The 72,089-nt window shown below is 44.5% G+C and overlaps 2 protein-coding genes across 2 annotated transcripts; both read left to right on the forward strand.

Annotated features, from left to right (window-relative positions):
* The first annotated feature begins 4,861 nt into the window (after positions 1–4,861).
* On the forward strand, positions 4,862–33,289 carry ENDOU (endonuclease, poly(U) specific). The gene is made up of 10 exons (XM_069972220.1): positions 4,862–4,978; positions 16,586–16,708; positions 18,904–18,954; positions 21,085–21,255; positions 22,360–22,507; positions 24,229–24,428; positions 25,077–25,190; positions 27,956–28,062; positions 28,813–28,955; positions 31,892–33,289. The coding sequence occupies exons 1-10, from the start codon at positions 4,903–4,905 to the stop codon at positions 32,001–32,003; spliced, it is 1,245 nt and encodes a 414-aa protein (XP_069828321.1). The 5' UTR covers positions 4,862–4,902; the 3' UTR covers positions 32,004–33,289.
* Positions 33,290–52,919: 19,630 nt separating this feature from the next.
* Positions 52,920–53,894, forward strand: NEUROD4 (neuronal differentiation 4). Its single transcript, XM_069972221.1, has one exon. The coding sequence runs from the start codon at positions 52,944–52,946 to the stop codon at positions 53,892–53,894; it is 951 nt and encodes a 316-aa protein (XP_069828322.1). The 5' UTR covers positions 52,920–52,943.
* The last annotated feature ends 18,195 nt before the right edge of the window (positions 53,895–72,089 follow it).

Raw genomic sequence — 72,089 nt, forward strand, 5'->3', positions numbered from 1 at the left:
CCAAAAGTGTCAAAGCGGCCCTAGAAGGCCTATCACAAACAGCACTCCTGTCCGCCCTCACCCTGCCTTTTGTTCACCGCGCTTTTGCCCCGGGTTGCCTGCGACGCCCGCATCCCCTTTCTCATCATCACTCCCCTGGACCCCCTGGACCTGAGTGAAGAGCAGAGGACAACAGCAAAACAAGGGCAGGTGAGATTACCCCCAGAGAACTACAAACTCCATGTCCTGCTTTACAGTTCATGATGGAAGTTATAGTTTTGCAGCCTGTGGCTATTTAGGTTGCAGAACTACAACTGCCATCAAGTTCTATTGGCAGCTCATAATGAGAGTTGTGGTTCTACAACGGATTGACACAGAGGATGACACAGTATAGGAGGGGGAAGCAGTGGCACAGTAGAACTACATCTTCCAGCAGGATGTGGGAATATGCAGGACTACATCTCCCAGCATGCTATGTGGTAATATGCAGGACTACATCCCTGTTTTCCCAGCTCCCTAGCACACGAATGACACACCAGGGGGCCAGGTGAGTATGTGGGGGGGGGGGGGGGAAGGGGGCATACAATTTTTTTGCTATGGGACCCTATGAATCCTAGTTTTGCAGTTTTGCAGCACATATTTAAGTGCAGGTGTCTTAGACATAGAGACCCAGAAGTAATAAGGAAATTATTTAACAAGGAAGGACAACTGACTAATTGCCTTTAAAGGCTAATGCACACCATCTCAGGCTGAAAAGAATACTCCACTTCCTGCAGGACATGGAGCAGCTGATAAGTACTGGAAGACTTGAGATTTTTTGATAGAAATCATTTACAATTCTGTATATTTTTCTGATACCAGGTGATTTGAAAGCTTTTTTCAGCCCTTTTAACATAAAGTCTTTACTGAACCATGTTGTATAGAATAATGTAGTCTACTAAACTATCCCATACCTGGCATATACTGGGCATTTATAGCCTCTGTTACGGTAAGCTGCAGTATATAAGCCACACCAAAGAAAGTAAAACACTTAAAGCGAATGTACCACTTAGATCAGTGAAAAAAAAATTCATGCTCCCTTGTCGGCACATGTACATACATACGATGCCACAATCCATTTTTAAAACCACCGCCGGTTCCTGCCATTTGCCCTGCAGTACCGTCTGGATGATCTTTAGCCCCGCAGAGTACTGATGCGGGCGCATCCATGTGCACCCACATCAGAACTACCCACTGCACACTATGGAGCCTGCGGCCGCTCGCTCCACATTGTGTGCACTGACATGCAGCGACTGGTGACTGTAGCTGTATCTGTTGCTATAAGAGCATTGGCTTAGAGCACAGCTCTTACTGTACATCACACCATGAAGAGGCCTACAAATCATCCAGCATGGTGCAAGACAATGTACTCTTACAATAATAAGCTAAGGGAAATAACAAAAAAGCCCTATAAAGTCAGAATTACGTCTTATCTACATGTATATCTCGAATCAATAGGAACTTTTTAACACTTTCTTCCCTGACATCAGAGAGGCAAGATTAGAACACAACTACTTTCTCACCTATTGACACTCCAGAAGAGGGAAATTACGACCATTTTGCTTCTTTATAGATATGATATCTGCAAGTAGAAGCCAATTCAGTTATGTGTCCTGATGATGACCATGCTAGCAATGTTAAATCTTTTACCTCCATAGGAATGGAACAAGAATAATACAATTACTATTACAATTATAAAATAATGAACACTTGGCAGAATATAAAAATGCTTGCACTGGGCAATTCTAATAAAATTTTTTAAATACATCAGAGTTATGGCTGTAGTTATAGATTATATATTATGTGCAGAATAAAGAGTGCAATGGCAGCTTCATCTGTGGTTATTTCTAAAATACCAGAACATAAACCTGTGATTATGTAGTGTCCCTTAAAATATTTTCCTTGTACCACACCTACTGCTATAATTGATGTTGAGCGATATTATATGAAAAAGTCTTGGAAACAATAAAAAGGATGTTACCTTAAATTATATAATACGACGGGTGTTCTTCATCTACCTGAAATACCTGTTTCATGTCATTCTTTCCAAGCCTTACTAACCAAAAACATACACATAGAGCTCATCATAAAGTGTGCATGTTTATTATTGGGGTGAGAGGAGAAAGCCACTGCCAGAAACCTTTATTTGAGGCTTTTTTTCACAGAGGAACACAGACCATTACATGCTTAGGCTATGTTCACACATAGCATTTAAAGCATGTTTCATTAGCACTATTTTGCCACAAATGAACAATTTTGCTGTAAAATAGCGATATTTTTGCTGCGACTTGTAAATTGCATAAAAAATATTTATATTTTATCACAGTTTGTGCAATTTGCAGCAAAATATCGCTAATTAAAGTTAATTAAACGCACAATAAATGCTAAGTGTGAACATAGCCTTAAGACCAGCAGGGAAAGTTGCGGTACATTTCCCTGTAAGGTTAGTGCCACACTGTGTTTTCTTATCCATTTAACTGTTTCCATTTCAGTACATTTAATTTTAACAGCCATTCAGTTTTAGGCTATGTTCACATAATGTTGTTCATGCTTTTTGGGCAGCAATCATTTTGACTTTAAAAGACAGCCATCTTCTGATAATGACGACCGCAAATAATGATCATGATCTTTGGCATCAAAATCATGGCTGTAAGATGATCATTGTGTGAACATAGCCTAAGGGTCCTTTTACACAAACAGATTTATCTGTGTGACCAATTTATCTGACGGATTTTTTGAAGCCAAAGCCAGGAATTGACAATAAACAGGTCATAAAGGAAGAACTGGGCTCCTCTTTTTAAACCCATTCCTGGCTTTGGCTTCAAAAATCGGTCAGATAAATTGGTCAGATATATGTTTGTGTATAAGATCCCTTAGACTTAAAGAATTTGTCCAGAAAAAAAATCACTTTTTCCCTATTCACAGGATAGGGGAAAAGTAGGAGGTCGCAGGAGGTCTGATCTCTGTACCCCCTGCCAATCTCTGTATCAGACCATGCCGGCTCTGTTATTAATATCGCCGCAAGTCCGACATGCAACCTACGGCTCTAGGAGCAGAGTAGGAGCAGAGTACGCTGGAAGGGCGATGGCACCTCCATAGCAATAAATAGAGCTGTGGGTCACGTGACGGACCTGTGACTCTAATTATAACAGAGCCAGTGGAGACCGATACAGAGATCAGCGGGGTGTACAGGGGTCAGACTCCCACAACCTCCCACTTTTCCCTTATCCTGTGTATAGGGAAAAAGGGAATTTTTTCCTGGACAACCTCTTTAAGGTCACCATACACCTTTGAAGGAAGTATGATGATTGAACAATGGTTTAATGAACAATCAATTTATTGTTTGTGCACATTCATGGTATTACAATTCAGTGGGGGTGGACTAGTGCGCAGCATAGGGGGAGTCCCTCATGACAGGAATTGACAGGCCAATAGCAGTTCAGATAGGGGTCAACAGGCTCAGGGTGAGCAGGTGGGGAGCACGAGGAAGGGGGGAGGAGGAAAAGTTAGTGTGGAGAATAAACAAAGGAGGTGGTTGGTTAGAAGTAAGAAGGGGGAGTAGCTGAAGGGGCCTGGGTATAAAAGTTAGCCACGAGTAGGGGCGGACACCCACTGTGGTTAGCAGTGCAGAAATCGCCCACCCACCCTCCCTTTGTTAAGGTTTTGTTTGGTGTTCTGGGGAGTGGGGTCTTGGCGTGGTGCAGCAGCTGTGGTGGATTTGGTGTTGTTGTGTTTGTCATGGCAGCTGTGTGGCGGTGGGGGTCCTCGGGGTTGGTGTGGACTTGGTCGTGGTGGGAGGGGACCTCGGAGTGGTTCCGGACTCCCGGGAAAATAAATACAGGTATTGGGCTGGGCGGCTGTAGTTAGCCACTGGCTAGGGTGGGGTACGACCACCATTAAAAGGGGTCCAGTTATACGCACGCAGGTGCTTAGTTGGTGCCTCTGGGTCATGTTGCCCGTCGGCCAGAGGCAAATCCTGCGTGTAGTTGGTGTCAAGTTTAAACAAGCTGCCTGAGGGGATTTTGGGGCTCCGAGGACCGCCCCGTCAAAATAAAATATGTTACAGTTTACATGGGAAGGTAATTGTTCATGTTGGTTTGATATGTTTTTTATACTTGGTGTAATAAACGGCTGCTGTGGCCATTTAATTCCAGAACGGTATCTGTGGTTATTGGGAAGGGAGGGGCAGGGGGGAGGAAGTGGGGGGGGTAGAGTGGTAGAAGGGGGCCTTAATAGGGCAGAAGGGCCTTGTCAATTACCCTAGTCAAGCTCCATTTACTAGAACTGCTGAAAAATTACATCCAAGCTAAAGACATGAGTGGTGCTGTTTCTACAATAAAGTGGGCATGTTTTTCAAAGCTTGGATAACCCTTTAAAATCTTTACAGCATAAATTTGAAGAGGATACAGAGCCTATTAAGAATCAAGACATTCCTCAAAAGCTCCCAGTGTACAGTTAGTGAGACCGAGGGGTTATCTCATGCACAGGATGTACAGGACACCACATTCACTTTGCAGACGATCATTTCAAACATGTCACTCTCTTAGAGCTGGATAATCCATCCAAAGTGAAATTGTCCTCAAGAATTATGGTACACACAGGGTACGAAGAACAGCTGCCTGAAACCTTTATATTCACCATGAGTGTGGTACCATCCTACTGGCTATATCAAGTAAATGTAAAGGAACGGAGAGAATATTCTCAGCTGTCAGATGAGATGAGGAATGAGTAAACCTTATAAGGTACAGGTTCCTTCTTGATTATAACCTTTGCAACGTCTCCTCCTTAATAAATTAGCATAGAAGAAATCACACCCTACTTTATATTGAGCCTTTCACAATAACTTGGAATCAGAAGAGGACTGGTGCAGTCTCATCATTCACTATGAAGACGTTGCTTGTCGTCCTCTTATTGTGTGCAATTGCCGTCGTCCAGGCCTTCGAGACCTGCTCCAGTGACAGTAAGTTGACAGGTTACCATTACTTCTACTGTAGTTCTTTCAAACTGCAAATCAATGCGTCCATGGTAAACTCTATGTACAAGTCATACCTAGTACAAAGATTAGTAGAAATTAGTAGAAATTGTATTGTATGCTTTTACAGAAATACAAGGTTTTGTAAACATCACAAAACAGAAAACACTGAGTATTGTGATACAACTCTCTGTACTATAGGGCATTGTCATCATAATTATGAAATGGTTGGACTTATCAATAGAATTTTGTTTCTACTATATTTTTTAAACTTTTTATAATTTTATATATATATTTTTTTATATTACTTAATGCTATAGCCAGAATTCATTTAATTAAAATCAAGAAGGGAATATTTATCAATAATCATTAGACCAAATATCATCCATCTGTTTAAGACTATGTTTGGTCTGTTTTACACTGGTATACACTTTTTGTGAAACTCAAAAACAATTTACAGTTTTGTGCCACGCAAATAGGATGTATACCAGCATAAAAAAGACCAAACACAGTTACTATAAGACATGTGAATGATCCAGAGCTGACTTAAGATGGAATGCAACAAGAACAGGATTCACTGGCAAGGCCAGAGGGTTAAGGTTCTGCACAGCAAGCTTTGTTGACAGAGAGAAACTCACAGGAGACCCTTCTCAGCTAAGGCCAGGTCTAACACAATGGTTATCTCCTTCCCTGGTATAGCCAGGACTCCAACTAAACTACCATTTGTCACTAGCCAAATGTACATGTTAACTTCTTATTGATTCTCAGCAACTTTATCTATAGTCATCACCGTCCTCAGTCTTTTCTACCTACCTACCTTTTTGTTTTTGATCTCGGTTATTGTAATTCTTTACTTTTGCTCTTTCTAGTGAATGGGAGTTGGACTGCAGTGTCCTGGCCTGGCCACTAAGCAGTGAACAAGCTAATTGTTACTGGGCTCCATTCACTGTGTATTGTAGGCACTGAGCTGCTGACCAGCAGAAGTGTGGGTTATTAGCACCATACCCATCAGCAATTGATTATCCTGTAAATAGGCTGTCAATCATATAAGCTTGGGAAACCTCTTAGAGCAACTTTATCTAATGTGCATTGTCAGCCTTAGCTCTTCTTCGCTGCTACCATAGCCACTGGTATGTGTTCTTCAACCTAATCTGAGTGAATTAGAGTGATGTTAGGCTTTGCACATCCAGGATAGAAGACACCAAAGAGGACCACATTTTAAGCTGTAAATTCCCTCTTGTCTAAATATGCCACAATTGAGTTTTTTCGGATTTTTGGATTTACAAAGTATATTGTCATTTACAATTATGGAATATACTTTGCTGCTCAATTTAAAGCCTAACCAGTGTGTAAGCTTTCCACAACTTCTATTGCTTTTATTGCTTAATCTCTTAATATGTTCAGTTTTTGGCAATAGCAGTAACTAACTTGTAAAGTTATGTCAACAATAGGGATTTAGAGTTGGTTGTCATGCAGCTTTCATTGACAAAGCTGTCTCGTGTTAACAAGGCTACAAGTGGGAGGATAAAAGGATTAAATGAGATATTCATGGTTAGATTCATCCTTATGCAGTGAGGTGACAGGTATCAGAGGGATTATATTACGCATAGAACTATATTATATTACTCACTTTCTTATAAATTCATTATGTAAGCAGGTAACATCAAGACTATGAGTTACATTACATAGCCACTAACTAGTCCAAACAGGAAGTTTCCGAAAGAAAATGATTTGAGAACTTTTATAGTTCAGCAGATTTTCATAATTGCAGAAATAAAAAATTTGTTTAGAATTTTCCCACGGCAAAAATTATTCTACTATTTTATTTGAGGTTATTTTACTGAAATCTTTTTTCCTCTTATTAGTAATAGTGTCAGCTAAATCTGTATACACACTGTAAGCACACTTGAGTTGCCCAACATATTATATACACCTATAGATTATAGGAATGATTAGTCTTTTCTATATATTAAACTTCTCTAGAAGGAAAGGTTCAAAAAATGGCACTGAATGTTGTGGTCATGGTAAAAAGAGGGCTAAGAGATATAAATAGGAATTGTGACGAAATGACAACCAAAGTCATGAGAGAACCAGAGGACCAGAAATAAGCACAATGGATCCTAAGAACCAAGAACCAATGCTTGAATAAGGGCATAAAGAATTACAATCAGGCAATGATGCACAAAATACCCGCATTTATTTAACCCTCAGACCTATTGCATCATTGGTTGCCATCAACTGCCACCATGAGCTGCCAAATAAGAATAGACCCTCTGAGATGCACTGGGCCCCTACATGTATTACATTGGTATATGATCATTTTGATGTTGATCTCTTCATGTTCAGCGTGTAATAGCATGCTTTAGAGGCAGGCTGGTTTCAATAAAAAACTGAGTTCTCTTCATGAAACAACCTCTATATCAGTGGTCTCTATATATCAGGGGTCAAAAATTAAAAACTTGGAAAAAGTCGTGGGCCAACCTTGATATTTAATGTAGAGTGCAAGCAGCATTTCCGGCACTTTCATAGCAGTGTTCCTGGCACTGTTACAGAGCGGTGTGCGTCACCCAGTATTTTGCACTAGATAAATGATATGGTAAATCCCCATTATAGTGCCTTACATAGTAATAGTGCCCCATAAAATAGCCAGCCCCACCTTTTAGTGTTCCATATAGTAGCCAGCTGTTCACAGTACTGTCCCATACAGTAGCCAGCCCCCTACCCCAACAGTAGGCTGGGTGTACCTTTCCTGGTTCCCACGATGTGGCTCCTCCGGCTGCATTTACCTGGCATTTTCAGACCTGTGGCTGAGAAAGTGTCCAGCACAGGGAGTGTATGTGATGATGTCACCATGTAGCCTGTGCCGGGACGCAACACTGTCTGTCCTATACAGTAGCCAGCCCCCACCGTAGTGTCCCATACAGTAGCCAGCCCCCCACAGTAGTGTCCCATACAGTAGACAGTAGCAATGTTAACACGTCCATAATTCCACAGTGCAATCTTAGCAGTGTTTTCTTAGCCACACAACTTCATCCTTTTATAGCTGGGACTATAAATTAGAAAATATGGCCCTGCCCCATGTACTTTCTATAATTACAGATATAGGAGCAGAGATACAGCTAGGTTTTCCTGTATCAAGGGCAAAGATTCCAATCATTTAAAGCTTAAAGGAGAAGGGGGGTTTCTACTAATTTCACAAAGCGGGTGGGGTGGGGGGGAATAATAAAGAAGCACTGCATCCCACTCCTCGACCCCGCCAACAGTCTTCAAACACCACTGCAGTCACTGATTGGCTGAGCTGGCTAAATCCCACCCTTTCGTGATGTTTCGGCCAGGTCATGATGTACACCAAAGCTGGAAGGGCTACAGGAGCCCGGTGTTGCAGCGCAGTGGGGGTACGAGGTTCGGTAAGCATACTTTCTTTATTAGGTTGCGCCTACCCCCTACTAGAAATAATACCCCCTCCCCCTTTGGAGTTTCTCCTTTGACTCCATTTGTTGTGTATGGTGTAGTAACAGAATAGTGACTGAAAGTCTGGATGTGATTAAATTATACAGTATTTTCCGGCGTAAAAGGCAACTGGGCGTATAAGGCGACCCCTGACTTTTAAGCAGATTGTCAGGGGTTCGCCTTATACCCCGGAAAATGTTAACCCCTGCCTGACCACAACCCTTTTGTGGTCAGGCAGAGGTTAACTGCAGCTAAAAAAAAACCTTTAACTCACCTTGGGCCCATTCCCAGCATTGGCATGTTACCGGTGCAGGTAGTGTGACGTACACTACCTGCGCCAGAGATTGCGAACCTCTCCCAGGCAGCCGAGCGTCTCATTGGAGAGAGCTTTGGGAGAATGAGAGAGGCTTCAGGAACTTCCGATGCCTCACTCATTCTCCCGAAGCTTTCCCAGCAGCCGGGAGAGGTTCGGCAATCTCCGACGCAGGTAATGTACGTCACACTGTATGGTATGGGAGTTGTGCCGATGCCGGAAACGGGCCCCAGGTGAGTTAAATGTTCGTTTTTTTTATAGTGGTCGCCGTATGGTTGGTATGGGGGCATTTTTGAGCCCCCCCCCCCACCACCGTATGGGGCAACCATACCAGGCGTATAAGACGACCCCTGACTCCTATGAAGATTTTTTGGGGTTAAAAAGTTGTCTTATACGCCAGAAAATACGGTACTGGTGTCCTACTTGCACCTGGGAGACATGCTCATCTTCCCTCTCGAGTCGGCTACGAGTCTGTGTCTAAGCATGAAACAATTTTTATGAGGCATCTCTACAAACTGTAAGTACAGAATGTTAACAGAGCGCGGAGTCCCCTATACGTGAGCTATTGATCTTGTAGTGTATGCAGTACTGTAGAGTACACCTCACCACTCACTTTATATTGGGGGGGGGGGGGGTATGTGATTGGTGATGGATCAGTGCTCCTATACACAGTACTATACAGCAGGCTATCTGGAGGGGAATCTGTCAGCATTCACATCCAAAATTGCTGACTGTTAGGTAGCTATTAGCATATCTGTCTGTGCTTCTAAAACATGCAAACTGGTGGGTCTCCTTGCTCCCTGTTCCTTCCTTATCCCTGTTTGGGGCTCAGCGTCTAGCTGACAAAGTGGAGATAGGGAGAGGAGGATATATACACACATAGTAGACATGTATATGAAGAACCTCCTTTTTAATTGTTCAAACTATGTTATCCTAACAGGGCACCTAAGTTTCAAAAGCATAAAATGGAAGATAAAATATTTTTGACAGTATCCCTTTAAAAATTGTGCCATGCTTTTACACAAGTGATAAATATGACAAATCTAGCTAAACCTGATCTAATATTGTGTATTGCACCAATACACAGAGCAATGAACTGCATGTTCATGTACTGTATTACCTTAGAGAAAATATATTGGGAAACAGCAATCTGTAGGCTCCTCCGTCAGTCCCAGGTAAATTGTCAGAACATCTCATGTAAGGGCTCCCAGCCAAGCACTGAGCTGTGCCCTGAGACCACTCACTTACTCAGCTCTGCCGCACAGCACAGATCCCCAGAAGTGGCCATCCAGCTGTTCTGGCAGATGGGGCCTGAGGTCTCACAGAAGACTATTTTCCCCTTGGTTTATGTTCACCATCCCCCTTCTGTACTGAGGGTTAGTATCCTTGGTGGTCTACATTGCCGTAAAAGACTTAAAATTCCAGTGAATTTGTAGTATTTAAAGTAATTTATAAAATTTAAAGTATAGTAGAACATGTTATGATTTGTGCCGATAATAGAATGGCTTCAGGATCACATTCAATGTGTAGTTAGAGTGTTCTGTTCATAGGTGTTTTACTGATTTGGCAGAATAGTGTAGTGCCCATCATTCCGCACTCAGTAGCTCATAATCAGAGCTGCATTTAGAAGAAATGCTTCCCTAGGCACTTTCTGTGTTTGCATCTGTTATTTGAATGGCCCATACACTTGAAGGTATAGATATAGATGTGGAATTTGCTATAAAGTCTGCAGTTTATTCCAGCACCAACTCATCCACAAACTTCAAAACAAATGAATGAATAAATAAATAAATAAATAAAAAATATTCCCCCATTTATATATTTATTTATTATATTTATTTTTCAAAGATTACCATACTCTGCTTCCTAATTGCAGCGGCAAGTCGACAACTAAATCTATATAGGTTGATGCAGGAATTCCAGAAAACAAATAGTAGGCCATTATGGAAAGATCTGAGGAGGAAGGTGGAGACATGGGTAAACTAAAGCAGATAGAATAATGCTTGCAATTGCTGAAATTGATTTATTTGTTGGGTGCAACATCCGTGTGGATGGATGGAATAACTTTAAGGAAATTGTATTAATGATGAATCATCTTCTAAGGGGGGGGGGGGGGGGGAGAGTACGGATTAGTTTGAAATATTTCTGTCTACCTCAGGGTAGAGGGTTTTTATTCTCAGACATTAGATTATATTTTCTTTCCTAACAGCAATTTAATGAAAAGAAAAGAAAAAAATGTCAATTTATATGGTCATCTGGTAAGAACAAAAGAAGGGCTGCACAATAATAGATGTACTGGAAACTAGTCAGCTGGAGGTGGGAAAATGGGGCTTCTAACCTCAGTTATTGGTCGGCTGTAAAAAAAAATTGCTCAGAAATATATTAGCTCTTGATTCTGCCTTTAATATTCCACCATTGTGGAATAACATCAAGGACAGGAATTTTAAATAGTGACAAAATGTAAGAATTGTTGGCTCAAGCAAAGCAAAGTTTTTTTTTTGTTTTTTTAAGTGACCATTAAACCCTGGCAGAGGTTGAGGACGGACTTTGGATTAACAGATGAAGCATGCTCGGAGTATAGATGCTTGGAGTATAGATGTCTGAAGCATGCTTTTCAGAATGTAAATAATACAAATGTTTATTAAAATAGAATAAATGCCAAAAGGTGATCCAGTTATAAGTATCCCGTACCAACCATATGAGAGGTTTATCAGCGCTTTATGGGAAATTGAGGACTTTATCACAAAGAATTAAACAAATTATGGTGTGTTTACACAGAGAGATTGATGTGACAGATTTTTGAAGCCAAAGCCAGGAACAGACTTTAAACAGGGAACAGGTCATAAAGGAAAGACCCTTAGGCTGCAGCATAAAATCCTCTGTGCTATGCAGTAATATTAGGTACAGTCAGTAAACCCCTTTCCCCTCTTTGGCTCCTCCAACCTTTTCTTACCAGAGATTTATTTACTGCAGCAGAGAGGCAGGTTTAACCCCTACACTGCCTAAAGAGATAACTGATTCCTGAGCTGAAGTATTACACCAGAAGATATCTGACAGATTTTTTCAGCCAAAGTCAGGAACGGACTATAAACAGAGAACAGGTCTTTTCAAATCCATTCCTGGCTTTGGCTGAAAAAATCAGTAAGATAATCTGTCAGACATCTTTCAGTGTAATAGGGCCTTAAGGGTTAGGGCTGTTAGACGGACAATGGGTGCACGCTTACAGAATCTATACACAATTTGAATATTGGGCATGAGGGCTGCACACACATCCAGGGCCGCCATCAGAAATTTCGGGGCCCCATACAGCCGGAGTGTCTGGGCCCCACCCCCCTTAACAAAAAAAAACATGGGACATATTTTTGACTGATGTCTTTGAAGAAACTGGGGGCTGTGGGATAATTCTGGAAAGCTGGGTTGCTTTGGATACATCCTACGCCAGCCAAGTTCCGTGCACTATTAATTAAAATAAAAACGATGGAACCCAAGGGCCAGGGCCGGTTTTAGGTAAAATGTGGCCCTGGGCACAATTTAAAAGTGGGGCCCCAAGTGCTTAGACATTAAACCACTACACAGTCATAGTTAAATAAAGAAGGTGGTCTGAGAGGAGTGTTGCTAGGGTCTTAAAAGATCAGGAGCACAAGCCCCCTACATATGGCCACAAAATATTTCTACGCATTGGTACCAAATAATACTGCTGGGATGTGGGGGCAGACAGGGTGCAGGGATGTGGGGGCAGACAGGGTGCAGGGATCAGGGATGGGGGGTTAGACAGGGTGCAGGGATCAGGGATGTGGGGCAGACAGGGTGCAGGGATCAGGGATGTGGGGGCAGACAGGGTGCAGGGATCAGGGATGTGGGGTCAGACAGGGTGCAGGGATCAGGGATGTGGGGGCAGACAGGGTGCAGGGATCAGGGATGTGGGGGCAGACAGGGTGCAGGGATCAGGGATGTGGGGGGCAGACAGTGTGCAGGGATCAGGGATGTGGGGGCAGACAGGGTGCAGGGATCAGGGATGTGTGGGCAGACAGGGTGCAGGGATCAGGGATGTGGGGGCAGACAGGGTGCAGGGATCAGGGATGTGGGGGCAGACAGGGTGCAGGGATCAGGGATGTGGGGGCAGACAGGGTGCAGGGATGTGGGGGCAGACAGGGTGCAGGGATCAGGGATGTGGGGGCAGACAGGGTGCAGGGATCAGGGATGAGGGGGCAGACAGGGTGCAGGGATCAGGGAGCAGACAGGGTGCAGGGATCAGGGAGCAGACAGGGTGCAGGGATCAGGGATGAGGGGGCAGACAGGGTGCAGGGATCAGGGAGCAGACAGGGTGCAGGGATCAGGGATGTGGGGGCAGACAGGGTGCAGGGATGTGGGGGCAGACAGGGTGCAGGGATGTGGGGGCAGACAGGGTGCAGGGATCAGGGATGTGGGGGCAGACAGGGTGCAGGGATCAGGGATGTGGGGGCAGACAGGGTGCAGGGATGTGGGGGCAGACAGGGTGCAGGGATCAGGGATGTGGGGGCAGACAGGGTGCAGGGATCAGGGATGTGGGGGCAGACAGGGTGCAGGAATCAGGGATGTGGGGGCAGACAGGGTGCAGGGATGTGGGGGCAGACAGGGTGCAGGGATCAGGGAGCAGACAGGGTGCAGGGATCAGGGATGAGGGGGCAGACAGGGTGCAGGGATCAGGGATGTGGGGGCAGACAGGGTGCAGGGATCAGGGATGTGGGGGCAGACAGGGTGCAGGGATGTGGGGGCAGACAGGGTGCAGGGATCAGGGATGTGGGGGCAGACAGGGTGCAGGGATCAGGGATCAGGGATCAGACAGGGTGCAGGGATCAGGGAGCAGACAGGGTGCAGGGATCAGGGATGAGGGGGCAGACAGGGTGCAGGGATCAGGGAGCAGACAGGGTGCAGGGATCAGGGATGTGGGGGCAGACAGGGTGCAGGGATCAGGGATGTGGGGGCAGACAGGGTGCAGGGAGCAGACAGGGTGCAGGGATCAGGGAGCAGACAGGGTGCAGGGATCAGGGATGAGGGGGCAGACAGGGTGCAGGGATCAGGGAGCAGACAGGGTGCAGGGATCAGGGATGTGGGGGCAGACAGGGTGCAGGGATCAGGGATGTGGGGCAGACAGGGTGCAGGGATCAGGGATATTGGGGCTGACAAGGTGCAATATACCCCAGCACACATGCACACATCATCCCCCCCAGCACACATGCACACATCATCCCCCAAGCACACATCATCCCCCCAGCACACATCATCCCCCCAGCACACATCATCCCCCCAGCACACATCAGATACCCCAGCACACATCATCCCTCCAGCACACATCATCCCCCCAGCACACGTCATCCCCCCCCAGCACACATGCACACATCATCCCCCCAGCACACATGCACACATCATCCCCCCAGCACACATCATCCCCCCCAGCACACATGCACACATCATCCCCCCAGCACACATGCACACATCATCCCCCCAGCACACATGCACACATCATCCCCCCCAGCACACATGCACACATCATCCCCCCCAGCACACATGCACACATCATCCCCCCCCAGCACACATGCACACATCATCCCCCCCAGCACACATGCACACATCATCCCCCCAGCACACATGCACACATCATCCCCCCAGCACACATGCACACATCATCCCCCCCCAGCACACATGCACACATCATCCCCCCCAGCACACATGCACACATCATCCCCCCCAGCACACATGCACACATCATCCCCCCCAGCACACATGCACACATCATCCCTCCCAGCACACATCATCCCCCCAGCACACATGCACACATCATTCCCCCAGCACACATCATCCCCCCCAGCACACATCATCCCCCCCAGCACACACCCCCCCCAGCACACATCCCCCCCCAGCACACATCATCCCCCCCAGCACACATCATCCCCCCCAGCACACATCATCCCCCCAGCACACATCATCCCCCCAGCACACATCCCCCCCAGCACACATCATCCCCCCCAGCACACATCATCCCCCCCAGCACCCCCCCCCAGCACACATCATCCCCCCCCCAGCACACATCCCCCCCAGCACACATCATCCCCCCCAGCACACATCATCCCCCCAGCACACATCCCCCCAGCACACATCCCCCCCAGCACACATCATCCCCCCAGCACACATCCCCCCCAGCACACATCATCCCCCCCAGCACACATCATCCCCCCCAGCACACATCATCCCCCCAGCACACATCCCCCCCAGCACACATCATCCCCCCCAGCACACATCATCCCCCCCAGCACACATCATCCCCCCCAGCACACACACCCCCCCCAGCACACATCATCCCCCCCCCCCAGCACACATCCCCCCCAGCACACATCCCCCCCAGCACACATCATCCCCCCCAGCACACATCATCCCCCCCAGCACACATCATCCCCCCAGCACACATCATCCCCCCAGCACACATCATCCCCCCAGCACACATCATCCCCCCAGCACACATCCCCCCCCAGCACACATCATCCCCCCCAGCACACATCATCCCCCCCCAGCACACATCATCCCCCCCAGCACACATCATCCCCCCCCCCAGCACACATCCCCCCCAGCACACCCCCCCCCCCCCCAGCACACATCATCCCCCCCCAGCACACATCATCCCCCCCCCAGCACACATCCCCCCCAGCACACATCCCCCCCAGCACACATCATCCCCCCCAGCACACATCATCCCCCCCAGCACACATCATCCCCCCCAGCACACCCCCCCCCCAGCACACATCATCCCCCCCCCCAGCACACATCCCCCCCAGCACACATCCCCCCCAGCACACATCATCCCCCCAGCACACATCATCCCCCCAGCACACATCATCCCCCCAGCACACATCCCCCCCCAGCACACATCATCCCCCCCAGCACACATCCCCCCCCAGCACACATCATCCCCCCCAGCACACATCATCCCCCCCAGCACACATCATCCCCCCCCCAGCACACATCCCCCCCAGCACCCCCCCCCCCCCCCCCCCCCCCCAGCACACATCATCCCCCCCCAGCACACATCATCCCCCCCCCCCCCAGCACACATCCCCCCCAGCACACATCCCCCCCAGCACACATCATCCCCCCCAGCACACATCATCCCCCCCAGCACACATGATTACACACACATCTACACTTACTTGCTGGGAAGCTCCAGGACCCACGTGCTTCCTGTTTTCCTCCTGCTCCTCACACAGCGGCTCCGGGCCCCTCCCCCTTCTCCTCCGACATTGCAGCACAGAAGAAAGCTGCCAGAGAAGGTTGTGTGGGGCGGGGGAGGGGCCCGGGGGAGTGAGGAAGAGGAAGGGGCCGGGGGAGTGAGGAAGAGGCCCTGTGTCTTCCTGCCTGTGCGGTACAGCTGTCAGGCTTACACACAGGTAGGCTGGGCTGCCGGGCCCCCCTGGATGCTAGTTTTAGCCCGGGCCCCTGACAGCTGTACCACCAATACTGCCCTGATGGCGGCCCTGCACACATCACTGGCAATGTCCGTCCAGACCCTGCTTTTATATAGAAAATCAGAAAGCTGTATACTTACCCATGCTCCCCCAGTGTCCTGTTGCCTTCCCCCACTTTCCTGTTGCACACTCATCGCAGCCACTGCTGACACTTGTAACCCAGTCTCTTCGGTGACAGACCGCTCAGCCAATCAGTGACAGGCCAATGTGTCATCCATAACCCATGTTTCCAAATGTACTAGCTTTATGGCCGATTTACAATGCTTAATTGCAAATCTATATTTGTTTGTTTGTTTGTTTATTAATTATTTTTTTTCTTTTGTTTTCCCTTTGTAGGATGTAAGAATTCATGTAAGAATCGCTGTGGAGACAAGCCAAACAAAAAGTCATACAGCTGCCAATGCAATGCCCACTGTGAAAGGTTTGGAGACTGCTGCAGCGATTATTCCATCTGCTCCTGTAAGAAAAAAAAATATTATTGAACATTGAAAAGTAATAAATTAAAGGGCAACTCCAGTGAATTTTTTTCTTTCAAATCAACTGGTGCCAGAAAGTGCCAGAGATTTGTAATTTACTTCTATTTTAAAAAAAATCTCAGGTCTTCCAGTCCTTATCAGCTGCTGTGTGTTTTACATTTCTATGTCTATATCTAGGACATACAGCAGCTGATAAGTACTGGAAGGCTTGAGATTTTTTTAATGGAAAAAATGACAAATCTCCGGCGCTTTCTGACACCAGTTGATTTGAAAGAAAAAAAAAATCACTGGAGTTGCCCTTTAATGTGAAATATACATAGCTTCATTGATGCTGACATTTAACACATACTATGTCATAAAGTTAAACTATTCTGCTTTTATCTATAGTTTCCTTGTCAGTTAATAGTAGTGCAGTTGAAGGTGAACCTGTACTTGTATGTAATAGATGTTTATATGCATGTTAACCCCTCATAAGCTGTAATAGGACATATAGGTAAGGTGAATCCTTTATGTACAGATTTACCAAATATGACAAGCAGATAATACTAAAGGAATATAAAACATAACTGGAAAAGTCCTATGTTCACAATACAATACTTCATGACCAAGCTTAATGGGCATATACTAATAGTCAGCCATAACGAAGAAAACCCTGTAGTTACCCCTTAGTAACTAAAACTATAAAAGTCAAACAACACACATTATGAATAAGGTCTGTATATTGTACAGTAATCCATAAAGAAAAAATCCTGCTCATAAATATACAGCAAGCTTTAGCATGCAATCCTACGCTTTCATCCAATGCTTGGGCGTGCATTAGTCATTGTAGAGCCCTGAAGCCAAAGAGTTTCATTTCTCAGGGAAAAAGAAAACAATATTTGACAGGTTGTTGTTTCATGCATCCATATTCTCATTCTATTCTGTGAAATTCTGAGGGATAATCTGAAGTGCATGTGCAGTAGCATAGATTTCTAGTTATTCAGGGAGCTTTCCTCCCTCTAGTGGACGGCATAAGTAACTACAATACCTGCATCTTTGTATCTGACAATCTGACTCTTCTTGGGACTGACCAGTGACAGCATTCAGTGTGTCTTGTCATAATTTAAAAGATATAATTAATACTGTTAAATTAAACTTATCCAGATTATCCAGAATAGGTATTCCCGGCCGGAGCGTATACTATGTGCATACGCTCCGGCATGGATCCTATAGAAGACAAGGCAGAGTGTCTTTTCAAACAAAGTACGGCCGTTGTTGGCAATTGCAACAACAGCCGCACTTTTACGAAAAGATATGCTGTGGGAACATAGCCTTACCCTGTAAAACCAGTTAGGTGACCACACCTTCTGACTACACAACTCTTGTTGTATGCTCTGCAGAAGGTGGAGTTCCTTTCCACATTGAGGCTATGTTCAGACAACGTATATTTTCGTAAAACCAAGGCCGCTGTAAAACGGCCATTATTATTATGAAAATATACGTGCCATTTCTGCCTATGACATAGTATACACTCCGGCCACAAACAACTGACATGTCAGTTTTCTGCGGCCGCTATTCATTAAATAGCGGCCGCAGAAAACCGTGTCAGTGCACACTATGAAGTGAGTGGCTCCGGATGCATGTTCCACAGTGTGCAGTGGGGAGTTCTGATGTGGGGCGCACACGGATGCACCCGCTTTAGAACTCTGCGGCTGCAAAGATCATTCCGTCCGGGATGATCTTTTCAGAGACTGGCTGTTCTGTGACCCGGCCGGATCACACAACAGCCTGTCTCTTACAGTGTGTGCATATAGCCTGACACTGTGTTCGCTGCTGCCACTTCTGTCTGTGACAGAGAAATGTTTAAAGCAGGAAACATTTTTATAGGGATTTGCTGCTACTCTGGACAGTTCCAGGACAGAGGTGGCAGCAAAGAGCACTGTGTGGACTGCAGGACATAAAGCAGCTGATAAGTACAGTAAGATTTGTAATTTACAAATTATATAACTTTTTGACACCAGTTTTCTGAAACCAGATTTTTTTTCCCTCTGTCCCTGTACTCAAATAGTTTGACATTTTGTGGAAATGTTTTTGTATGTACGGACTAGAACAATGGCCTAAATAATTCAGGACATTCTTTTATAGGTATATACTATTGCATAATAAAATATTTACTGATTTCTTTTATATTTTTGACAGACATTGATCCTGATCTGAATGAAGTTTCTCATCATCATGACAGTTCAGGTAGTGTAGAATTCCTAAATGTCACAATTTATATTTTTATAATATACTGTATACTTCCAACTGAACCTCCACGCCAGGTCAGCATATGCAAAAGTATTATAGGCTTGAAAAACATACAACTTGTTTCTGGTTCCATTTGGTTCTTAAACCAACCTAGAAAGGTACTCCTAATGGAGCTCAGAGCAGAGTTTACCCCAACTAACAGTGCAGGACCGTCGTAGAGGAGGAAGATAAGACACATGCCTTCCTCCTCAGCCTCCCCAGTGCTATAGGGGGCTATCAGCAGGTTAGATTTGTCTGATAGTTACTTTACTGATACTCCCCCTTCAATAAAATGTCACAATATAAGTCCCAAACAAAGCAGTGCAATGAATAAGAGTAAGCAGAGTCTATAGCCATGTGTCGTTTTATTACTGAGCTAAAGTGATGAGTGTAAATGTTTTTTAAGTATTTTTATTTTAATTTTACAGATAGTGATACACACCAGCCTACTTACAATGGAAAATCAGGTAATAACTGCATACTGAATTATGTATACAGGGAATATTTTAGTAATATAGCTATGCTGTTACAAGGAATCTACCAAGGGTATAGCTTATTTGATTGGGAACTTGCCTAGGTGGTGCTTACCTTTACTTTTTTGCTGAGTATCATATTAGCAATTCAGTGTTGGCAAGGACTTCAGAAAAGAAAGATTTAGGGGTAATGATTTCTGACAGCCTTAAAATGAGTCACATGTGCAGCCAGTTGATTGGGAAACCAACAGTAATTGTATGCTGGTCTGTACAGCTAGAGATATAACCAGTAGGAAGAGGGAGATTGTGATCCCACTGTATAGAGCTCTAGTGAGACCACATCTGGAATACTGTGTCCATTTCTGGAGACCTCACCTACAGAAAGATACTGATAAAATAGAATGGGTCTAAAGATAGGAAACCTATCGGAAAAGACTTAAGGATATGTTCACACAACGTGATCTTTTCGGCCGCAGAGCTCTGATGCGAGCGCATCAGCACGCGCCCGCATCAGAGCTTCCCATAGTACACATTGTGTGAACTGACAGGGTTTCCTGCGGCCGCAATTCATTGAATTGCGGCCGCAGAAAACTGACTTGTCAGTTATTTGCGGCTCCGCACGGGATCCCGGCCGGAGCGTGCACGATGTGTATACGCTCCGGCCGGGATCCCATTGATAATAAGGCATTGTTCCACCCCGCAAAAAGTACGGCCGTTGTTGCCGATGGCAACAATGCCCGTACTTTTACGTAGTGTGAACATAGCCTAAATCTGTATAGACTAGAGGAAAGAAGGGAAAAGGGGGAACATAAAAGAAACCTTCAAAACTGTTAATTGACTAAATAAGGGTTAAGAGGGAAGTGTTGTTGATAAAAAAAATATTACTTTATTGAAAGAGTAGTGGGTGCTTTGTACAAACTTCCAGCAGATGTGCAACAAACACACAGTTATCACTGAACTCAAGGAGAACAGTGAAAGAAATTCCAATGAAGTACTCAATCAAGAGTCTCCACTGATGCCCCCAAAAATTTAAATATGCAAAACAGGAGTCCGTGGAGCCTCGGTTGCGAGTCTCAAAACACGGGATAGCCAGATATCTCTAGCCTGTTGCCACGGGGTGCCTCCATGATAGGGAGAGCACCACACCACCCTGATAAATAGCCCCTTAAGTCCCACTCGGGCCACTCCAGCAGATGTGGTTTGTAATGCTGCAATAACTGAATGTAAACCTGCCTGGCATAATCATATATCTATCCTAAGATAATAAGAAAGGAAATACTAAAAGGGCAGACTAGATGGATCCAGTGGTCTTTTTTTGACGACAATCTTTTATGTTTCTACAATCTTATATGTGGCTGTACATGCAGCAATTGACTGTACCAATTGCAGAGTCCGGCTGCCATGGAAGGCCTAGAAGCCACAGTCAGGCTGGGTGGCCGGCAAGTAAACTGTTGTTTACAGTGGAGGGCCAATAGAGATCATTGGAGGGCCAGCTGTAGGAAATTCTTAGAGTTCCTTGGCGGGCCAGGTTTGGCATGTCTGATCTACATGTATAGTCTCGTGTAGTTGTAAGTCTAAGTATAAAGTGACCACTTTTTACTCTTTTCATAATGTGTAGATTCCTCCTGTCAAGGAAGATGTCGTGAAAGGTTTAACAAAAAAGATCACTGTCACTGTAACACAAAATGTGTAAAATATGACAATTGCTGCAGTGACTACAATGACCTGTGCGGCGGAGGAGCCAGTAACAGCGTAGGAGAAGGCCACAGCGAAAGAAGTTACCGTACAGGTGAGATCCTTCAGAGGCAGGATTGGGTGGATTTGTCAGTCACAGTGGAAAGGGTTCACCTGCTGCAGGTGCACGCACTATTTTATTGTGTGTAACAAAAACGTAGTGTGCATGCCCATGCGGGAACAGCAGCAGCAACAGGGGAACATGTGGGAGGTGAGTTTTTTTTTAAAAAAATCTTTTATCATCATCATGGGTCTACCAAAGGGAAATCTACAAAGGAGGGGTCCATCTACTAAAATGGTAGTAGAGGGGGAAGATGCAGGCACTCTAGGGTTCTACAACAGTATGTCTATGCACTAGGGTGGGGGCCCAGGATGGTGGACAGCCCGGGGCCCAGTTAATCTGCCCCGGCAGACATTTAGGTGAAAATGGAATTTTTTTATTCTGTTACATTGTGGCAAATATAGCATAGGACAGCATACCCTGAAAATTAAGCAAATTATCCAGGATTAGAAAACTATAGCTTTTTTCTTCCAAAAACAATGCCATGTTTGTGTGTTTTATTGCAGCTCAGTTCCATTGAAATAAATGTGGAGCTAAATTGTAATACCACACACTTTAAATTCCTTTAAATATTTGATAAAGGTGTTAATAAGCCACACCCCTGAGCTACAGCATACTTGCAGGATGGGCACAATTGTGCACTCAATTCATTACTATCCCCACCATCCACCGACAGATAATGTCGGGATAGGAATTGGGTGTAATGGAAAACTACTACCCCACCCCTTTGTGTTGGGAGAGATAAGCCACAGCCAGAGCTCTTTGGTTGCAGCTTAATCCTTCCCTCCCCTTAGAGAGTACAGAAATGCTTGGACATGTCAAATATTTATGTGAATGGCAAGGATAGGGCCAGACAAGAACAATAAGTGGACAATCACTTGGCCTTCAGTTAATGAATGTGTATGGCCAACTTAAATTTGATTTGTGGCTTCCATCTGTAACAAAAGCTATAACCCTATGCATGTTCTACTGTATGATGAATACCACTAGGGTCTCATATTAACCTTTAATCTGAACTATCATGATGTTCATCAATGTGGTATATAAAATGATCAGGATGTTCTCATATAATTTATAAGTGTTATTTTCTCTTTCTAGGAACTGACATCAGCAAAGAAGAGATAAAAGCTGTGTCTGAGATCTTGTATCAGTCCGACATGAACAAAGCAGTAGACTCCGATATTGAGCTGAACAAACAGGAAATGGCAGAAAACACCAAAAAGAAACACGATCTCTCAGATGAGCCGTAAGTTCTGACACAGCACAAGTTGTCCTATCATCTTTAGAGGGGATCATCAACCCCTTGTATGCCAAAGATCACTTTGAGTCTGGGGATCTTTATGTACTATGAGGCAACAAAAAACATGATCAGACTACTGGTCCATTTATTGTATAATGAATTTTATAGAAAACCTGAAAAAGTGCATAACTACAATAATGTATACCTTAGAAGTACCTCATGCAGCAGCAGTGTTTAAAGGGGATATCCAGGGCTACAAAAACATGGCCACTTTTCCCTCTCTTTTGTCTCCAGTTCAGGTGCGGTTTGCAATTAAGCTCCATTTACTTCAATGGAACTGAGTTTCAAAACCTCACCCAATCTGGAGACAACAGTAGGGGGAAAGTGGCCATGTTTTTGTAGCGCTGGATAACCCCTTTAACTGTGCCCTCTGATAGATGTGTGTGGCTTGTTGGTTGTGACATTTTATGTGCTTTTGCACATTGTGAAGATGGAGCTGGAACTTTATTATGGTATACTATATTATTGTTTGTGTATTGTTAAAGAGTAACTATAAGAAAAAATAACTATGGACATGCCTTCAGACATTAAAAATCCAAAGTCCAACAGTACCCAAGATGAAAGCAATCCAATGTTTATTCAGCCAAGTGCCGCACAATGTTTTGACCTACAGTATACTGTTTTTTTTTCATGTAATTTTGGAAAAGACCACTATAGGTCAAAACTTTGTATGGCATTCGGCTGAATAAACATTAGATTGCTTTCACCTTGGATACTGTTGAACGTTGGATTTTTCTTGATGTTATGGTTCGTCTCCATGGGATTGTGAACCCCTAGCAAGAATTCTCCTGATCTATTGATATACCTACCAATCTTCTGTTGCTTCTTGATCTTCTTTATTTATTTGTTATCAGAAATGTCAAGAGTTATTGATACCAACGAGACCCACTAAGATCAGGAGATATAGCCTGGGAGAGGATTTACTATGGCATTGTACAAAAATACCAAATTCTGATGTCACACCAATGTGCGCATAAGTGTCAACTCTTGTGTCTGATGCAAGCATACAAAGGTCCCCATACACCTTTGACTGACCAATTCCCATTCACAATGGGTTTGGTCAAACTAAAGTGTATGGAGCCGTCCCGATAGGAAAATCACGTCTGACCTTTGTTCAGAGAGAAATAAGCCGCTGCGAGAGCACTCTTGCTGCAGCTAAGCCCTGCCCCGGCTTTGCCAAATGTTCCTGTATGGGGGGATGATAGGCGGCGGCGACCAAGAGACATAACTGACTTCTAGAGGATCATTCTGCCATCAATTATTGAAGGTGTATGGCCACATTAAGTACTGGCAGGACACAACTGATATTTATTAACCAGCCTCACAGAATGCTCCCCACCAAAATAAACCATGTACCAGTTATAATACTAGTGTCTTTCTATGTGGAAGATGAGCCAATGGGTCCCATCAAGCATCAGGATCTGCTACGCAACTGCTATGTTTGCACTCCCTATTGTAAAGTCCCATTGGTGACATCCAGAAAAGGTGAAGACCATTCATGATAATGATAGTTCTATCTAGCAGCGGACATACTAGCATTTGCACTTTGGAGGGCCCTTTCTTCCACATTTTTATTTGCCGATCTGATGTCATTGAACGGTGAGGGATAGAGGTGATAACGGTGGATGGTAATGATGATTTAATACACAAACTCTTGTTTTCATTAGCTTGTACAAGTATGTAAACGAAGACATATTCAAAAGGCCGACATTTAAAGCGTTTATTGCACTACTGGACAACTATGACAGGAAGACAGGAACAGATGAAACGTTCACAAAAGAGGAAATTAAGGAGCAAGATATATTTTTACAGGAAATTATGAAAACAAAAGTTATGAAGGAACTGTTTAAATTCTTCAACAAAAAAGGTAAATTTCCCTGTTCTATATTCCTATGGTTTCATAAAAGTTTTACAGAAATAAGGAAAATTTATTTTTGTATTATTAAGATTATTATACTTATGTCAGAATAGAAGTATCTAGAAAATGGTCTTACACAGCAATGGAAGAAATTAGGCTAAATTAAGGCTTATAGTACCTGCAAAGGTCCAACTGTGGTACTTCATTCAACATCCATTCCATTTGAAGTCCATCAAATGTTATTAAATAAAGGTTTTCATCAATGGGAGTCAGGTACTGTTACCTCCACTGAGTGGGTAACTGTTTCGATCAGCTAGATCATAAGTCATGTTCTGAGCCTGGATCGTCCATGCAGCCATTTAAACGCATTGTGATTGGCCACACATTCCCTATTCAGACAGGGAGATTTGCAGGCAATAGCAATAATTTATATGGCTTAAAATAATTATTCACCTGGTTATCAGGTAAATGCTCATTACTGATAATAGGCTTTGTCTTGGAACTATTTTCTGTTGCAAGTCCTTTAAACCACTTGTTTAAATATTTGGAATATTTGATAATCCACATCCTTTGTTCTTAAACTCATACTATTACATTGCCATACTATTACATATACAGAACCAATATGTAAGGATTTGTACGTTATTATATTTTCAGGACTGTATGAAAACGACCAGGAATTTCTTGATGACCTGAGGCAAATGTGGTTCGGACTTTATTCTCGATCCTCTGGGGAACAAGACTCAAGTGGCTTTGAACATGTGTTTGTGGGTATGTATTGCCAGTTCTGTTCTTATTTTTTTTTTTACAATACAGATAAAGATACACAGACATAACATTGAAAACAATGATATGTCACTAAAACAGCTTTTACCTATTGAGGCATGGAGTCCTCTGACCCTGCCCTATGGTCTTTGGAATGATAACATTAGCAGCCAATTCTTCGAGTCTATCAGGTGGGGCCTCAGTGGATTGGGTTTGATTTTCCAGCATGTTCTACAGATATTACATTAAGATCTGGGAAATTAGAGGCCATGTCAACACCTTGAATTGTCATGTTCCTCGAACCATTCCTTAAACCAGTTTACCAGTTGTCCTTCCTTGGACCACTTTTGGTAGGTACTGTACCAACTGCTGGATACCAGTAACACCCTACATACCCACCATTTTGTGGATTATCTCACCTAGTTATCTAGCATTGTGAAGGTCACTAATGTTCATAATTTTGCCAGTCTGTTCTCTGATTAGATGTTGCCATGTTCTTCCTGCCTATCTAACTTTGAATGACAGGCAGGGCTTAGAAAGCTGATGCTGAAATCCCATGCTGGCACCATTTCCATTAAGGCCAGTGAGTCAACAAAGCTACTGTTGGAGCTGTGCCACAACCTGGATAAGCCCTGCTTGTCAGTCATAGCCGGAGGAGCAGGGAGGGGATAGCACTGAAGTATGGAGAGATGATGCAGTTCACACTTCAGTGCCCTTGCCACACCTCACTTTACACAGTCAAGAAAAAGCATTTAGGCTATGTTCACACAACATATATTTTCGTAAAACCATGGCCATTGTACAACAGCCATGATTTATACGAAAATATACCTTACATTACTGCCTATGGAATCCCTTCCGAAGCGTATACACATAGTATCCTTAGCGGCGCCGCAAACAACTGACATGTCAGTTTTCTGCGTCCGCTATTCAGTGAATAGAAGCCGCAGAAAACCCTGTCAGTGCACACTATGGAGCGAACAGCTCCAGTCGCTCGCTCTATTGTGTGCCGTGGGGAGTTCTGATGCAGGCGCGCATTGATGCACCCGCATCAGAACTCTGCGGCCAGAAAGATCATCTGGCCGATACTGCAATACCGGCCGGCATGATCTTTTCATAGACTGGCTGTTTCGTGACCCGGCCAGGTCACGGAATGGCCAGTCTAATACGAGGTCTGAACATAGCCTTATTCATGTTTTGGGCTTATGAACATGTCAGTTTATTTTAAAGGCAAGCTTTGACATAGCAGAAGGCACAGCCATGATGCAGCTGTCATGTAGTTTAAAACCACTCTCACATACTGTTTCTTCTCCTTTTATAAATTAATTGTATTTTTATTGAAGGATTTTTCAAAGAAGAATAAAGTAATAACAATAGAAATACATATAGCAATGCATGCCTTTAGACATGAATATAGTACTAGGAAGTATAGTTATATCACTGAGCTAAAAGTCAACATTAAGTAAAATCAATCACAAATTATGCATTTCTGTATTCCTGCACTAAAAAAGGTGTAAAGGAGGAGACAGGACAAAAAACACATAGGGGATAGAAATCATAGGGGAACAGAACGCTGTTTAGGTCGACCCTCCATGGGGTACATTTGGGCTTGAGTTCTCCCTCTGTACCCAATAAACATCCCAGAGGTCCCAGACTTATTATTGTTTCATGGTGGTTAGCTGCTCCATATTTAACACTGGAATGGAGATGGAGCAGTAATTTCAAGGTATTACGCCCTGTCTCTGTTGAGGCTACATTGCAAAGGTAAAACTAAATCCAATGGAATCTCCAAACCTTTGATCTCTTTCATTATGCTTTTCACTAAGTTCCAATATGGGACAATGAGAGGGCAAGACCAATAAATGTGTCTCAAATGTGTCTCATTTACACTCATTGACACCTCCAGCAAGTGCTAGGAAGAGTCGGATTCATAGCATGTAAGGCCTCTGGCATATAATACCAAAATGACATCAGCTTATATTAGTTCTCTTTATAAGTAACGCAAATGGAAGTGTTATCGGCTCTGTCCCAAATCATACACCAGATAGCCTAAGGTAAACTCCTGCGAAAGAGTCCCTCCCAATCGTCCATATATAGATACAGAGTATCCTCTTTAGGGTTGGGGTATTGAGTATCTGATATATGTCTGATACCCCTATTTTGCTGAAGTTTTGTAGGGAGCAAAACAGTGTGGTCATGTAACACTGTTTCTCAAGGTACTGGCACTGCGCTGATGATAGCAGGTTGTAGCCTTTAGCTAGAGTACAACACAGTCTTCTGACAGTTAATAGCAGTGCAATTGTGCAAGATGTTTAGACACTATAACTAAAGGATTTTACAGGTAGACAGCTTGCAAAGCCACATGTCTACGAACAATCAGTAAAAATCTGAACAACTTCACTACATGAGATCATACCTTATGATTGACAGCACTCAACAGAAAAGTAGGAACATATGCATGAGATTATTCATAAAGAATAAAGAATAACACTTCCCCAGCCTGTCAGCATTATGTTAAGAGGGGCTATTTATTTCTGGCAGCTCCCATAGAGAAAGAATAGAAAGACTTAAAGGGGACAACTCCTTTAAGTATTTATTTAGTATTATTGAGATTTAGTATAATAGAAATCTTTACATATGACATCTTTTTGCCTATTACAAAATGTGCATTTTATTATAGCTAATGTAGCTACAGTGACGCTGTTATCTAGAATGATATAGAAGTTTTCTAACTAAATAAACCTCATTTAACTCTTTTTGGATGTTACCAGGGGAAGTCAAGAAAGGAATAGTATCTGGTTTTCACAGCTGGATTCGCTTCTACATGTTAGAAAAGAAAGGCTTGGTGGATTATCACAGTCATAACTATGATGGGCCGGTAAGTTCAATCACAACAACTAAATCATAGATGTTCTACAGAAAAAAAGTATACTAGTCGTGTAGTTTTACTGGGATCAACACCAGACAAGAGACATAGATCATCCATCCATGGAGGGCACGTAATAGGCATCGGGACTGACACTGTAATGGAACTACCAGGGACATCTATTATTTTATCTAGAATCTGTCTTGTTTGCCAGGACAGCTATGATCCATCTCACCCTGTGCGTCCGCTCCACCATGTGCTTGTCTCCTGTTCCTAGGTCACATGGAAAACCTGCAGGCTTTTCTACTCCACATAATGCCATTAACCATTAGGCATTCCTAGCAATGCAAACAAGTCCTGTATCCATGAGAATGGCAGCAGAGCAAACAGGACAATTCAATTTAGTCCTGCACAATTTAATTATGAGCCGCCAGTGTCTTGCCTTGTTGACACTTCAGATATGGTTGTTTGGGAGGACAAATTAGGTTAAGTTGACGATGTTCATTGTCAGAAGACACCATGCCTGGCCAGCTGCAGGGGGCTGAACTGGGGTCATCAAAGAGATCCATCCCCCAACCCCTCCACTCTAACCTAACACTCTTTTTTTCATTAAATATTTAACTTATTTGATCCAAGAGGTAAAAGATTCATTTCAATGTCTTCTAACATTTATAATAGTACAGGCAATAAGTTCTGGGAAAACAGTCTATGATTATTAGTCATGCAAGCCATTTTCTTTATGTATATTTTTTATCTTGACAGTGGGAAAGCTACCCTGATGTGTTGGGAAAACAGTTTAAGTGGGACGGTTTTCATAAAGAAGTCGGCACTCAGATAATAGGCTGTAGTCCTGAGTTTGACTTTGCACTTTACTCCCTTTGCTTCATCAGTCGCCCTGGTAAAAAGTAAGTCAAGTCCTAAATGTTCTCAATTACATTTTTAAAAGCCTCAATATTATTATAGGTCAGTACGCCATGTGTAACTTATGTGACTTAGTTCTATTGTATGTAGTGGGGTTTAGATGTGGTATTTAGTGGCAAAGAAGTCGATCCAGCACTAAAATCTTGAAAACTTTATTCCATAAGAGAAAAATTGGCAATGCACCAACAGGATACAAACAGCTACACCTCGTGCGTGTAACAAAGAGCAAAGTGCTTGAAATGCATAGAGGTGTAGCTGTTTGTCTCCTGTTGGTGCATTGCTGATTTAAATCTTATGGAATAAAGCATTCAAGATTTTACAAAGTGCTGGATCGTCTTCTTTTCTTGGATTATATGAATAATGCATATGGCTGGATGTGGATCCTTGCGCTGCATTGAAGTAGAGGTGCGCTGGAGTGTGTGTATATATACCAGGTGTCACTACCCTGCCAATGAGACAAATGAAGAGACAAAAGCAATGTACAAACATCTGACATGCAGGGGCGGTCTTGGCATTTCTGGGGCCCCAAGCGAAGTTATGTCTGGGCCCCCCCCCCCCTCGACGCGCGTTCCAAAACAATAGACCACTGTGTGTTACCCTCAGTAGTATATACCCCTTGTGCGTTACGGCCAGTAATATATACTCCTTGTGTGCTGTCCCCAGTAGTATATACCCCTTGTTTGCTTCCCCCAGTAGTATATAGACCCCTGTGTGTTCATCCAGTTATATATAGCCCCCCTTGTGCTCCCCCAGAAGTATATAGACCTCCTGTGTGCTGCCCCAGTTGTATATAGACCCCCTGTGTGCTGCCCCCAGTTGTATATACCCCCTGTGTGCTCCCCCACTAGTATATAGGCCCCCTGTGTGCTCCCTCAGGGGTATTTAGCCCCCCTGTGTGCTCCCCCACTTGGATTTAGACCTCCTGTGTGCTCCCCCACTTGGATATAGACCCCTGTGTGCTCCTCCAGTAGTATATAAACCCCCTGTGTGGTTCCCCCAGTAGTATATAGACCCCCTGTGTGCTGCCCCATTTGTATACAGACCCCTGTGTGCTCCCTCAGTTATATATAGTGTATACCTGTGTGCCTCACAAGTAGTATATAGACCCCCTGTATGTTGCCCCAGTAGTATATAGACCCCCTGTGTGCCCCGCCAGTAGTATATAGACCCCTGTGTGCTCCCCCAGTAGTATATAGCCCCCCTGTGTGCTCTCCCACTTGGATATACACCTCCTGTGTGCTCTCCAAGTTGTATATAGACCCCATTCTGCTGCCCCAAGTAGTATAGACCCCCTGTGTGCTGCCCCCAGTAGTATATAGACCCCTCTGTGAAGCCCCAGTAGTCTATAGCCCCCCTGTGTGCTCCCCCTGTTATATAGTTCCCCTGTGTGATGCCCTCATTTATATAGACCCCCGATGTGCGCTCCCCCAGTTAAACAGACCCCTGTGTGCTCCCCCTCCCATATAGTATATAACAATAAAACAAACATTTATACTCACTTGGGTTCGGGCGTCTCCTCTTCTCTTCACTCTTGTGGCTGCAGGAAGGGTTTTCCCTGCGATCACAAGAGGCCACGCTCCCCTTGTCCTGGCGCCGATGCTCCAGTGATGTCACTGGAGCACCGACACCACAAGGACAGAGTGGCCACTTGTGACCGCAGGGAAAACCCTTCCTGCGGCCACAAGAGTTACTGACAGGAAGGGAGCCAATGTCTCCCGCCCTGTCAGTGCTGCTGCATGTAACTATGAGCACTCATTACGAGTGCTCATAGTTACAGTTGAGATGGCAGCAGCGAGCGGGGCAGCGGCCCTGCCCAGCGGTCTTGAGCATAAAAGTGGGGCTTGGGGTCCCCCTGGACGTTGGGGGCCCCAAGCGATCGCTTGGGTTGCTTGGTGCCAAAGACCGCCACTGCTGACATGTAACCATATAACCATGTTTTAGTACTCTTTCTTTAAATAATAAGAGCTAATACACATGGGCATAATATTAGGACTAGAAAATGGAACGGCATTTCAATAAATATGTAAACTAACTAATAATAATATGTATCATGCACAGAGAAATGCACAAAGAGACTGACAAAAGTGCTTGCTTCTCTACACCCCAAAGGCAAAGGCATTATGTATGCGGCAGTAGAACATATACCCTGTTGCCCCAAAAATAAGGCCTACCCCAAAAATAAGCCCTAGCTTGATTTTTCTGGGTATTGGACTAGGTTTGAAATATAAGGCCTACTCCAAGAATAAGCCCTAGTTACAGTCAGCTCCTCTAGCACTAGCGTTAGATTATGTCACTGATGTTACAGAGACGGAGAATAGGTATCCTGCAGCTCTCAACCATCCTGGACAAGTGCCTCGCTACCGCTCACCCACTTCCGACTCCTGTATCCTGTCCGACTCTACGAATCTGTAAATAGATTTGCTCATCTCTAACTGGTATACAGTAACTGTACATTTTTTTTTATCCCCAAACAACATGAGTTCAAAAAGAACAAACTACTACATGGAGTACAAAAAAGGCAAAATGTGTGATTGTTGCTCAAGGAGAACAATAAGACCTAACCCAGAACTGAGCCCCAGACCTTTTCCTAGGAAAAAAATAATATAAGCCATGTGTTATTTTCAGAAAAACATGGTAGGAGATGAAACAAGATAGCACATGTCACAATCATTTTTGTGTGAAACTCACTCAGTGTCTCTAAAGTATATGAAACCAGCGGCGTACAGATGTACCATACAGCCTACCAGGAGTCTGTGGGTACCATATTATCACTTGGAGGCTCTATGAAGCCATTATACACCTGTGTGCATGATGTGTTATATATGTAGTTGTCATATTATAGTATTATACTTCACAATATACCATTATCTATAGAAAAGAACTAGTTGAAACAACTAATCGCTCTTTATTGCACTTGCAGATGTACAGTCAGCATGGGAGGCCATGAAATATCGATACAAACTTATGAATGGACCAAGACCTCGTATAAAAACGGCAAGAAGTTCATCGCTACCGCCTATCCTTCATTTTAGAGTGGTCAATGATCATCTCTCTGACTCATTTTTTATGATTTGCATTTTACAAATACTTTTGTTGTGTTTAACAATTTTTATCAGACAAGAAAGCATAAAACATCCAAATACACCCTGAAGGAGCGCTCTTAGTAAAACTGGACAGTGATTTATGTCTAATGGAGAACCTGAGGAAGTTCGTCCATGGACATGGACTTAGGAATCTAACAAAGAAGTACTGGGTCAACCCCCCCAACCCTATGCTGGGAAATTGTTTGGGTGGGTTTAGACTACGGAATTCTCGCTGATAAATTCCATGGAATTCCGTTGCCTGTATGCGCTTACTGCCGCGTGCCTTTCCGCTGGCTCCAAAGACACCATTCTATGGGCCGGCTGATTCCGCAGAATCAGCCGGCCTATAAAATGGTGTCTATGGAGCCTGCGGAAGGGCGCCCGGCCGTGAGCACATACAGGCGACGGAATTCCGCGGCATTTAATCCGAGAGAATTCCGTAGTCTGAACACACCCTTAGGTGTGTGGTAAATAGAAAAAAAAACCTTTGTAGACTTTTGTTTTTAAAGAAAATACATGAAGTAAAGCTTTTTTTTATCCTGGTAAAAGAGTTAACTTGGTTGCGCTAAACGTATGTTTTTCATGGTTATTCCTTAAACTCCACCTAATGTCATATTACTGAAATGTTCCTGCTAGGGAAGAGCATCTCTCTTGTAATATGATGTTATAAGGGATATGATATGGTAGTAAATGGAGCCTGGCACTCCTATTAAGAAACACCTGCAGACCACAGGAGTCCTATGACATATTAAAGGGGTTCAGCTATTTAAGTAAAAAACAAACAATAGACAGCTAGGGTTGTAAAATAACTAGACGGAGCATACTTAGCAGTTCAGCACTGGTCAACGCTGGTGTTATGTTCTATCAACTCTGCTGATGATGTTCTAAAGTCACTGTGGCCAATAACTGCAGCCAAACACTATGGCCGATTTCTACAGCCGATCACCATGAACGATCACCGAAGTTACAGTATGTTAAGAGTGTCATCAGGGAAAGTAATCCCTGTAGTTTTCTGTAGTAGTGGACTATGTAAAGTAATGTATAGGATTTTTGAAATATACTTTTGTGTATTTTCTAAGTATGATTATTTTGTAATGAGTTATTCTATGTGACTAAAATGATGGGCGTAGGATGGGGTATTGTAATTTGTGTTTAAACAAAAAAAAAATCAAGTTATTATTAAAAAGAATAAAAGCCTCAAAGTTTTAACCAATAATAAAAAAAAATTAATATTTTATCTTTGTGTGTAAATTTGCTCCTGCCCATTCATATGATGAAAGTGTTTCTCATTAGCCAGAACAATTGTATTATTTTAACATGACTTTATCACTTAAACATTCTTCAATGGTAGAAGTTAAATGCAAAAAAAAAAATCACTATGAATTGAGGTGTTTCTGGGTGTGAACATTGCTCAGTGCTCCATATCCTAGTTATGATGCTTGTATGGCTATTGTAGTAACCTCCAGCACTGGGCAGGGGTCATAGACACTGACTGGCCTGTTATTTCACAGTCACATATTCATATAGTATATATCATAGTCAGCATTAACTTTTTCAGCAGTTTGTGTTATAGAAACTCTTTTGTAGAGTCGGGTCATGCTTCCTATGTGTCACAATAACCCAATGAAGGTACTAATCACTATATACGAGGACACGATGTTTTGTTGATGTTCTCATCCAGTCATCACATGTTGACCCTCTTAAAAGATAGATCAGATATTTTTTCCCCTATTTTTTCCTGCTTTCAATGCATCAACTCCAAGAACTGACTGTTCACAGGCTATTATCCCACCTGTTGACACAAATCTCTCTCTCTCTCTCTCTCTCAGATATATATATATATATATATATATATATATATATATATATAATTTTTTTTTTAACTGTTATACTGTGCTGACATCAATATACAGTATACTAAACAGATGATGCACTGGTAAGTGCCTAAGGAACAGTTCAACACAATACTACAAGCATTCTGCAGTGATAGATAGAGAGAGAGACTATATCAACCTATCTATCTATATATATATATCTATATATATATATATATATATATATATATATATATATATATATATATAGATATATATATATAGAAGATAAAGATTTGCAGATGGCACTGTGTAGGCTCAAAGGCTCAGGTGGGTGCACGAACTCAGGTAGCCAGACCCAGGCTTCCAAATCCACAGCAAGTCAAGCGAGGCGGCACTCCAGTATAAAGTGAAGAAAATGATTTTATTCACCCATCAATGTGCAACGTTTCGATCTCTCATTGAGATCTTTTTCAAGCTTGAAAAAGATCTCAATGAGAGATCGAAACGTTGCACATTGATGGGTGAATAAAATCATTTTCTTCACTTTATACTGGAGTGCTGCCTCGCTTGACTTGCTATATATATATATATATATATATATATATATATATATATATATATATATATATATATATATGATATGCACTGTGGTAGGAGTTATTCATTAGAAGCTGAAGATTGATGTAATTTTTTAAGCAGAGGTCAGTGGTTTAAGGATTTTATCTCCCGGGTTGTGGCAGTGTTAGATCAATAGATTAGATAATGGTTATACTCAATTATTACCACTAGAGGTCAGCACATACACAAAAGTTCAAACAATATTTTCCTAAAGCCACAAACCTACATTCTAAGAACTGTGCGGTACGTACATTTATAAGACTGTCAAACAACGGCTACTATTTGCAATGATCTTAAAACAGGTGTCTTTGTTCCTAGAAGGTAAATGGTCTCTGATATACCCTACTAAATATGCTGGCAGTGGGTGTTGTTTTGTCAAAGGTTTTTTGTTTGTTTGTTTTGTTTGCTTTTTTGTGCAGGAACTTCACAATATTTCAGACTGAATGGACTGGGGTGTAATGCTAAGTCAATCACTGCATGATGCAAGGTAGTTATCAGTACACGCAACTGACTAGTGCACTCACTCAGGAATGCGGGACAACTGTTTCCTGAATTATGGATTCCAGGGGGGATGGCCCTGGACGGAATAAAAACGGGGCCCCTAGGGGTGATGTGGGCCCCAGCACTTGCCCGGGAAAGCCAGGTGCTGACACCAGCCCTGTTCGTGACTCTCTGCATGACTCTCGCGCTGGAATAAAAGGGTTCATTTGAGCCGCTAAAGCTTTTCCAGAAGATACAGGACACATGGTGAGGCAAAGTTTGAGCAGATCTCCTGGGCACTGCTAGTAGCATTACCCAGAAAATCTGAATGATTGTTTCACTTACAATTAATGTGCTAGCAGCTTTACTGCAAATGACACTTTATAAACACTATGGGGGAATTTATAAAACTATAAAATTATTATTAAATTAGGCCCACCCCCTTTTCCCCAGCCGGATTCAGCTAGAAGAGATGCACGCCTCTTAGTAAATCCAGCCCGCTGTGCATACGATACTGTGCCCGGCACAACAAATCTACACCTGCTTGTAGATTTGGATCAGGCGTAGATTGGGACGAGGTGTATATTTGGATCATGATTTAAGCCTGAACAGGCGTAAATTGTGCTAATGTAGTGACCCACCAGGCACTACAAAGTTTTATCTGCAATATGACATGTGCTCTGTATAAAGTAACTGTATAATGCTTTATCATTGGTGTCCAGCAGGTGGCAGTGCATTGCCAACATGTTGACAGTGAGCATTGGGACCCAGCGGCCTTCCACCTCAAGTGTGTTGCCTAGGCAACAGTAGGAGGTCTGACAGGTCCTGTGAGGAATTGAGTAGATGTAGTCGGTGAGGAGGAGCAGACACATGCTCTCCATCATAGTCAGATATAAGCAGTCATGTGCTGACTAAAAACTTCAAGTAAGTGAAGTAACCTGCTGAGTGCAGAGCAGGCAAAGTAAGAAGAGAGAGAGAGGAGAGATTCTAACCAGCCAGACAAAGGCTATAACCACTAAGGCAGAGGGAACCCAATGCTCACTTCATGCAGCCTGACTGGAAAGTGACTGAACACCATTCCAATGTGCTGTATTACTGTGTAAACCAGAAAGTAAAGTCCCTCAGTTATATCACCCAGTCTATTCATTGTCTCCAATCACTGGAAACCAACCACCTCATTGCTGTGACGACCGCCCAGGGCCTTAGGAGAGCCGGGACCGCTAAGGTAGGAGTAAAGCACCGTGACACTATTGCCCCTGACAACACCACCGGCACCCTATCTGGTCCTAATAGAGCCTCCAGTCCACCGTGCGGACGTTGCAAAATGGCGTCACGAACTGGATCGAGACTTCTGCGCCTTGATCCATCAGTACCCTACTAATATCCAGGTGTGCCCCCCTGACAGAGACTGAGATTACAAACCCCTATAGTGACTTTTACCTGCTTAAAACAGCTGAATACTGCATTCACTAATTCACACTGGCAGAAGAGGGGTTAATCAGCCATTTTAAGAGATTAGACTGCCCTCCTGCTGCCCATATATGGAGAGAGGCTGTGTGCTGGACTGTGGTATTACATGCTGTGTCTGTGTGGATTGCTTACAAGTCTCCCTGTGAATAAAATCTATGCTAAAGCCCCCTCTATAAGTGTCTCTTACAGAAATAAGAGTTCAGCAAGCTGCTTGACCAGAGGAGCCAACCTTCTTAAAGGGGGAGCACAAAAATACAGCCGGCATTGTGTGAAAGGAACCCAGCTAGGCTGTACACTCAGCAAGCTCCTAAGTCCCTGGAGTCCAGGATTTCATGCTGTGGACACATGAGTGAGTACTATTGGGGGAATAAAGCAGGGAAAAGTCTGTTTGAAGTATTAGCTATCTCCCTGAGTTGCACATTCTCCATAAACAAGTTGCTGCATTTATTCTTAAAGGAGCCACGTCCCAATTTCCTGCCCGCTGCCCATAGCAACGCTTCAAAAAAAAAAGTTAGCTCAATTTAAATCTGCTAGGCTGGTGCAGAATGTTGAGGACAATGTTGGACAGCGAAGACAACACCCAAGTGGGCCACAGCAATTCTTCAGCTCCCATTACACCCAGCTGCATTATGCGAATAAGTATGCCATACTATCCAGGCGCATCATGGTATCCTCATTATGATGGAACACCTGGTACCCTTCAAGAATTTAGAGAAAAAATGCAAAGTCATTTTAAACTGTGCTCTGTTACTGAAGAACAGAAAGTTGAAATTTTGATCAACCAATTACAAGGACCTGCACTCCGTGAGGTCAAGTCCTGGCCTGGACATGAGCGCCAAAACAGTAAACAGATCCTAGACCGACTGAGTGTTACCTTTGAGTCTAGAACTGCTTCTGAGCTTAAGAAGCGTTTCTTTGGGATGAGACAACACCCCAAGGAGTCGCTTAGAGACTATTCCCTGACCTTGCAGGAAGCATGGCGAGCTGTTATTTGGGTCGATCCTCATAAAGCAGTAGGTCAAGATCAAACCCTTCGTGAACAGTTTATTGAAGGTGTGTTAGACAAGACTCACAGGAGCCAGTTGAAAATGTTGTCTGTACAACATCCAAATGCTTCTTTCCTAGAATTTAAAGAACTAGCCATAGAAATACTAGAGGAGAAATCTCTGCCAGAATGGCAAGAAGATAACAGAAGTGTGACGACTCCCATACCAGCACCTGTAAGTCTGATGGTTGAACAGAGTGCTCAGTCCCCGACTGCTCAAGTCTCACATTGCGCTAAAGCTATGGAAAAAGTAGAGAATGAAGCAACACTGGCTAACCAAATATCACACCTCACTGAAGCAATGGAAAGAATGATGAAGCGGATGGATCGACTAGAAAACCCCTCTAGACAAGGAAGAGAAAGTCCTCCCATACGGAACCGAGAGCGACCACCACCACCTACAAGAGAAAGACAGTGGCAACCACCGGTTAGACGCTCAGATACCTGGTATCAGAGTACCAGAGGATTACAGTGTAAATATTGTCACCGCAAAGGGCACCGTGAGGAAGATTGCTGGCAGTTAAACGACAATCCCCTGAGGCTGCGGGACACCCCTCAGGTGGAGAGGCGATAGGTCCCAGAGATGCTACATGGATGCCAAAGTATGTGGGTTCTAGGCCTACAGTCAAAGTCAGCATTAACGGTGTGAGCTTCCCTGCCTTGATTGACACTGGATCTCAAGTGACCACTATAAGGGCCGCAGCGTTTGAAAAGTGTAGTAATGGGGCACAGTTAACAAAAACTCCAGAAGCCTTGTTCCACATCATCGCTACTAATGGAAAATCTGTACCCATACACGGGTATTGGGAGCCAACCTTGCAGATTGGCGACACAGAACTTCCCCGACAAGGAGTGATCGTGATTCAGGTCCCTGAGGATGAAAACTTCTCAGTGATCTTGGGCACCAACGTACTCCGCCATTGCTATACTGAAGTGCTGGAAGCCCTACGAAAGACTTTACTAAATGTGCCTAGAGGCTCTCAGAAGGCCATCTATAAAACTATGAAAGTGCTGGCAGCTCAGCAGAGGTTCACTAATATCAAAGGAGAAATATGCCGTGCTCGCATCAAAGACTCTCAACCAATCCGGCTGCAACCTGGCACTGAGACTATGGTGTGGTGTAGAGCTTCCATGGGACTACAAGGACAAGATTACCCTGCATTGATAGAACCGACCCTAATAGGAGATGACATACCTGTCATGGCAGCTAGAAGTCTTGTGACAGTATCTCGTGGCCAAGTACCCATTCGTTTGTTGAACGTTAGCAACCAGCCAGTGGACTTGAGAAAGTATCAGGCAGTAGCCAGCTTGTACAGTATTCATCAGGAAGATCTGCTTGAAACGTCTGTTACTGCTGCCCAACAAACTTCAGCAGGCAATTCAACTGAAGATCCAGATTCACAATCCTGGCTGTCCGAACTAAGTATCGGTGATGACACCACCTCCACTGAACAGATTCAAGGTGTGCTGGAGGTAGCCAAGCAACATCATCAAGTCTTCAGCAAACATCCTATGGACTATGGACAGACCAGTTTAATCCAGCATACCATACCAACCGGTACGCATCCTCCTATCAGGGAGAGATACCGGCCTGTGCCTCCTGCCATGTACCAACAAGTGAAGAAAATGGTCCAAGATATGAAAACCACCAACATTGTCCAGGATAGCCACAGTCCCTGGGCTGCTCCCCTAGTCCTAGTAAGGAAGAAGGACGGAACAATCCGCTTCTGTGTGGATTATCGTAAGGTCAACAACATAACGCATAAGGACGCCTATCCATTGCCCCGGATAGAGGAGTCACTTGCAGCTTTAGGCTCTGCAGCCTTCTTCTCAACTCTGGATCTGACCAGTGGCTACTGGCAAGTTCCCATGGCACCAGAGGACAAAGAGAAAACCGCCTTTACTACCCCGATGGGTCTCTTTGAATTCAACTACATGCCATTCGGCATACATGACATTCCTTGGGTTCGCTAGCTATTACAGAAGATTCATTCCAAAATTTTCCCAGATAGCTAGTCCTCTCCAAGAGCTCCTCAAAGGGAATCCTAAAGATCGTCAGAATTCACGAATCCCTGTGGAATGGACTAGTGAGAGAGAAGCTGCATTCCAGCAATTAAAAGGCAAGCTTACTGAACCACCGATACTGGGATATCCGGACTATAGCCTGCCCTTCTGTCTATACACTGATGCCAGTAAGAAAGGCCTTGGAGCAGTGCTCTCCCAGACACAGAATGGAACCGAAAGAGTAATCGCTTACGCAAGTCGATCATTGAGAGAACCTGAGCAAAATGATCAAAACTATAGCTCCTTTAAGTTAGAGCTTCTTGCTTTGGTATGGGCAGTGACTGAAAAATTCAAAGACTATCTAGCAGCTTCTACATTCACTGCCTACACGGACAATAACCCATTGGCGCACTTGAACTCAGCTCGCTTGGGAGCCCTAGAACAAAGGTGGGCTTCTCGACTAGCTAGTTTCAACTTTACCATCAAATACCGGTCTGGTAAGGCCAATGACAATGCCGATGCTTTGTCCAGATTACCCGCAGAGAAGGAACTTATATGCATTGATGAGCAGTGGGAAGATGTGGAAATGCCCGCTTTCTATGCTCGATTTGCACTGCAAGAGGCTCAGCAGATAAAGCATAACGCTCTCAGTAGTCCCCAGCAGAGTGATCTTGTTCCTCCAGTTGAAAAAGAATGCTGGCTAAAGCTTCAGGCGGAAAGCAGAGTAATCGGTGAACTATTGGATTACTTCTCCAGTGGGCGAGTTCCAGAGAGAATCCGAAAACACAGAGCCGACACAGAACTGACACGGCTTTGGCGACTGAGAAAATCCCTCTTCCTGTTGAGAGGTTTGCTTTATCGCAGAATTCTAGACCCAGTCACTTATGAACGAGTCTTCCAAGTGGTGATACCCAGAAGAGATGCCAAAATCGTCCTGGACATGTATCATGACCAATCTGGCCACTTTGGAGTTCAAAAGACAGAAACTACCATCCGAAAAAGATTCTTTTGGGTCAATATGAGAGCTGACATTGAGGATTGGTGTCGTAAGTGCCCCACTTGTGTAGTGAACAAGAGTGAAAGACAGGATCAGCGTGCACCACTCCATCCAATTGTGAGTAAAAGTCCCCTTGAAATTCTAGCCATTGACCATGTGAAAATTGGACCAAGCCGATCTGGACACACCCATGTCTTAACCATGGTTGATCATTACACCAAGTTTGTTGTAGCTGTTCCTGTAAAAGATCTCACTGCCAAAACTGCAGCTGCCACCTTGTGGAAAAGCTTCATCCTACCCTATGGCAGCCCTGACAAGATTCTCACTGACAAAGGATCTGCTTTTGAATCTGAGTTGTTCCAAGAGTTGTGTGCTCTGCACAGTTGCAAAAAACTGAGGACAACAGCATACCACCCTCAAGGAAACGGATTATGTGAGAAAGTGAACCAAATCCTGATTAACAGAGTCAAAACCCTCTCCACAGAGAAGAAGGCAGATTGGCCAAAGTTTCTTCCAGAACTAGTGTTCCTTTACAACAATATTTCCCATTGTTCTACAGGATACACTCCTTACTATCTAATGTTTGGAAGACATGGAAAACTACCTGTAGACGTTGCTCAGGACATCTCCATGCCAGATTCAGAACCTCTTCTTCCTCAATCAGATTGGGTTAAAGAACATCAGAGACGTCTAGAAGATGCCAAAGAAATTGTTGACTCTAGAATTGAGAAAGCTCAACAAAAACAGAAGCAGGATTATGATCTACATGCCTGTGCTGAACCCTTTCAAACAGGAGATTCCGTATGGTTGAAAAACAATCATCCTACTAGTAAGCTAGATAGCCATTGGGAGCGTGAACCGTACATTGTGCAAAATATTCTTTCTCCAGAAGTGTACGAAATTTATCGTGAAAATCACGGTACTCAGCGAGTACATCGCAACAGGCTAAAGAAATGTTTGAGGGAACCTGATCCTCAACCGCATTCAAGTAAAGAGCCTGAACCTTTTGCACAAGCATCAACACCTCAGCAAAGTACCACTACTGAAGTACTCACTGGATTAGATCCGTTCCAGTGGTTCCTCCAACCTCATATCAACATATTGGTTCCAGGGCCTGCAAACCCTACTTCAGTGGAGACCCAACAGAGTCCTCTGCCTATGCCTCCCTTACCAACTGAAAATATTGACACTCCAGAGAACTTCTCTACTTCGTTTCATGACTTGGAAGAAGAAGGTACAGAACCAGAAGGAAGTACCCAAAACACTTTGCGAAGATCTCGAAGGGAGAATCAAGGAAAGCTTCCCGCTCGTCTGAGAGATTATGAACTGTTACCACCGCCAAGGAAGTTATCCTGTGCAACAAAGACTTTCTTGATTTAAGATAATAACAAGTAAAAGACTCCACATCTGCTCAGGATATCACCCCAGTTGCGCCATGTTTGCGCCAAAGTCCCTTGCTTTTCCCCTTCTCATGTTCAGATGAACTGTTCATTATCCCTGAAAGGAACTTACTCTATGGATCGCAGTTATCGCCTTGTGGATTACAATTATTTCTATTTGTGTTTTTCCTATGGAATAACTTATTTTTGAGAACTATGCTATTCCCAGGATGTTCTTGTTGATGCAACGTTCAAGTTGACCGCCCAGAGAAGAGACTCAGACCTATACTTGAGCTCTCTGTGTCCATTTTTGCACTGAAAAGTGATACGTTGAAACATTATTTTTGCATATTTTTATAATTTTTCGTTGGACTTCTCATGGTAACATGGACTCTTCACTAATGTTTTGCATTGCCTTTACTTAGTTTAGTCAGGATTTGCAGGTACCCCGAGCAGTCCTCACCCATTGGTCCATGCGATCCATTGCCTAGTGTCTGAAAGACGATCCAGCTGCTCCAAGCAAAGAACAAGTATAACTGTGTTTATTAAGTGTAAATGGTTTTTACTTCCTGTGTAGTTAGTTAGAGACGTCTCATTTATATTTTTGTAAACATGTATTGATCAGCATGTTGTGACACAGTGAAGGCCTACACTTAGTTTGGTAGTTTGACACTAGTAGGTATCTTGGCGATAAAGTGTTCTGAGCAATTAAAGGCCTTGATACTCTTGAAGGGAAAACAGGATTAAGCCACCCTTCTAACGGTAGATTAGCCAACTTGTTAGGTGGTTGGGATAATTACCCCCACACTTTCTGTGTTTCCTGGCCAGAAACATCGGAAGGTTCAAGACTAGTCTTAGCCTTTAGCACACTAGTATTAGAGAGAAGAGTAAAACACATTAGCCATAGCATAGTCAGGGAACTGTGTATGAGTCTGTGGTAACTTTAGGTAACATTGGAGCTACATGCAGCATACAGAATAGCCTAGTCAATCTAGGTCCAGCTCGCATGACAATAGGAACATAGACACTGTAGTATACATTACATTAGGACCAAGGCATTCCTTACAGGTGCACTCCACCAAACGCCTGGGTGAACATGGTACAATGCCCCGACATACAGGTAGTTTCATTAGCACAAGCCGGGGGCGGCTTGGGTCTTCTTTAAGGGGGTATGTAGTGACCCACCAGGCACTACAAAGTTTTATCTGCAATATGACATGTGCTCTGTATAAAGTAACTGTATAATGCTTTATCATTGGTGTCCAGCAGGTGGCAGTGCATTGCCAACATGTTGACAGTGAGCATTGGGACCCAGCGGCCTTCCACCTCAAGTGTGTTGCCTAGGCAACAGTAGGAGGTCTGACAGGTCCTGTGAGGAATTGAGTAGATGTAGTCGGTGAGGAGGAGCAGACACATGCTCTCCATCATAGTCAGATATAAGCAGTCATGTGCTGACTAAAAACTTCAAGTAAGTGAAGTAACCTGCTGAGTGCAGAGCAGGCAAAGTAAGAAGAGAGAGAGAGGAGAGATTCTAACCAGCCAGACAAAGGCTATAACCACTAAGGCAGAGGGAACCCAATGCTCACTTCATGCAGCCTGACTGGAAAGTGACTGAACACCATTCCAATGTGCTGTATTACTGTGTAAACCAGAAAGTAAAGTCCCTCAGTTATATCACCCAGTCTATTCATTGTCTCCAATCACTGGAAACCAACCACCTCATTGCTGTGACGACCGCCCAGGGCCTTAGGAGAGCCGGGACCGCTAAGGTAGGAGTAAAGCACCGTGACACTATTGCCCCTGACAACACCACCGGCACCCTATCTGGTCCTAATAGAGCCTCCAGTCCACCGTGCGGACGTTGCACTAAATAAGGCACAGGAGGAGGCCACTCCTCCTCCCCACCTTGCCGTAACCCCCTGCCCGCCTATCGAGTTAGCAAGGGATACAGCAGGCATTCACCAGGGTGAAGGGGCAAATCTGCGCCTTCACTCTGGCATACGCCTCGGGTGAAACTTTTATAAATGTGCACCTATGGCCCTCATTTACTAAAACTGTTTAAGTGTAAACTTAGACAAGACAGTCTTTAAATGTGCCAGATTTATCACATTTGTCGCACTTAAAGACTGTCTAGTTTTTTGGTGCAAAGTTTACACCATCTATTACTTAGCTTGAAGTCTAATAGAATTTTCAGACAGATTCAAGTGCACTTTTTGGTGCAAAATAGACCACACCACATTATTCTGTGGTACGCAACCAATGATGTTATGATGTTACTCGTGACGCCAGTCGTGTGGTACTATACAGGTGTGATGTTGATACCTGTTTGGCCGGCTTATTGTCCCTGAATGGTTGGTAACCTCCGGGCTTCTTGCGGGTCCCTTGGGCACTTGTCATGGCAACCTGGGGTGGTAGTAGTCCCACCCAGGATGTTGGTACCGCTACCCACAGAGAAGAAGAAAAATAACCCAAGGTAGATGGTGGTATGTGTATAGGTGCAGGTGTCCTGTGCGTTTCATACAAAAATAGAACAGTTTACTGAATAACGTTGCAAATAGACAGTACACTCTATGCAGATTGTCAAGATTTTGCACTAACTTGGTCGCTGACAATAACGTAGACTTAGGCTTTCAGGAATAGGTGCTTGAAGAAAGTAAGAACTTTGGTAGAAGTAGTAGTGCTCTGTGAGGTAGAGAGAATAGGAGAGAAGTTGCCAGAGGAGCCCTTGCACAATACTGTACTCTGCTGGAACTGAAGAGTATATATAAGTAGATAAGTGATACTCGTACTCACGTTTAGACCTATGTCTGACCGCCTTCTGCCCCCTAGTATCATAGAACCTGTCCAAGGTGGGTAGCACCAGCCCCAGTCTTCGGTTATCTGGGTGTAGCAGACTACCAAGGTAACCTGGTTGTTTTGCACTGTGCAGTAGGATACATAGATCTTTGCTTATGGTAGCTTTGTCCTACTGGGGTCAGCTCTTCTTGGTTCAGAAGTCTGCCCTGCACTTCCTAGACTAGACTAAACATGTTCCTGGTGTGGGCTAGGCTGTCCCCCTTAAGGTATCTTAGAACTGCATAGTAAAAGGAGTAGTTGCTTGGTTAGAAGAAATATCTCTTAGCATCTGTCTTTGGTCCCTGTCAGGGGTCCTGATCACAGCCAGGCCCTGGCTTAACTTCTGCAGGAACTTGTTTTTTTGTGTCCTCTCTCACTATAAACCTGACTAAGACTAAACTCACTCCCTCCACCAGTTTAACTTCTTCTACAGGGGTAATATCTAAACCTTTTTGTGAGTGGTGGGGCTGAGTGTGGGTAGGGGAGGGAGAGGGAGAAGAGGATAGGAGAGATAGAAAGGGCACCTTTTAGTGGTCAGCACAAAACCTGTGGTACAACACATTTAATCCTTTAGCTTCAGCTGTGCATAGAAATACATATAAACAATAGTATCACCGAGTGGGGAAACAAAGTATCACCCACTTTTACCTGAGTGCACGACTTACTGGGGTGCATATATAACAACACCCATTGTGGGATACCACAAATGCATAAACCCCTTTTTCTTACCAGGCGGAAAAGTGTCTAAAATGTCTAGAGCAGAAGAGGTTTTTATGGGGAGTTGCCTCTGCTCTGAACAGTTCCTGTCACAAACAGAGGTGACAACAGAGAGCAGTGTGTCAGTCATGGTTCTATGGGTAAGTATACTTTGTTTATTATGTTCATGCACCCCCCTGTCTTTTTTTAAATTTCACAGGACTTATTCTTTAAGTCACATAATTTGCCTTGATACAAGTTCAATATGATCTTCTGCCAATCAGTGAAAAACTGTAGACGTTAAAAGTATATATGGATGACATCTGCGAGTGGTATCTATCAAAGCCATAAATGCTTATTATTATTTTTTTTTTTTTACATAGAAGGCTATGGAATGTTCAGTGAAAGTTATCTGTTAAGGCACTGGCCACACATATACATTTCTCACAGCATCTTTTGGTATACAGATTGCATTTTACACAACCATCCAGTATAGAAATATATATGTGAAATAAATGTGTACAATTTAAATTTTAACAGTCTAAGGGGGAGAATATGTTAAATAAGGAATCTGTTGATCATATATATTTCCATCATATTTGTTTAACATCTTGTGCTATACAGTACATTGTGGCATATGCCAGGTTTACTGAAAAGTTAAGACAGGGCACCTAAGTATTTATTCTTAAATCTGATAACATTTTATATTGTGTGAATACAGTTTACATCTTTTTTGCTGTGGTGCTTCTGACTTTTTTTTTTTACTTTTAGATCCTGTCTTATAAATCTGAATCCAATCTAATGTCAGGCAATGTAACCAGCAGAGTACCAAATATTCCATTTGTTATCCTGTTTCTCAAGTCTCATTGAAATCTAGCACTTCAGTGAATAAGCTGGTTCCCTATAGAACTCCTCCTTTTATTATCTAATTCAAGTCTCTAGTGGTGATCAGATCGTAAGCCAACAACCCCAGATCCCTCCTTTTGTTGGGAACACATAACTGGAAAGGTTAATGAGAAGAACATAGCAATTGAGTAGAGGGAGGCAGGAGAAGGAGGGAGGGAGCGTGGAGATGATGCAGGGACGGTTGAAAACCTAAAAGCTGACAGATGGGCCGCTTTCAATTTGCATTCCCCTGAGAAGCCTTTAGCAAAGCAATACCTTCTGATCAGACTAGGGGTTAGAGGCTGCGACAAAGCAACAGGGGCAGCGCACAGGAGTTTCCACCAATAATGACACTGATTCACCAAGCCATAACATGCAATTACCAAATAGAGTATATAGTCTAAAAGACGTTATATGTGTCTACACAGTATGCATCTTGTCTTACCTTATTATAAGGTTTGTTGAAGTTTTCTTGTTTTTACTTTAAAACTTTAGGTTAACCTGTTGTTGAGTGAATTGAATATATACATTATGTCTATCTATCTATATATCTATCTATATCAGTTCCATAACATGGTTCCTTTACTGAAATAAATAGGGATTACTAATACAATAACTGCAGAAACAATGTTAAGGTGCAGACAACCTGTACTTGGTCTAAGGACAAATAGTGGCTACTGTTCATGAATGGGCATATAAGGGAAATACATGTTATATAGGTTTACGTCATGGACATTATGCAAAGCTATCTGCCCATAATGAGTTAAATCATTTGTTAACAACGTGTTCCCCAACCTGTGGCTCTCTAGCTGTTGCAAGACTACAACTCCCAACAGGCCCTGACAGCTAGCGTGATAGGGATTGTTGTTTTACAACAGCCAGAGAACACTGACGCAATGACTTGCCAAAACAAGTGTTTTTTCCCACTATAAAAACTCAAAATGCCTAATATTTTATGGCATAGAGCTTGGCTATGAGGCTGACTTCTTGATATTAGGTGCAACTGTACAATAGTATGTGAATTTGTTATTAAACTGCATGTTGCATATGATGACATGTTGCAGTGGAGATAGCGTAAAAACTTCCATGGAAGAGAAAATGCTAAAAACGCTGAGAAAATTTAAATTTAGGAATTTTTGAATGTCTTATTTAAAGTGGCTTCATAAAAATAAAAAAAATCTTGGGGACAGCTCTATAAATGTATATGTTTTCTTTCTTCACACATAGCTTCTGTTACGTCAAATCCATCAGGTAATTCACTGGCTCAGTTTTTATGGAAATATGTGAATACTGACAATTGGAACAGATTTTAAGTTATATCTGTTCAGGTTATAACCTACATTTCAGCTTGCAATCAAGTTTGGAGTCCTAGACAGCAAGTTCATGTGGACATTAAAGGCGTAATCTCGAGCACTAATTGAAAAAAAAAAAAAAACTTACTCACCTGTCCCTGATCCCCCTCTGATGTCATATCAACGGTGTCAGTCCCCATTGCTGGGCACTTTCTATTTTTCTTGTGACACATAGTAAAAGCTTACTCTCATAGTAGTGACTAGAGAAGCGAGGAGAGCAGGATGTCCCAAGTGGCATGTAATTACAGGCCTTCCCTCCTTTTCTACATTCCCTCCAAAACAAATGCTCAGAAATAATGTTCTTCAAATGGATAAAGAAAGGGAGTCTAGAAAAGCTGGGTGACAACTCATCTGCTCTTTATATACTGTTGATTTTGTATATTTCAAAATAGAATGACTTTTTGTTGGATGTAATTTTCATTTCTATTACAGTTACTGAAGAATCCTGAGATTCCTGACTTCTGTGTTTTCAGCGTCATAAATTAGGAACATTAGCAATAGATTAATAGAACCATATGCAGTAACTGTCCTGAATTATACCAAGAGGAGAGAGAGCTGGCAATGGGCTGTATAATGGGAGTTGAGATGCAAATAGTGTCACATGCCTGCATTTAGAGTTAGGGGAAGTGGCAGATAAAGGACTTGTAAAGACTGGGCACTCAATTCAGAAATGTTGCTGCAGACACAGCCATGGAACAGATGTGACTGCCTTAGGACAATAGGACTTAGATGAGAGGCACGAGCAGAAACACAGGCAAGTGAGACAAAGGGAAGACAGGCTGACTTGTTAGACAGAACGCACGAGTAATAGCAGTTCCATATGTTCTCTTCTACCAGTTGGGTGAAAAAAGCCTCTATCATAACACTGCGGGCTGTTTTCTTACAGACCCCTCTCCTCCATAGCCACCTTCATTGCTCTATTGTTGCCATCATGTGAAGCTGGAAAAATTAACCTGTTGCAACCATCTGCTCAAAGTTTAAAGAGGAAAGAAAGATTTATGGAGCTAAACATGTTACTTCCAAATGTTTATTACATGGGGTCGCGCTCATTTAATGGCTTCCAATTTATAATGAATTTATTGCTATTTTCCTTCCAGAATTTGAGAGCGAGCATTGTGGTTCACATCCATTTCTTGTATTATTATCAAGGCTTTATTACAAAAAGCAATGATCTGGAAGAATTTGTAGTCTTTTTTGTATTAATAACTTCTGGAAACAATGTAAAAACATGTCCGGCAAACCTTTTTGGTGGGAAGTCTGCCATAGACTTACTGTATATGCTTATACAGTTTTTTCAGTTTATCATATACTGCACAGTAAAAAGTTACAATGAAAAGGCAAGTTTTCAATACAGTTAAGGCAGCAGTATACTGTACTAATATATGTTACATGCCTATGTGATAGTTTGTGGGCATATCAGAAGCTATACATTAAGAGCTAGCATCCATTTTGATCAATATGTATAAACACAGTTCATAATTTGTGTGGGTCTATAACCTAAACGTGTAGGTTGGTCGGCGACCACCATTGCTGCAACAGCAGCAACCATTGAGGGAGGGACCCAGTAATGTAGCAACCCCACTGTTGCCACGTTAGAAGTATACATTGAGAGATTTTGGTGGTGTGTGGTATTACAATTCAGCTCCATTAAATTCAATGGAAGTGCAAAATCACTACAAAACAAGAGTGGCGCTGTTTCAGGAAGAAAGTGGACATGTTTCTTCTAAGCTTAGATAACCCCTTTAGCTGTACACAGGTGCTGCGGCCTGTATTCTCTCCCAGCAGCTCACACACAGGATTTCTTACACGGACAATCTGTTCCTGATTCTATGACAAATATTCTATCAAAGAAATACAATGGAATATGAAATTCTTCAAGGCCTGAAGGGTGGTTTAAAGAACCATCTCATTTATAAAGACAATAAGTATTTTAATTTTAGATGTTAACCAATTAATGCAAATACATTCACTAGAAAAAAGGAATTTGAAGATTTTCTGAAATGAAGAAAATGAATTCACCAGTATGCAGAAAGTGATGGAGAATGGCTTACATTGGACTCATTTCTATCATGGAAAAGTGGGAAAAAGTGGCAACTTGTGGGAGAAACCTAATGTTAATAATGCATTAGATGTGAATTACAAGGAAATAGATTAAAGCTATTTGGAAATTCTACAGAAATTATCATCCATCCCTCATAATACTGACAAATAAACATCATAACTTAATGAAGTAAAGAATGAAGGAGAGAATTTATGTAACCCAATAATTTTTGCACTGTGTAAAATCTTTTTCTATATGCATTTACTATGCGTGATCTTGAATGATATGAAATAATGATGTTATACTACTAGATCTATATTGGACATAGTAATCCCATTCACAGCAAGTGAACTGTATTTCAGCTGCTTCTCAACACAGATGCTATTAAAAGTAGTGTCGAGGCAAGGGTTAAAAGCTGCAGCAGAATAGACAGGACCACCAAAACCTTGAGCTCAGCCTCCTGACAGGGGCTGGGCTTAGATACAACCTTAGTAAAGGGGAATGAGATGTGAGGCTGCACTGGTCCCACACTCTGGAGCAGCAGCCAGTCAGAAGGGAGCTGTCCAGCTTTCCCTGAGCCTGAACTCACTCAGGAGACAGCATCTTCCTCAGCCAAGTACTTCTAGAGGGAGCTGCAAATCTTCAACTTTTCTACACAAGATTAAGGTAAAACATTGTGTCCTTCTTCCTTTTATGTTGCATATTATTATTATTTATTATTATTATTATTATTATTATCATCAACTAAACATTTTATATACAGTTTAATATAGTATGGTAATTTACCAAATTTATTTTTACTTACATTCAGTCATGAGCAAGAAGGTTGTGTTCTATACATCATCTTTAGCAAGATTCAGTGTGGTTCATTGAGCTGATATTATAACCTGTAGTTGGAGAACACTATAAGGGGAGAGTTTTGAAATGTAATTTTGTTAGTTCCTGACATTTGGATTTGCCTATTTACTTTTGATTCTGGATTGAAAGTTCTATACCAACAGGCTAGCAGAGAGAGGGAACATCCAGGGAGCTGCTGGGAGGGGTGCTAGGTGCCAAAAGTGAGCCAAACTGTTGTGGCCAGGGCATATAGGGGAGAAAGATAAATGTTCACTCCAAGCAAAGCATAATTATAATGTTCAAACATACATTATTAATATATGGTTTCATCTTCAGTTAACCTACGTATTGTATAAATAAGGATTGCAATATATTATTAGTCTAAAGATTGCTAACTGTAGAAGTGGGAGCAGTCAGGTAATAGAGAAAGCAAGCCTGTGATTGCTGGCCTGTTAGCGTATCAGCAGGCAGGGAAATGGTGGGGAATTTGATTCCTCTGCAGCCCTGACAGTTTATTAGCTGACTCCTATCTCCTGTACATGGACCAATTCTGGTATAGTATACAATATGGGAGTAGTCCTGCAGTACTATACAATATCTGTAGTCCTGCAGCTCTCTCCTTTATAAGTGTCAGTTTAGCACAGTTAACCTTTGCTATAAGATATAGCAGCTCCTGAAATAGAATTAGCAAAAAGCAATAGAATATGGAACAGCAATAACAATAGAAAAGAATGGTCAAAACACTAAGGCAACACAGAGCCGAAGCAGAAAAGAGAAGCCAATAGTCACATACATCATAAAACCTCTAACCATATCAAATGTAATACTAGCATATAGAAGTAGCGATCTGATGCTTTCATTAGGTAAGAAACTGATAAATAGCTACAACTATGTAACATTGTGTGTAACAACCTTTTGTTCAAAATAACAGATCTTTGGTTATCTAATAACAATCAATGTTATATATAATGTAGTTAATGTGCTATGATAGTATGATTGTTTATAATATCACTGCAAAGAAATAAAGTGTATATTGTCTAAAATTTAACTTTTAATAGAACCATTAAAAGACACATATATATCCAAAAAAAAATTTTTTTTATTTTTTTTTATAAAAAGATAACCATGCCACTAAGCGGCATTTAACAGGCCTGTGTCGGGGGACACTCAGATAAATTCATAGGGAATGTACTCACAGTTCGGTGTCTTCAGGGCTAGCCAGCCCTAGGATAAGAGACACTAAGGGAATAAAAAATCCCACAGTATTAGAAATTCTATACTGTACCTCAAAAATTAAAAGGCACTTGATAGCTGGGACAATGCCCTAAAAATTCCTGCCTATCCACATATTAACCCTATTCTGTCCCTTTCCCAAGACACAAGGCCGTCAAAAAAGAGGTGCGCAGTTCACACCATGCGTATTGCCTCTACGCGTTTCCCTCCTCAAAAGATGATTCGTGGGGAGTTCATCAGGAGGCTTCTGATCACCGTCCTGGGGGTAACGATAATACCCAAACAGGACACTGGCGCCATTGATGGAATATGATTGTTTATAACTTACAAACATCCCTGGGGAGATTACTCAAAAGCAAGTTAGAATATCAAATAATGGGGGGTTCGTAACCATCATATAGTTAAGTAATAAAAAATTCTCTGTCAGTTAGCAGCATTATATTATCATCATCACAAGTTTTTTTTGTCTTTTTGTCGCACAGAATGTTATTTTATTAATGTTAAATATTATTCTATCAGCATTAACAATAATTACTATTTCAGAACTACTTGTTTGATACTCCTATCTATCTGTCTATCTATCAATCACCTATTATCTTTCTATCTATCTGTCTATTTAGTTAGCCATCTCACATCTATCTTCTGTGGTGAATGCTGCACACTCTCTATAAACTGCTAAACTGTAAATAGAGCATGTACTCGTATCTTGTAAGACCCCTTAGTTTATACGGACAGCATTGCCATAAAGCTCCTTGTGATTTCCTGGAGGCTATACACCAAGTTTGTCCAATCTGAATGCAAAAAAAAAGAGATTAAAGTGAGCATGGAGCACGAACCATCTGAACCTTACTAAAATGCACCATATGTTTTTGATTTATACTTTACATTATATATGTGCATTTATATGTGCAGTAGCATTATACTAAGGTAGTTACATATGTATATGTATATGTATCATTTGTAAAACAAATGTGTTAATAAAGGTATAGTTAAATAAAGGGACATTCTTTATAATATACAATACTTTATATGCCTTTGCTGAACTATAGACATGTTGACCTAATGTGTGAAAAAGTAAAAATGTAGTTTTTTATATAGTGTTAAATATGATACATAAAAGGAAAAAAATATATTTTACTTGATTATGATTTAGTTTTATTGGTTTTTCAATTATTGCAGGAGTCATATCAGACATCTGACATGTCCGAGATGGTCAGTGTTCATGGTTGGATGGAGGAGGCTCTGAGTTCTCAAGATGAGATGAAAGAACCGAGTCAAAGACAGTCCGCATATGACATGTTGTCAGGTCTCAGTCACGAAGAACATGGGAGCATCGACGGAGAAGAAGATGAAGAAGAAGAGGATGATGGAGAAAAGCCAAAGAAGAGAGGTCCAAAGAAAAAAAAGATGACCAAGGCAAGGCTTGAGAGGTTCCGTGTGCGGAGAGTAAAAGCTAATGCCAGAGAGCGCACACGAATGCATGGACTAAATGATGCACTGGATAACCTGAGGAGGGTGATGCCTTGTTACTCAAAAACACAAAAGTTGTCCAAGATTGAGACCCTCAGATTGGCAAGAAATTACATATGGGCATTATCTGAGGTCCTAGATAGAGGCCAAACTGCAGAAGGCAAAGGCTTCCTAGAAATGCTCTGTAAAGGACTCTCACAGCCCACCAGCAATCTAGTAGCAGGCTGTCTACAATTAGGACCCCAGCCCATGTTCTTGGAAAAACATGAAGATAAGTCCAGTATTTGTGACTCATCACTTGCTTCTCATGCTTACAGCTACCAGTCTCCTGGTCTACCAAGTCCTCCATATGGCAACATTGAAGCCCACCACTTGCACTTGAAACCACCAACTTTCAAAACTGTTGTGGACCCAATGGTAAACCACACCTTAAATTGTACTACACCTCCTTATGATGGTGCCCTAACTCCTCCTTTAAGCATTAGTGGTAATTTTTCCTTAAAACAAGATGGATCACCAGATTTGGACAAATCCTATGCTTTCCGATCACATTATCCTTCTCTTGGGCTTAATGGCTCTCATGGTCATGGCTCACACTTTCAAACTGCTGTTCCCAGATATGAAATACCTATTGACATGGCTTATGAATCATATCCACATCATACCATTTTTACTGAGTAAATTATCTCAGTAAAATGGACCTCGTCACTTGACTTCATATAAGTACAAAGAACTTTGATTATTAACTTTCAGGCATAATAAGAAGGCATCCTCACTTCAAGCTGCCTCTGACTTTGTAGTGTACTTAGCAGATATTACATCTGTGTATTATTTTTAACATGTTTGCTATCTCAGTATGGCCTATTGTATACCTTGTGCAGGATATATTATATTTAGCTGTTCTGATGTCACATGCCTGCTTGAACTCCAACATATAAGGTACAATTAGGGAATTCCCAGGCTCCTTTACATTCCTAGTAAGGGGAGAATGTGAAAACTGTCGTAAAGAAGGAACAAACATCACTGTGACACTAATATTACCATTGCATTTAGTAGGTGATGATATCACAGGACACAACATTCGGTCTTTGCACAAAAAAATACATTAATTGCACTTTGCTGTGGGAAAAAAAGGAAACACAATTTATGATTTATTTCCATTCCACTGATAGTGAACACTCATGTCTATAAATAAAATTCAGACATATAACAACCATAAGGCTATGTTCCCAATATGGGATTTTATTGAAAAAAGACGCCCATGTATTAATAATGACGGCTGAAAATAATGATCATAATGATCATTATTTCTAACCATCACTATCAAAAGACGTCCGGCTTTTCCGATAAATGCCATCCCGTCTTTTAAAGCATTGCTTTTCTATAGACAGTTGTGAATCCAAATGTACTGGAGTGTACTGTGATATAAAGTTGCAAACCAATAGAGCTACAGTACATCATCTTCATATTCATTCACTCAAGCTTTTATAGTTAAATCTCGTTGAGATTATAGGCACCTTGTTAAATCTAAGGCTCTGTTCACACAGGTATTTCCCTCCAATTAAGGTTCCTTTGCCTTTGACAGTTAGAACAGCGCAGCAACTGAAAATGACTCTAAATGGATACATGCTGGCTTAAGTAAGAAACAAAGTCATCAAATATAATGTGAAACAAGCCAAATAACTTACGTTACTGCTGTATGTTTACTGTACTAGCAACTATGTAGCTTAAAGGGGGGAAAAAAACACTAGTGGATCAATGAGACGCAACAAGAAAGTTAAGCACATCTACTTATTTATTTATTTATTTTTTATTTATTTTGTTATACCGTTTGTTATATGATGTGTACAATTAGAAACCCATTTGTTGTATTATGACTTTTTGATACTATTGTTTTACATGTTTTGTCTGATACATTTTTTATTTATTCATTTGTTTAATTTATATTATTTATTTTATTTATTTATTTTTGCATGATGTGCTTTTTCCTTATGGCTTCTTGAACTGTTTATTGAAAACAAACTAGAATATTGAACAAAAGTTTGATAGTTTGTCAATGCTCAGTAAATTTCCTCCTAATTCCAGTTAAACATTTTTTTGTATTGTACTTTTAACATAAAAGAAATTAGGCACAGTTTTGGAAACTTTTTAGAACCTTCACACTGTCAAACAGTTCTCTCCAAGAACAATTTCAGATGAACATAATGCAGCTAATTGTTCTCAATCATTTTATAGCGTTAATATACCAACCTCTGCATTTCTAAGTTTGGAAGATCTGAATATTACAACTGTAATATAGGCAGTAAAATTTAACCACATTACAGCAACATAAAACTAGCCTTGAAGTGGCAATACACCTTCAATCTAGTTTCCTCCTCCTGTTCTCGCCATACAAAGAAAAGTTCTGCAAAGCCGACCATGCCTGTTTTCTCCATGGGAAGGGGAGAAATAAGCTGTAGCCAGAGAGCTCTAGCTGTTGCTTATCTCTCCCAGAACAAAGGGGCTTGTTAATGATTTTCCATCATGCCCGACCCCTATCACCACCAACATCATCTGTCAGCAGAGCCCCATACACCTTATATGGGGACCTTCAGTCTATTATTGTAGTTAAAACAGTGCAACTGAGCAATATGAATAACGTAAGAATTAAAAAGTAAATAAGTAAATCACATGATTGTCAGTACTCATGTTACAAATCCAATGGCCAAACACTTCTAATTTTAGCAGAAAGATTGAATAACAAAAATATGGCCATGTAGCTTAGGCCATAAAACAGAACACAAGTAAATAATTAAAAAACAAAAACATTTTACCGACACTATGCAACTTGTATTATTGTTCTATCTATTGTTCTTGTATCTTCCAACAGTAATTACAACATGACGCTCTCTCTTTTCTTCTCTGTTCTAGCAATCTGTGCCATTTTATTACCTTCTGCTCCTATCCAATTAGAGGAATGCATTATATTTTGTGTAAATTACATTAGATATACATGCTGATATTGTAATTCTAAGGGATGAAACCAGTCACAAGGACAATTCCGGAGACCTCTATTTTATACTGGATATAGGAAAAGTTTTATTCTTTTGTAAAGAAATGAAAAAGCATTTTTGACACCAATAAAGTCTTGAAACTTGTTCTTCGTGGTTGTATTGCACTTTATTTCCTTGAATTTCTTTTGTTATCTGAACATCGGGTTTTAGTTCTAGTGCTATCAGTGCTGCTATTTAGCTAGCTTGGGTAACTGCCAGGTGCCAGCTGATCATCTCCCACACAGATCTGGCATCATGATATGCGCTTATCACTATTAAAATAACATGTATATCAAGAAAATACAGCAAGCCTTGGGCTGGGTTCAAATTTTCTTTAAAACCATCTTTTGTCTCAATTACGACACAATGAGCATGACATGGATTTGAAAATACAACTTTTATTCTCTACATTTAGTTTCTATTCACTTTCAATGTACAGATGTAGCAAGCCTGAAGTCGATAACTTATCATGACTTGTGTGGCGTGCAGTTACACAAAACTATGATTTAACATTATTCCTAGATTAACATACCTTGATCCCTAGTGCATTCGAATATCACAACACTACACTACAACTACATCTGTAGGATACACTTGTGAATGGTCAGTGTGGAATTTTGTGATACGGTACATATTATGTGGACACAACCTTGGTGGTCATTTACAGTGGGGGTCTACTGTAAAGGTATAGTATTTGTTTTAAAATACGAGAAAGATATTATAAATAAATATATAGTATATAACACATGCTCACTACACATGGCCCTGCTCACACATGCACACTAATGCATGCAAGCACGCACTCCCATGCACACATTCATGAACATGCACACTCACATGCACACAAACACGTTAATTCACACATGATGCACATGCACACACACACACACACATACACAATTACACAAAAATGGAGAATTGATACACACTGCTTTGTTTACTGAATATATAGAAAAAGTAGTCACTGCAGACTTCCTCACTACACAAACACCTTGCTATAAACATTGGTTTAGGCAGGAATCGTTCTTTAGCTGTCTACCTACCAGCATTAACCCTCCCTTAGACGAGGAAGCCATGTAAAGACATGCCAGATGCCACTACAGGCCACACACAGCCTCCCTAGACTGATCACATCCATGTGTCCTGTCAATACCTCCCCCAAACCTTTTCCTAAGGTCACCTGGGGTAAAATTCGGAGGCTATCAGGTAATACTCACTACTGTAGTTCACTTGTAGTGTCCCAGCACAGGTGTGCAAATAAATTCTTATGAACGGGGGTGGGTTCCAACGCCACTCCAGGCTACCGTGACAAGTGCCCAAGTGACCCTACACCCAGAGAACTGCCACAACATCGCACAAGCTCCCCGGCACATGGCACTATCAGACACAAAGTCTAGCTTGACAGACCAGGAAGTAAAGTGCATGGGACTAGCCACCCCCAAAAAATAAATAAAATAAAGAATACATCTAATTGTATATACATCTTATTATTACATAAGCTGTTCTTATAGTAAAAAATAAAATAAAAATACTTAAATGAGTATTCTCATCACAACAACTGTATCTAAATGGCCACTATATAGTAAAATTGTTCATTGCACAGTATTAGTTATAATAGTAACAGTACTCATTGTGCTTACTGACAGCAGCACCCTGTGTCCCTCACAGAGCTAAAACCACACTGCTCTCCTCGAGGCTGGGCTGTTCTGCACTGTGGGCATTATGTCCATGAAATGCCCTACATGGAAAAGCATTTGACAATGTCCTGCCCTCTGTGACCAACATATACCTATGGAAGACACAAAGGGAGGGTTATGGCCACATGTTCCTCCATGCTTGGCCATCTGAAGGACAGAATTACCACAGAGCAGGACAGCACACTCTTGAGGAGGGTAGTTTATGAGGTACACAGTGGGCTGCTGTAAATGAGAGCAGTGAGTACACTTACTTGTACTGTACACTAAAGAATTTTATAATGAAGTGGCCAACCCCTCTAAGAACCTTTGTAATTGGTTCTATTTACCTTTTTAGCTGTGCCTCCCTACTAGTCATGCTGAGCTGTCTGTCATGTCTACAGCTGGATGTCTAGGTTTCTGACCACCTTTCTGTTTCTTCAGTGGTGGCAATGATGACTCACTCCCTCACTACTCTGAAAGGAGAGGTGGTCAGGCATCTCATAGCATGCAGTTCCATCTTCACACTGATAACTCCCTGCCCCATGGAGCTTCCAGTAAAGAAGTTGGCATAGCAGAGCTAAACAGAACGGCATAGTGCAGAGCAGAGGAGCACAGCACTGCTGGCCAAAACAGCCAATGACTGTGGAGGTGTATTTTCATCCCCATGTACATTGACAATACAGTTGGAAGAGTTAGAAGATAAGCTGCATCATATCAATAATATCCAGAAAGAAACTTAGCTTCCTCGCTCCCTGTCGCCATTGCTGCCATGAAGTCCAATACTCTAGTGTACAAAACTTTGGGCATCAGAGTCAGCACAAACCATTTTCCCATCAGTGGCTGAGAAGAAACACCACTGTGGCTGCTGATTGACTAATCAGGTAATGCTGACCCTGATCCTGGAAGTACTGAGCATCAGGTACTAGGGCTCTGTGACAGCAGTAACAGCTGCAGTGGAGTGAAGAAGTTAAATGGGCACTTTCATTATAACTTTCAAAATCAAAATCAGCAGGGGTTGTGATATAAAGCAAGTATCCAGGTCCAGTCTCCTCAAGGCAGTACAGAGTGTCATGGCATAATACATTAATCAATCAATCAATCAATAAATCAATCAAATCACTGCTTTCTCTGTAATCACGCAGATGACCATGGCTTTCTGTGTTTGGTCTTTTATTTCAACCAGCACAAAACTAAAAAGCTGCCTTCAGGAGACTGGACCTGGATAAAAGTAAGTATAGCTTTTGTTTTAAAGCAGGGAAACTTAAAAAAAAAAAAAAAAAAAACCTCTTTAAGGTTTCTTATTTATTTATTTAAAGGGAACTCTGGCCAAAGCTTACTGTCTGTACAGCTCTGCTGCTTGAAGTCTTGTACATTTTGTAAGAATACTTTTGTTACAGCACGGCTGTCTTCTAGCTCCGGCATTTTGCACCATAACATCAGCTGCAGATGTGCCAGCCTCCTCTTTAAAGCTGTGTTTGTATGCCATACTCTCGCGATAAGCAAGAGTAAAGCTGACAGAGCAAAGCCATTGGCTCCACTTCCCCATGTGATGTTTACAGTTAGATCACATGATATTCCTGGATACACTTTTTTTACGTTCCTGAGCCTAAATTTTAAAAAATATACTGTTGCATTATATGCGATTTACATGCTGCGGAAGAATGACGCCTCTGTATTGATTTTTGCATTTAGGTACATGCAAGGGTTAAGATTATCTGCTGCTACCCAAAGAAACTTTCAGAAAGTCCTGCAAAATAAATCCCCAAGGCTACCCCTCTCACCCCACAGGGCTGGAACAAATCAATTTTAGTCTGGCCCCGACCATGTACCCCACTCCCACCACAACATCAATGCCAACAGTGCTGGGTCTAGGGTGAGCGGTATTATTTGCTTTCAACACACAGGAAGTAATCACTTAGCCAATCACCATTTAAGGCAATTCTCTGTTACAGCTGTGATTGGCTGTAGACATGTTCTATGTCTATCTCTTATTTATGCCTATCTGGGGACTTTTGTTAAAAAAAAATTCTAGCAAAGAACATCCCTTCCACAAATGCTGCCTCATAGTTTATGATTTTTTTTAACTATAATTATTATGGGCTACAGTTTGTTACTGGGCAATATCAAGATGAATTGTCTATACATACTGTATGCCTCCTGTTTCAATGTCACATTAGAGTCTTTTGTCATGGGAAACCATTAACATTTCAGGAGGCAATAGCTTGTGTCAATGAGCACATGTATTGCTGTCAGTGTAAAGACATTCGGAGGCTGGAACTAGAGGGAGAGGAATGAGCTGATGCTGGCAGAGAGAAAGCCTCCTGTTTAGAGACTCCTTTTGTCATGGAAAGTGGGAGCAGATGCCTTTGGGATTGGATAGGAGGGGATCTCTGCTCAGCTGCAAACCCACAGACAGTGACATCTTAATTGGATTGTCCCATAATGTTAGAGACAGCTGACAGCCAGAATTATTCCAACTTGCTGTAGTCGTAAGTAGAGATGACGCTGAATTTTTAAACATTTTACTTTTATTTAGTATTAGTTCTTGTTCAGTATGGGGTAGATACTATAGTCCTAGTATATTGCCAAGGGAAGAAGCGCTTTAGAAGGGATTGCTGAAACCAGGGCCGTTTTAATACACTGGTGGGCCCAGTGCACAGACCTCAAGAGTGGGCCCCCTCTCCTTATAAAGCTCAACTGAATTATATTTATCAGGTATTATCACTGGTGCATTATACTCAGTGCATCAGGTTTTATCACAAGTTATAAAAAGGGAATATGGTCGGGGAGCATTCCTATGTCAGGTACAGTACCCCTATATCTTTATGAATAATGGAGAGTGAAGCTAGTGGGAGCACGTACAGATCTAATATCACCACTGGAACAGTTTCTGGCTATAACAGGTTCCCACTGTAGGGAGTATGGGTGTGTAAGCTCTTGTGTCCCTCCAGTCCTCCTCCTAGTCTGTAGGAGGAGGAATGGGGACATAGGAGCTTACACTCTAGGAGGAGGACTGGGGGGGGGCACAGGAGCTTACAGACTAGGAGGACTGGGGGGGACATAGGAGCTTACAGACTAGGAGGAGGACTGGGGGACACAGGAGCTTACAGACTAGGAGGAGGACTGGGGGACATAGGAGCTTACACACTAGGAGGAGGACTGGGGGGACACAGGAGGTTACAGACTAGGAGGACTGGGGGGACACAGGAGCTTACAGACTAGGAGGACTGGGGGGACACAGGAGCTTACAGACTAAGAAGACTGGGGGGGACACAGGAGCTTACAGACTAGGAGGACTGGGGGGACACAGGAGCTTACAGACTAGGAGGACTGGGGGACACAGGAGCTTACAGACTAGGAGGACTGGGGGACACAGGAGCTTACAGACTAGGAGGAGGACTGGGGGGACACAGGAGTTTACAGACTAGGAGGAGGACTGGGGGGACACAGGAGCTTACAGACTAGGAAGACTGGGGGGACACAGGAGCTTACAGACTAGGAGGACTGGGGGGACACAGGAGCTTACAGACTAAGAGGACTGGGGGGGACACAGGAGCTTACAGACTAGGAGGACTGGGGGGACACAGGAGCTTACAGACTAGGAGGAGGACTGGGGGGACACAAGAGCTTACAGACTAGGAGGACTGGGGGGACACAGGGGCTTACAGAATAGACGGAGGACTGGGGGGACACAGGAGCTTACAGACTAGAAGGAGGACTGGGGGGGACACAGGAGCTTACAGACTAGGAGGAGGACTGGGGGACACAGGAGCTTACAGACTAGGAGGACTGGGGGGGGGGACACAGGAGCTTACAGACTAGGAGGAGGACTGGGGGACACAGGATCTTACAGACTAGGAGGACTGGGGGGACACAGGAGCTTACAGACTAGGAGGACTGGGGGGCACAGGAGCTTACAGACTAGGAGGACTGGGGGGACATAGGAGCTTACAGACTAGGAGGAGGACTGGGGGGGACATAGGAGCTTACAGACTAGGAGGAGGACGGGGGGGACACAGGAGCTTACAGACTAGAAGGAGGACTGGGGGGACACAGGAGCTTACAGACTAGAAGGAGGACTGGGGGGGGACACAGGAGCTTACAGATTAGGAGGAGGACTGGGGGGGACATAAAAGCTTACAGACTAGGAGGAGGACTGGGGGGACACAGGAGCTTACAGACTAGAAGGAGGACTGGGGGGACATAGGAGCTTACAGACTAGAAGGACTGGGGGGACACAGGAGCTTACAGACTAGGAGGAGGACTGGGGGGACACAGGAGCTTACAGACTAAGAGGACTGGGGGGACACAGGAGCTTGCAGACTAGGAGGAGAACTGGGGGGGGGGACACAGGAGCTTACAGATTAGGAGGACTGGGGGGACACAGGAGCTTACAGACTAAGAGGACTGGGGGACACAGGATCTTACAGACTAGGAGGACTGGGGGGACACTGGATCTTACAGACTAGGAGGAGGACTGGGGGGGGCACAGGAGCTTACAGACTAGGAGGACTGGGGGAGGACACAGGAGCTTACAGACTAGGAGGAGGACTGGGGGACATAGGAGCTTACAGACTAGGAGGAGGACTGGGGGACATAGGAGCTTACAGACTAGGAGGACTGGGGGGACACAGGAGCTTACAGACTAGGAGGAGGACTGGGGGGACACAGGAGCTTACAGACTAGGAGGACTGGGGGGACACAGGAGCTTACAGACTAGGAGGACTGGGGGGACAGGAGCTTACAGACTAGGAGGAGGACTGGGGGACACAGGAGCTTACAGACTAGGAGGACTGGGGGGGGGGACATAGGAGCTTACAGACTAGGAGGACTGGGGGGACACAGGAGGTTACAGACTAGGAGGAGGACTGGGGGGAAACAGGAGCTTACAGACTAGAAGGAGGACTGGGGGGACACAGGAGCTTACAGACTAGAAGGAGGACTGGGGGGGGGGGGGGCACAGGAGCTTACAGATTAGGAGGAGGACTGGGGGGGACATAAAAGCTTACAGACTAGGAGGAGGACATGGGGGACACAGGAGCTTACAGACTAGAAGGACTGGGGGACACAGGAGCTTACAGACTAGGAGGAGGACTGGGGGACACAGGAGCTTACAGACTAAGAGGACTGGGGGGACACAGGAGCTTACAGACTAGGAGGAGAACTGGGGGGGGGACACAGGAGCTTACAGACTAGGAGGAGGACTGGGGGGGACACAGGAGCTTACAGACTAGGAGGACTGGGGGGACACAGGAGCTTACAGACTAAGAGGACTGGGGGACACAGGAGCTTACAGACTAGTAGGACTGGGGGGACACAGGATCTTACAGACTAGGAGGAGGACTGGGGGGGCACAGGAGCTTACAGACTAGGAGGACTGGGGGAGGACACAGGAGCTTACAGACTAGGAGGAGGACTGGGGGACATAGGAGCTTACAGACTAGGAGGAGGACTGGGGGACATAGGAGCTTACAGACTAGGAGGACTGGGGGGGACACAGGAGCTTACAGACTAGGAGGAGGACTGGGGGACACAGGAGCTTACAGACTAGGAGGACTGGGGGGACACAGGAGCTTACAGACTAGGAGGAGGACTGGGGGACACAGGAGCTTACAGACTAGGAGGACTGGGGGGACACAGGAGCTTACAGACTAGGAGGAGGACTGGGGGGACACAGGAGCTTACAGACTATGAGGACTGGAGGACACAGGAGCTTACAGACTAGGAGGACTGGGGGGACATAGGAGTTTACAGACTAGGAGGAGGACTGGGGGGACACAGGAGCTTACAGACTAGGAGGACTGGGGGGACATAGGAGTTTACAGACTATGAGGACTGGGGGGACACAAGAGCTTACAGACTAGGAGGACTGGGGGGGACACAGGAGCTTACAGAATAGACGGAGGACTGGGGGGACACAGGAGCTTACAGACTAGAAGGAGGACTGGGGGGACACAGGAGCTTACAGACTAGGAGGAGGACTGGGGGGACATAGGAGCTTACGGACTAGGAGGAGGACTGGGGGGACACAGGAGCTTACAGACTAGGAGGAGGACTGGGGGGACACAGGAGCTTACAGACTAGGAGGACTGGGGGACACAGGAGCTTACAGACTAGGAGGACTGGGGGACACAGGAGCTTACAGACTAGGAGGACTGGGGGCACAGGAGCTTACAGACTAGGAGGACTGGGGGGGACATAGGAGCTTACAGACTAGGAGGAGGACTGGGGGGACATAGGAGCTTACAGACTAGGAGGAGGATGGGGGGACACAGGAGTTTACAGACTAGAAGGAGGACTGGGGGGACACAGGAGCTTACAGACTAGGAGGAGAACTGGGGGGGGGACACAGGAGCTTACAGATTAGGAGGAGGACTGGGGGGGACATAAAAGCTTACAGACTAGGAGGAGGATGGGGGGGGGGGGGACACAGGAGCTTACAGACTAGAAGGACTGGGGGACACAGGAGCTTACAGACTAGGAGGAGGACTGGGGGGACACAGGAGCTTACAGACTAGGAGGAGGACTGGGGGGGACACAGGAGCTTACAGACTAGGAGGAGGACTGGGGGGACACAGGAGCTTACAGACTAAGAGGACTGGGGGACACAGGAGCTTACAGACTAGGAGGAGGACTGGGGGGACACAGGAGCTTACAGACTAGGAGGACTGGGGGGACACAGGATCTTACAGACTAGGAGGAGGACTGGGGGGGCACAGGAGCTTACAGACTAGGAGGACTGGGGGAGGACACAGGAGCTTACAGACTAGGAGGAGGACTGGGGGACATAGGAGCTTACAGACTAGGAGGAGGACTGGGGGACATAGGAGCTTACAGACTAGGAGGACTGGGGGGGACACAGGAGCTTACAGACTAGGAGGACTGGGGGGACACAGGAGCTTACATACTAGGAGGAGGACTGGGGGGACACAGGAGCTTACAGACTAGGAGGACTGGGGGGACACAGGAGTTTACAGACTAGAAGGAGGACTGGGGGGACACAGGAGCTTACAGACTAGGAGGAGGACTGGGGGGACACAGGAGTTTACAGACTATGAGGACTGGAGGACACAGGAGCTTACAGACTAGGAGGAGGACTGGGGGACATAGGAGCTTACAGACTAGGAGGAGGACTGGGGGGACACAGGAGCTTACAGACTAGGAAGACTGGGGGGGACACAGGAGCTTACAGACTAGGAGGACTGGGGGGACACAGGAGCTTACAGACTAAGAGGACTGGGGGGGACACAGGAGCTTACAGACTAGGAGGACTGGGGGGACACAGGAGCTTACAGACTAGGAGGAGGACTGGGGGGACACAAGAGCTTACAGACTAGGAGGACTGGGGGGACACAGGAGCTTACAGAATAGACGGAGGACTGGGGGGACACAGGAGCTTACAGACTAGAAGGAGGACTGGGGGGGACACAGGAGCTTACAGACTAGGAGGAGGACTGGGGGACACAGGAGCTTACAGACTAGGAGGACTGGGGGGGGGGGACACAGGAGCTTACAGACTAGGAGGAGGACTGGGGGACACAGGATCTTACAGACTAGGAGGACTGGGGGGACACAGGAGCTTACAGACTAGGAGGACTGGGGGGCACAGGAGCTTACAGACTAGGAGGACTGGGGGGACATAGGAGCTTACAGACTAGGAGGAGGACTGGGGGGGACACAGGAGCTTACAGACTAGGAGGAGGACGGGGGGGACACAGGAGCTTACAGACTAGAAGGAGGACTGGGGGGACACAGGAGCTTACAGACTAGAAGGAGGACTGGGGGGGGGGACACAGGAGCTTACAGATTAGGAGGAGGACTGGGGGGGACATAAAAGCTTACAGACTAGGAGGAGGACGGGGGGGACACAGGAGCTTACAGACTAGAAGGAGGACTGGGGGGACATAGGAGCTTACAGACTAGAAGGACTGGGGGGACACAGGAGCTTACAGACTAGGAGGAGGACTGGGGGGACACAGGAGCTTACAGACTAAGAGGACTGGGGGGACACAGGAGCTTGCAGACTAGGAGGAGAACTGGGGGGGGGGGACACAGGAGCTTACAGACTAGGAGGAGGACTGGGGGGGACACAGGAGCTTACAGACTAGGAGGACTGGGGGGACACAGGAGCTTACAGACTAAGAGGACTGGGGGACACAGGATCTTACAGACTAGGAGGACTGGGGGACACTGGATCTTACAGACTAGGAGGAGGACTGGGGGGGGCACAGGAGCTTACAGACTAGGAGGACTGGGGGAGGACACAGGAGCTTACAGACTAGGAGGAGGACTGGGGGACATAGGAGCTTACAGACTAGGAGGAGGACTGGGGGACATAGGAGCTTACAGACTAGGAGGACTGGGGGGACACAGGAGCTTACAGACTAGGAGGAGGACTGGGGGGACACAGGAGCTTACAGACTAGGAGGACTGGGGGGACACAGGAGCTTACAGACTAGGAGGACTGGGAGGACAGGAGCTTACAGACTAGGAGGAGGACTGGGGGACAAAGGAGCTTACAGACTAGGAGGACTGGGGGGGGGACATAGGAGCTTACAGACTAGGAGGACTGGGGGGACACAGGAGGTTACAGACTAGGAGGAGGACTGGGGGGAAACAGGAGCTTACAGACTAGAAGGAGGACTGGGGGGACACAGGAGCTTACAGACTAGAAGGAGGACTGGGGGGGGGGGACACAGGAGCTTACAGATTAGGAGGAGGACTGGGGGGGACATAAAAGCTTACAGACTAGGAGGAGGACTGGGGGGACACAGGAGGTTACAGACTAGGAGGAGGACTGGGGGACACAGGAGCTTACAGACTAGGAGGAGGACTGGGGGGACACAGGAGCTTACAGACTAGGAGGAGGACTGGGGGGACACAGGAGCTTACAGACTAGGAGGACTGGGGGGACACAGGAGCTTACAGACTAGAAGGACTGGGGGACACAGGAGCTTACAGACTAGGAGGAGGACTGGGGGGACACAGGAGCTTACAGACTAAGAGGAGGACTGGGGACACAGGAGCTTACAGACAAGGAGGACTGGGGGGACACAGGAGCTTAGAGACTAGGAGGACTGGGGGGACACAGGAGCTTACAGACTAGGAGGAGAGCTGGGGGGGGGACACAGGAGCTTACAGACTAGGAGGAGGACTGGGGGGGACACAGCAGCTTACAGACTAGGAGGACTGGGGGGACACAGGAGCTTACAGACTAAGAGGACTGGGGGGACACAGGAGCTTACAGACTAGTAGGACTGGGGGGACACAGGATCTTACAGACTAGGAGGAGGACTGGGGGGGCACAGGAGCTTACAGACTAGGAGGACTGGGGGAGGACACAGGAGCTTACAGACTAGGAGGAGGACTGGGGGACATAGGAGCTTACAGACTAGGAGGAGGACTGGGGGACATAGGAGCTTACAGACTAGGAGGACTGGGGGGGACACAGGAGCTTACAGACTAGGAGGAGGACTGGGGGACACAGGAGCTTACAGACTAGGAGGACTGGGGGGACACAGGAGCTTACAGACTAGGAGGAGGACTGGGGGACACAGGAGCTTACAGACTAGGAGGACTGGGGGGACACAGGAGCTTACAGACTAGGAGGAGGACTGGGGGGACACAGGAGCTTACAGACTATGAGGACTGGAGGACACAGGAGCTTACAGACTAGGAGGACTGGGGGGACATAGGAGTTTACAGACTAGGAGGAGGACTGGGGGGACACAGGAGCTTACAGACTAGGAGGACTGGGGGGACATAGGAGTTTACAGACTATGAGGACTGGGGGGACACAAGAGCTTACAGACTAGGAGGACTGGGGGGACACAGGAGCTTACAGAATAGACGGAGGACTGGGGGGACACAGGAGCTTACAGACTAGAAGGAGGACTGGGGGGACACAGGAGCTTACAGACTAGGAGGAGGACTGGGGGGACATAGGAGCTTACGGACTAGGAGGAGGACTGGGGGGACACAGGAGCTTACAGACTAGGAGGAGGACTGGGGGGACACAGGAGCTTACAGACTAGGAGGACTGGGGGACACAGGAGCTTACAGACTAGGAGGACTGGGGGACACAGGAGCTTACAGACTAGGAGGACTGGGGGCACAGGAGCTTACAGACTAGGAGGACTGGGGGGACATAGGAGCTTACAGACTAGGAGGAGGACTGGGGGGACATAGGAGCTTACAGACTAGGAGGAGGATGGGGGGACACAGGAGTTTACAGACTAGAAGGAGGACTGGGGGGACACAGGAGCTTACAGACTAGGAGGAGAACTGGGGGGGGGGACACAGGAGTTTACAGATTAGGAGGAGGACTGGGGGGGACATAAAAGCTTACAGACTAGGAGGAGGACGGGGGGGGGGGACACAGGAGCTTACAGACTAGAAGGACTGGGGGACACAGGAGCTTACAGACTAGGAGGAGGACTGGGGGGACACAGGAGCTTACAGACTAGGAGGAGGACTGGGGGGGACACAGGAGCTTACAGACTAGGAGGAGGACTGGGGGGACACAGGAGCTTACAGACTAAGAGGACTGGGGGACACAGGAGCTTACAGACTAGGAGGAGGACTGGGGGGACACAGGAGCTTACAGACTAGGAGGACTAGGGGGAAACAGGATCTTACAGACTAGGAGGAGGACTGGGGGGGCACAGGAGCTTACAGACTAGGAGGACTGGGGGAGGACACAGGAGCTTACAGACTAGGAGGAGGACTGGGGGACATAGGAGCTTACAGACTAGGAGGACTGGGGGGGACACAGGAGCTTACAGACTAGGAGGACTGGGGGGACACAGGAGCTTACATACTAGGAGGAGGACTGGGGGGACACAGGAGCTTACAGACTAGGAGGACTGGGGGGACACAGGAGTTTACAGACTAGAAGGAAGACTGGGGGGACACAGGAGCTTACAGACTAGGAGGAGGACTGGGGGGACACAGGAGCTTACGGACTAGGAGGAGGACTGGGGGGACACAGGAGCTTACAGACTAGGAGGAGGACTGGGGGGACACAGGAGCTTACAGACTAGGAGGACTGGGGGACACAGGAGCTTACAGACTAGGAGGACTGGGGGACACAGGAGCTTACAGACTAGGAGGACTGGGGGGCACAGGAGCTTACAGACTAGGAGGACTGGGGGGACATAGGAGCTTACAGACTAGGAGGAGGACTGGGGGGACATAGGAGCTTACAGACTAGGAGGAGGATGGGGGGACACAGGAGTTTACAGACTAGAAGGAGGACTGGGGGGACACAGGAGCTTACAGACTAGGAGGAGAACTGGGGGGGGGGGACACAGGAGTTACAGATTAGGAGGAGGACGGGGGGGGACATAAAAGCTTACAGACTAGGAGGAGGACGGGGGGGGGGGACACAGGAGCTTACAGACTAGAAGGACTGGGGGACACAGGAGCTTACAGACTAGGAGGAGGACTGGGGGGACACAGGAGCTTACAGACTAGGAGGAGGACGGGGGGGGACACAGGAGCTTACAGACTAGGAGGAGGACTGGGGGGACACAGGAGCTTACAGACTAAGAGGACTGGGGGACACAGGAGCTTACAGACTAGGAGGAGGACTGGGGGGACACAGGAGCTTACAGACTAGGAGGACTGGGGGGACACAGGATCTTACAGACTAGGAGGAGGACTGGGGGGGCACAGGAGCTTACAGACTAGGAGGACTGGGGGAGGACACAGGAGCTTACAGACTAGGAGGAGGACTGGGGGACATAGGAGCTTACAGACTAGGAGGAGGACTGGGGGACATAGGAGCTTACAGACTAGGAGGACTGGGGGGGACACAGGAGCTTACAGACTAGGAGGACTGGGGGGACACAGGAGCTTACATACTAGGAGGAGGACTGGGGGGACACAGGAGCTTACAGACTAGGAGGACTGGGGGGACACAGGAGTTTACAGACTAGAAGGAGGACTGGGGGGACACAGGAGCTTACAGACTAGGAGGAGGACTGGGGGGACACAGGAGTTTACAGACTATGAGGACTGGAGGACACAGGAGCTTACAGACTAGGAGGAGGACTGGGGGACATAGGAGCTTACAGACTAGGAGGAGGACTGGGGGGACATAGGAGCTTACAGACTAGGAGGAGGACTGGGGGGACACAGGAGCTTACAGACTAGGAGGAGGACTGGGGGGACACAGGAGCTTACAGACTAGGAGGACTGGGGGGACACAGGAGCTTACAGACTAGGAGGAGGACTGGGGGACATAGGAGCTTACAGACTAGGAGGAGGACTGGGGGGACACAGGAGCTTACAGACTAGGAGGACTTGGGGGACATAGGAGTTTACAGACTAGGAGGACTGGGGGGACACAGGAGCTTACAGACTAGGAGGACTGACTCAGACCTTCTAGTCTGTAAGATCTTGTGACCCCCCATCATACTAAGACTAAGATCCTGGGAAAGCTGGGTGGCCTCAGTCATACAACAATATAAGATGCAGGAAAGCTGGGTGACTTCTGAATGGCAGTAAGTGTTAAAATACCACCTGTGGTCTGTGCCGGGGGCGGGGCTTGAGATCAGGGGCGGGGCTTATTGGGACATACTCCGAACAGGTCCGGTGGGCAAATCCTCTGTCAGTGGTCCCCCAGTTTCAATTCCCCCCCTCCACACACCCCCACCTGGCTACTACTTACATGCATGGTGCAGGTGCTGCTCCCCAGCCTCCACACACTCTGCCTGGGGAGAGGCTGGATGCTTGTAAAGTCGGCACTGCCTCCTGGGCTCCCCCGCAGACAGGGCCAGCAGAGCATGTAGGGCAGCCTGTAGCTGCTTCCTGTAAGACCCGGTCACTCTGTCTCACAGGAAGCAGCTACAGTCCTCCTCCTTCCTGACCACCACCAGCCCCGCACTGCCACAGGTGTCACAGAGCGCTGACACTGTGTCTTCAGCTCCTTCCCCTTCACTGCTCTCCTCAGCCGGGGGGCCCCTGTCACGTGATCTGAACTAGGGGGCCCGGTGCACGTGTACCATATGCACCTAGGTTAAAGCGACCCTGGCTGAAACCAGCAAATTTATACATTTCGAGAGACTGCAGCAGCACACCAATAAAAAAATAGTTGTAACAGTGGTTTATTCGGCATAAAAATGATCACAGTGCCTCAAACACAGTATAATATTTTTGTCTCCTCATAAGAACTAGTGTGAAACATACTACAGTTTTAAGTCTTAATTCTTAATTGTGAAGTCTTATTTGCACACCCCTGAATGTTTAAGTAGACTACAAATAATGCACCAAATGATCAAATCTTTTTTCTTTGCCACACATATGGGTGCCATAGAGCGGTACACCTGTAATATGTACAGACAACAGACAATACACACCCAGTGTCAGTCACTGCATTGACTGCCAATACATAATATAATACAGTGGTACCTCGGTTCTCAAACTGCTCGGTTCTCAAACTGCTTGGAACTCAAACTGTATTTTCAAGAAAAGTTTGCTTTGGTTCTCAAACTCTAGCTCGGTTCTCAAACACTTTTAGTGCACCCAGTCTTGAAGTACTCAGTATTTGAACGTTTTTGCGAGCGTGGATGGTGGGTTGTGTGTGGTGAGTTGGTGAGGCTTCATTTACAGTACAGTACTGTATAAGACTGCTGGAGTGCATATACAGTACAGTAGTAGTACAGTCAGCGCACCACCACCTCCCATCTGTTACAGTGCTGGGATGGGGGGGCACTATACCAATAATAGCTAACCTTGACACTCCAGCTGTTAAACTACAATTCCCATGATACCTGGGCAGCCAAAGCCATATCTTTGGTTGTTCAGGCATGATAGGAATTGTAGTTTTTCAACAGCTGGAGTGTCAAGGTTAGCCATCACTGCACTATACAGTAAAGGATGAGTGAGGAGTTAGTGACTACTGTACTATAATTGCTGTTTGTTTTTTGTTTTTTTTTTTTGTTTTTTTATGTTTCTTGTGTATAATGTACTATACTTTATAGTGCTGTTCTTTAATGTCTTGTACAGTATATTGCTGTTCTTTAATGTCCTGTACAGTATATTGCTGTTCTGTAAGGAACTGCAGGGATTATATTGGCCACTATACAATGTAATATTTGGGTACTGTAGGTAACTATTTGGTAAGACGCTGCTTGGTTCTCAAACTGACTTCCAGAACCAATAGA

This window comes from Dendropsophus ebraccatus, chromosome 5 (assembly GCF_027789765.1).
Source record: "Dendropsophus ebraccatus isolate aDenEbr1 chromosome 5, aDenEbr1.pat, whole genome shotgun sequence".
NCBI classification, from domain to species: Eukaryota; Metazoa; Chordata; class Amphibia; order Anura; family Hylidae; genus Dendropsophus; species Dendropsophus ebraccatus.

Coding starts and splice junctions, on each gene's coding strand:
- ENDOU (XM_069972220.1), top strand. CDS start 4,903: ATGAAGACGTTGCTTGTCGTCCTCTTATTGTGTGCAATTGCCGTCGTC. Junction 24,429..25,076: donor TAAATTCTTCAACAAAAAAG/GTAAATTTCCCT, acceptor TTATATTTTCAG/GACTGTATGAAAACGACCAG. Junction 28,956..31,891: donor ATCAGTCGCCCTGGTAAAAA/GTAAGTCAAGTC, acceptor TTGCACTTGCAG/ATGTACAGTCAGCATGGGAG.
- NEUROD4 (XM_069972221.1), top strand. CDS start 52,944: ATGTCCGAGATGGTCAGTGTTCATGGTTGGATGGAGGAGGCTCTGAGT.